The sequence below is a fragment of the Herpailurus yagouaroundi genome, unplaced genomic scaffold (genome assembly GCF_014898765.1).
Source record: "Herpailurus yagouaroundi ecotype Mexico unplaced genomic scaffold, PumYag 141, whole genome shotgun sequence".
Classification (NCBI taxonomy): domain Eukaryota; kingdom Metazoa; phylum Chordata; class Mammalia; order Carnivora; family Felidae; genus Herpailurus; species Herpailurus yagouaroundi.
In genome coordinates, this window is record NW_024412396.1 from 55,436,984 (window position 1) to 55,509,072 (window position 72,089).

Below are 72,089 nucleotides of genomic sequence, written 5' to 3' on the forward strand. Positions count from 1 at the left end.
GAGAGAGAGAGGGAGAGAGAGAATCCCAAACAGGCTCCACACCATCGGCACAGAGCCCTATGTGGAGCTCAAACTCACAAACTGTGAGGTCACGACCTGAGCTGAAACCAAGAGTCAGGTGCTTAACTGACTGAACCACCCCGGCACCCCAGAAGCTGCATTTTAAAGAGATCAAGTGCTTTGTATGTATGTACTTTCAATGTTTGTGAAGCACTGAACTAGATGATCTTTAATTTACCTTTTACCAGTAGTACTGTGGTTTATGCAAAGAGGAAAACTACCTCTCCCTTATGTACCAAACATCTCTTGAGAATAGCAGCCCTATCTTATACAGTTATGTAGCTCCCACAACATTTAGCATGTGACTTTCCTTAGTAGTTGCTTAATACATTCTTGATGAATAAATGAATAAACAAATGACTATCTTCCATATGGAAATGTAATGATTATAATAGTTTGAATATTAAAGAAATCAACAATGGATATCAAAACATTTTTTAAATTGAAGTAAAATTAATGCAGTATAGTACTATATTATAATGTATTATTATATTAAAATGTATGTTATATAATATAAAGTATTATAATGTAGTATAATACAATGTTACATTAGTTGCAGGCATACAACATTGATTCAATAACTCTGTACATTATGCAATACTCACCACTATATGTATAGTCACCATTGGTCACCATACAACATTATTACAATATTATCGATATATTCCCTATGTTGTACTTTTCGTTCTGTGACTTATTTATTTTATGACTGGAACTTTGTACCTCTTAATCTCCTTTATCTATTCTGCCCATCACCCACCCACCTCCCCTTTGGCAATCACCAGTTTGTTCTCTGTATTTAAGAGTCTGTTTTTTTGGGGTGCCTGATGGCTCAGTTGGTTAAGCGTCCGACTTTGGCTCAGGTCATGATCTCACCATTCCTGGGTTTGAGCCCCGTGTCAGGCTCTGTGCTGACAGCTCAGAGCCTGGAGCCTGTTTCTGATTCTGTGTCTCCCTCATTCTCTGCCCCTCCCTTGCTCATGCTGTGTCTCTCTCTGTCTCTCAAAAATAAATAAACATTTAAAACATTTTTTAAAAAGAGTCTGCTTTTTTGTTTGTTTCTTCATTTGTATTGTTGTTTAGATTCCACAAATCAGTGAAATCAGATCCAAGCATTTGTCTAACCATTTAATTTTTTTTAATGTTTCTATTTATTTTTGAGACAGAGAGACACAGAGCATGAGGGGGGGTGGCACAGAGAGAGGGGGAGACACAGAATCTGAAGCGGGCTCCAGGCTCTGAGCTGTCAGCACAGAGCCTGACGCGGAGCTCGAACTCACAGAATGTGAAATCATGACCTGAGCTGAAGTCAGATGATCAACCAACTGAGCCACCCAGGCACCCTGTCTAACCATTTAATTAAAACCTCTAGATACAGTACCTTTCCATTACACCTTTCCCAATTTTCTAGCTTCTTCAAGGCGGGACAAGTAATTGTATTTAGTATGTAAGCCTAAACATAAAGCATTTAAGACTGAGGCTCCCAGGCAAGGCAAACCTTTTCCACTGGGCCTGTTACTAACTCTCCCCAAACTCAGACACAAGTTTCAATTCTATGTTCCTCATTATCTTGTCTACATTATTGATTGTAAGTAGCCTCTAATTTGTATCAGTCTCCCCATTCTGTCTTTTGACTAATTTCTGAGAACTATGAGTAAATAGTCTGAATTTCCTGGCCAATCCTTTATCCCCATATTAACTGTGGAAGTGATCTGTTAACAAAGTAGATGCAGATAGAATTAATAGAGTTCCCCCACCTGAATGCATGCTGCATCCAGGATAGAATTGGGACTTGCAGTGAAGATACAAACAAAAATCATCTTTTAAAGCCATTAAAAATGCAAGATCTGACATCTGGATGAAGGAATAGGTCTGGGAAGTTCTCCTGCATGAACATTACTGATATGTGTCCTGAGAATATTCAGAGGGTGTTCTGCAGAGAAAGCACAAATAAGACCAAAATAGAGTAGGGTCTTTGCAGGGGTTTCCATGAACCTGAAGTGGGTGACTGGTCACAGGGCTATTCACCTGCAGCAGTTAGCTTCTGGATAAATACCACTGTATGCCTGAATTTCAAAACTCCTAAGGGTTGCGTTTGGCAGCTGGGAGCAGGGTTAGAGGATGTAAAAGATAAATTGGAAATGTGGAAGAGGGAAGGAATAGGATGACTAAAACTGGTCTGATTTTTCTTTCAAACTTTACTTCATTGCCATAGGGTAAAGATTGTTGAAATTGGCATGCTAATTTATGTACAGTAGATATAAATTCCTGTTTGGTGTTAACGAGTGCTATTTTTAATAAGTCTGAAAAGCAAAATGCACAAAGGTGGAAGATTATAATATAAATATACAAATATAATTTTTTTATTGCTCATTATTGCAAGTGACTTGAGAAATTAGGTATGATCTCTATCTTTTTGTACTTACTTAAGGCTGATTTGTGTCCCAGTATATGGTCTATTCTCGAGAACGTTCCATGTGCACTGGAGAAGAATGTATATTCTGCTGCTTTAGGATGAAATGTTCTGAATATATCTGTTAAGTCCATCTGGTCCAATGTGTCATTCAAAGCCATTGTTTCCTTGTTGATTTTTTGATTAGATGATCTGTCCATTGCTATGAGTGAAGTCTCCTACTATTATGGTATTACTATCGATGAGTTTATGTTTGTGGTTAATTGATTTATATATTTGGGTGCTCTCACATTTGACGCATAAATGTTTACAATTGTTAGGTCTTCTTGGTGGATAGACCCCTTGATTATGATATAATGCCCTTCTGCATCTCTTGATACAGTCTTTATTTTAAAGTCTAGATTGTCTGATATAAGTATGGCTACTCCGGCTTTCTTTTGTTGACCATTAGCATGATAGATGGTTCTCCAACCCCTTATTTTGAATCTGTAGGTGTCTTTAGGTCTAAAGTGGGTCTCTTATAAACAGCATAAAGATGGATCTTGTTTTCTTATCCATTCTGTTACCCTATGGCCTTTGATTGGAGCATTGAATCCATTGACATTTAGAGTGAGAATTGAAAGATATGAATTTATTGCCATTATGATGCTTGTAGAGTTGGAGTTTCTGGTGGTGTTCTCTGTTCTTTTCTAATCTTTGTTGCTTTTAGTATATATATATATATATATATATATATATATATATACACACTATATGTGTGTATATATGTATATATACACTATATGTGTATATATGTATAGTATATATATACACATATATAGTATATATACATACACTATGTATATACATATATACATACATATGTGTACACTATATACACATATATAGTATATATATATCATATGATATATATTTTTTTTTCATCTTTTCTCCCCTCAGAGACCCTCCCCCCCTTAAAATTTCTTGCAGGGCTGGTTTAGTGGTCACAAACTCCTTTAATTTTTGTTTGTCTGGGAAACTTTTTATCTCTCCTTCTATTTTGAATGACAGCCTTGCTGGATAAAGAATTCTTGGCTGCATATTTTTCTGATTCAGCACACTGAATATATCCTGCCACTCCTTTCTGGCCTGCCAAGTTTCTGTGGAGAGGTCTGCTGCAAACCTCATCTGTCTTCCCTTGTAGGTTAGGGACTTTTTTTCCCTTGCTGCTTTCATGATTCTCTCCTTGCCTGAGTATTTTGTGAATTTGACTATGATATGCCTTGTTGATGGTCGGTTTTTGTTGAATCTAGTGGGAGTCCTCTGTGCTTCCTGGATTTTGATGTCTGTGTCTTTCCCCAGGTTAGGAAATTTTTCCACTATGATTTGCTCACATAATCCTTCTACCCCTTTTTCTTTCTCTTCCTCTTCTGGGACTCCTATGATTCTGATGTTGTTGCTTTTTAATGAGTCACTGATTTCTCCAATTCTTAAATCGTGTCTTTTGCCTTAATCTCCCTCTTTTTTTCTGCTTCATTATTCTCTATAAGTTTGTGCTCTATATTGCGGATTCTCTGTTCTGCCTCATCCATCCTTGCCATTGCTACATCCCTCCGTGATTGTAGCTCAGTTACAACAGGTTTAATTTCATCCTGACTAGCTTTTACTTCTTTTGTCTCTGCAGAAGGGGATTTGAATCTATTTTCGGCTCCAGCTAGTATTCTTATTATCATGATTCTAAATTCTGGTTCACACATCTTGCTTGTATGTGTGTTGGTTAAATCCCTGGGTGTCGTTTCTTCGTGCTCTTTCTTTTGGGGTGAATTCCTTTGTTTTGTCATTTTGAAGGAAGAAAAGGAAGTAATGAAGTAGAAAAATTAAAATAAAAAAATTAAATTTAAAAAATATTAAAATTAAAAATTAAACACACACACACAAATCGAATAAATGATGCTAGATCCTAGGTGTGTTTTGGTCTGGGTGTTGAAAGTGGTTTGACAGATTTGAGAAAAAAAAAGGGGGGGGAGAAAAAAAAGGAAATCGTTAGAGAATTTGAAAAAATGAATACACTGTAGTAGACTAAAATAAAATGATGGAAGTAAAATAGAATTTGAAAAAATATACACAGAAGTAAAGAATATAGTAGAAAAAATTAAAATATTGTTATTAAAAATTAAAAATAAAAATGATTTTTCTTTTTCTATATTCAAGAAAAAGAAAAAGATGAAAAAGAGAAAAAAGAGAAAAAAGAAAAAAAAGGAAATCATTTGGAAATTTGAAAAAATTAATACACTAGTAGACTAAAATAAAATGATGGAAGTAAAATAGAATTTGAAAAAATTTACACAAAAGTGAAAAATGTAGTAATAAAAATTAAAGAAAAATATTTTTAATAAAACTTGAAAATAAAAATGAATTTTTTCTCTTTCTGTATTCAAGCAAAAGAAGTGTAAAAGAGAAAAAAAAAAGAAAGAAAATTGAGTAGATGGACCTGCTAACACATTGAAGTAGGACTGAAATTACTTCGTTTTCCCCTAGAAGTCAGTCTATGTAGCGCTTTATAGTCCATAAAGGAAACCGGCGGTGAGGTTTGTGTTCTTGAAGAGAGAGGTTGGCCCATTTGGGCGTGGCTCAGTGTAACGGCTCTGCTCTCCATTAGATGGCGCTGCTAGGCTACTGCAGTGGAGTGTTGTGGCGCTCATGGTGCATATGCGCATGCGCAGCAGCGGTGAAAGATGGCACCACCCAGCTACCCAGTCTGTTCTCCCAGATCAGCAATCGTGTGCCCGTCCTCTGTCTTCAGCTTTCGTCCACTCCCCTCTTTTTCACTCTCCATGACCAGGCCCCAGGCAGTACCTCTCTCCCCGGTTTTGTCTCAGATGCGGCTGTTTTCCCCAGCCCCTTCCTTCTGAAGGACTGTGGCTTTGACCCGCTCCGCCCCTCTGTGGGAGGGTCTCACCGAGCAATGGCCGAATGAGCAATGGCCGAATGTCGGCTGCACCCAGGAACGCTTGCTGGGCCCTGCTGCTGCTGGTGGCTTGAGACTGCAGCCGGGTGCCAGCCCGCCCCAGAAAAAGTTCACGAGATAGTGTAGCAGCAGCGTTTCAGGGATTATGGAAGATCACATCACACATCTGGCACCAGACTTCACCCTTAAGGACCTTGTTCCAGCAGCAGCGAACGTGGCCGCCCTCTCAGGTCTGCTGGGACCAGGTGGCTTCAACAGTCTCTACCAAATGTCCTTCCAGCAGTGGAACCGCTTTCCCCCGTGTGACCCGAGATCCTCCCGGCCCCTACTCTGTTCCTGGGGATTCACCCTTCCCACCAGAGCACCACCAGGTATGGAGCTGTGGAGTTGCAGACTGCACTCCCTTGTTTGCAGTCTTAATGGAATTTAAACGCTCTCATTTCTCCTTTCTCCTTTCTCCCTTTTTAGTTTAGTCCCTGAAGCTGTTTCCAATTTTCCACTTTCTCTCCAGCTGCTTTTGGAGAGGGGTGCTTTTCCCAAATTCTCCCCCCCCCCCTTCTCCATCCTCTCTCCGCTTGCAAAAGCACCTCCCTTCCTGCGCCTTCTTGCTCCCCAAGTTCACTTCTCTGCGCTGCGTACCTGCTGAATTCTGCGGTCCAGGTTGTGCAGATTGTTGCGTTAATCCTCCAATCAGTTTTCTAGGTGTGTAGGATGGTTTAGTGTTGGTCTAGCTGTATTTCATGGACGGAGACACACAAAAAACTTCCATGTTATTCCACTGTCTTGGCTCCTCCCGCTCACTTAAGTATTTATTGACAACTTATTTGATGACTTTATCACTGGATAAGTAATTTAGCACAAGTGTTTCCCAAAAGAAGTATCTGTTCTTATATTCACACAAAACTTAAATGCCTGTTTTTAAAATCTCTTTCTATGCTATAGCCCACCAGCTGTTTGAATGTAATCATGTGCTGTTTAAATGTTCCGTGTTAGCTCATGTAATTCAGCTAACTGTATTTTAAAATTACACTATTTTTAATTAATCTTAACTACAACAATGGCAAATATAAACATCCATATTACAGAAGATAGGACCCTGGAGAGACCATCAAGCTGCAGTGATAACTTATTGGCCTAAAAACTGAATCTGTGAAGTTTCAGGAGGCTTGGAAATGCTTCCAGAACTGTCAGTCTCCCAGTTGGTTTTGCTCTGATTTTCAAAATAGAACTTTTTCTTAGCCCTAGATGTTTTTATAAAATATATGCTATGCAATTAATCAAGATGATGGAATGGATGTCTGTCATGATTCTCAGACACCTGGTGGAAATGTAGAACTAGTGTCTGTTTAGGAAGCAAAGTTGATTTAGTTTGGTTTCACCTCTGTCTGCACATTTCTTCTATGAATTTGTCCAGTTACAAACAGGTGCCATATGGCCTAATGGTTAAGATTTAGGCTACACTTAAAAAAGTATCCTCTAGTTGGGGCTCCTGGGCTGTTCAGTCAGTTGAGTGTCCGACTTCAGCTCAGGTCATGATCTCACAGTCTGTGGGTTCGAGTCCTGCGTCTGGCTCTGTGCTGACAACTCAGCCTGGAGCTTGCTTCAGATTCATTGTCTCCCTCTCTCTCTGCCCCTCCCCTGCTCATGCTCTGTCTCTCTCTGTCTCAAAAATAAACAAATAAATGAGAACAGTATCCTTTAGCTCTCAGGCAGTATCAATAGATTCATTCTAGATAATGTTATAAAGCTTATTTACTTGTTTTTAGAGTTTAGAGAAAACATTAGAAGAAATTTTTCTGATAGCAGCAGGATGGTTGAAAAACTTTCTGGTAGTGTGGGACAAAAACCACAAGAAAGTTGCCTGTACTACCTCAGTCTCTTGCAAGTCTTACTTGTTGGTGAATCTTAGGCAAGATGTTTTAAATCAACTACCTTGACCTCTCAGTTTCTCTGCTCTGAGTGCTTCTCCTGACCCTACTTGTAGCCAGTGTTGGTTGCTGCTCTATCGGCCCGCATGGATGCTGCCTGCTGTCACCTTCTGAGCTACCAACTGCCATTAGGTAATCAGTCTCCCTGCCCATGGGCTGCTGACCATGCTGCAATGGACAGTACTCTGTAGTCATGACATTTTGTCAGTTAAGAGATGTGACTAAATCCACCGTAATAAGAATTCCTACGGCTGAGAAAAAAAAGCTACAAAATTTCATTTTTTTTTTGTTGATTGCAGGCAGGTCTCATTTCAGATATTATAGTACAAACATTTCTCCAAACAAAATACTGATTGATGTCATGAAAATAAGAGAACCATAAGTGACCATATACTATTGAAGTATGTCATCTAATTCCATTTGCTACCATACATGGGCCACGCATCTGAGCTAGCCGGGCCCATTGGGTATATTCATTTAAAAAAAAGCATAAAATCTCAAATATTATAAAAGTCTGAGACCCTTTAGTGAACAGGGAAATGTCCCATCCACTTAACATTTTTTTTAGGCATCATAATATTACTACATCATACTGTGAATACTGTCATATTAATATGATGATAAAAATATCCATAAATATTTAAATTGGTTATCATTTCTTTTTACAGTGATAGCAGTAGATAATATTTTCTAGGATAAATTCCAATTAAAATGGATTGACTCTAATACATTCACCTCGATGTTTATAGCAGCATTATCAACAGTTGCATATCATAGAAAGAGCCTAAAAACCCTTATCATTCATCACTGATGAATGGATAAAGAAGATGTGGTATATATATGCACTGGAATATCACCCAGCCATAAAAAAGAATGAAATGAAACCTTGCTATTTGCAATGATGTGGATGGAGCTTAGAGAGTATTATGCTAAATGAAATAAGTCAGAGAAAGATACCACATGATTTCACTCATATGTGGAATTTAGGAAACAAAACAGATGAACATAGAGGGAGGAAAAAGAGAGGCAAACCAGAAAACAGACTGTCAACTACAGAGAAAAAACTGAGGGTTCCTGGAAGGGAGGTTCGTGGGGGGACGGGTTAAACGGGTAATGGATATTAATAAGGGTAATTGCTGTGATGAGCACCGGGTGCTATATGTAAGTGATGAATCACTAAATCCTACACCTGAAACTAATATTACACTGTATGTTAGCTAACTGGAATTTATAAAAAAAAATTTTTTTTTTCAACGTTTATTTTATTTTTGGGACAGAGAGAGACAGAGCATGAACAGGGGAGGGGCAGAGAGAGAGGGAGACACAGAATCGGAAGCAGGCTCCAGGCTCTGAGCCATCAGCCCAGAGCCCGACGCGGGGCTCGAACTCACGGACCGCGAGATCGTGACCTGGCTGAAGTCGGACGCTTAACCAACTGCGCCACCCAGGCGCCCCGCTAACTGGAATTTAAATAACAACTTGAAAACAATGGGTGACCCTTAAAGTATAAGCTTCGAGTCTCTGAAAATTTGTGTAGGAAGTTCCCATTCTCTGATGCTGAAGCGTGAAAATGAGATACCATTGAAAATAGTGCTATTAAAATAAAGGAGATATAAATACTTGAAATGATAACGCTCTTAATAATATTCATTGAGAGCTTTCAAAGTATCAGACTCAGTGAGAAGTCTATTACATACATTATTCCAAATATAACAACTCTATAGCATGATGAATTGACTGAGGTTCAGAATTATGGACTGATTTTCCAAAGGTACCACTGAAGAGACAAAATTTAAATCCAGTTTTGTCTGATTCCAAAATCTTATCTTTTTTCCTCCTTCATGACACTGTCATGCCAGGTTCCTCTTCCCTAGCTGCTAAAATCTGAGACTTACAAGGTGATTGGAATGATTATGACAGGCTATAGCTCCCCTTCCTTTCCGATGGGAGGAAAAACAAATGTGGCAACCAGGTGAGAAAAGTATAGAGACCTATTTGCTCATTAAAGCCCTGGAGACTGACAGCTATACTTCTGTGAAACTTCGTGTTGTGCCCTAAGGCAAAGCAGTTTCCTGCTGCTATAAAATTTATCTTCAAAAAGTGCCATTGTGTTATGCCATTGCCAACCATGTACAAGCTAGACTCATGAACTAAGCAAACATTTTCAAATGTTTGGTCAATGTTGTCTTTATTCTTAAGGGAACTGAAGGAGACGGAAAAGATGTGACAGTGAGCCCCATCCCTCTTATATACAAGAACACAGTGTAGGGCTCAACATCCTGAAGTGTGCCCAAAGTAGAGTGCTTTGCATGGTGGAAGGATCTGAAAGCCTTTCAAGCATAAGGAACTAGAAATCTCTAGGTGGGGAATAGAGGATGGTGACATCCTTTCATTTGTCCTCCACTAATGAGAAATCGTCATGTTGAAAAGGCTTAGACCTCCTTCTATGCTCTGAGGGGATAAAATTAGAGTGGCTGTTAGAAGGTAGATATCGTGTCTTCATAAGAATGAGATTCCTAACAGTTTAGCCGTATAAAATTTTCATGGGCTGCCTTATAAGGTAGTGTGTTCCTCACCACCAAGGTATTTGTACTCCTATATGAGATTGTTATTACTTGGGGACTGTAGATCAGTGGCTTCAAAGTAGATTTTTTTTGTAGTAAATGTAACTTTAAAAAAATGTTAACGTTTATTCATTTTTGAGAGACAGAGTGCGAGCAGGGGAGGGAGGGGCAGAGAGAGAGGAAGACACAGAATCCAGAAGCAGGCTCCAGACTCTGAGCTGTCATCACAGAGCCCCACATGGGGCTCGAACCCACAAACCATGAGATCATGACTTGAGTCAAAGTCAGACACTTAACCAACTAAGCCATCCGGACGCCCCTATAACTGTAACTCTTGATCACCCTGACTCCAATAAAATCTTTCCCGGAGTTCAAATATATAAATCAGGTAAACATGGTACTTCTTATGTTGGATTGGAACTGAAGTATCATTGAGGACCTTAGGGTTCCATGAAACACTGTTTGAAAAGTATTAAATATTAAGCTCTGGATGAGGACTAGGTAGCTCCAAGATCCTTTCCCTTCTGAGAATCTATGAACAAATTAAAACTTTACATAGAATGATAATTGAGTCACCCTCTATAGAGCATCACACCTGAATTTGAACAAGACGAACGACTTTAAATGTCCAGTCTGTTTCTTTCCTTCTCCTTTTCTTATGTCCTAATGGAGCTGAAGGAGGCCAATGAGGCAATAATCAATCATGAAGATTTTACTGAACCCCACTCCTCTTGCCATTTTCCACCCTCTCACACCCTTCTTACCAGGAGAAGAAATAAGTGTGGCAAACAGGTGAGAAATGAATGGGGACTTGTTTGACCAGTACAGCACTAGGGCCTGGCTTCCATACTGCTTCAGAATTTTATTGCATGCTCCAAAGCATGTTTGCTATTGCTACAAATTTTATCTTGAAAAAGTATTATTTTGCGTTATCTTTACCATGGAATTTTGAAAGGTTTTCTGCTACCTTTTAAAGATTGAGGCTGAGTAAGGACTTTGTGCTCAAGGTGGAGGAAACCAAGTTTTTTAAAACTGATTTTATCTAATGACAGTCCTACAATGACTATATTTCATTAAATCAGCTTCCCAAAGGTCTTTATTTACTTCCAAATGTCATTTCTAAATTATATATCTTCAAAGATTCTCATCAGCTTACCTTCCCTAAAACTCCATGGTGCCCATTAAGTTGAACTGTAATAAAACAAAAATGGCAGATTGGAATTGGAATTTTATTTTCAGTTTGGGTTAATTCAGAGTTCTCCTTCTGAAAACATGAGAGCAGGTGAAATTGAAACCTTAGTAACTGCCAGTTGCTTTGTCAAGTTAAGGTTTAATTCTCCAGAGTGTAAACTGCTTCCTGTTTTTCCCCAAAGTAAAGCTAGAGTACGAGTTAAGTTTTTAAAATCCTGGGTGATCAATTCATATCTTTATGAATCCTTAAGCATTTAGGAATACATACAGCTGTAAGTTATCTTACTAAAAGAAATCCTACTCTATGTCTTGGCAAACAAACTTTTTTTATAAGTAGTAAATAATAAAAAGCTGATTGTATTTATTGATTAAAATATGAACTTATATTTACTGAGTATGTTGATATTATACTAGACATTTGGATATATCTCCTACCTAATGGAGATTAATTTCATAAGTAATTATTTTATTAAAATGTGGGGAAATATATAGATATAGATTTTTTCTAAGTTTATTTCTGAGAGAGAGAGCAAGTGGGGAAGGAGCAGAAAGAAAGTGGGAGAGAGAGGGAATCCCCGTGATGCGGGGCTCACTCACGAACCATGAGATCATGACCTGAGCTGAAATCAAGAGTTGGACACTTAACCAACTGAGCCACCCAGGTGCCCCAGTCTATAGATACATAGATATATAGATATATAGATATATAGATATATAGATATATAGATATATAGATATTTTTAACATGTACTTTAGTTTTCTCTTGACATTGGCTTTAGTCAACTAAAAAAGGAATTGACTTACAAACCAGTAGAAGCTGATAAAAGGGATTTCCAGGCCCTTAGTTCTAAGAAATATTTTTTCTCCTCCCTACATATTAGATGTGTTGACTTGTATTGATTCACACAATTAGGATGACCCAGTGTATAATCATCCAGTAGAGATTGTTCTCATAACCTGACCACTAATGTCATTATAACTATTACCATTTAGGGAATGTCTATATGTGATTATCTGCATGCATTGTCTAACTTAACTCTCGCAATAATTATAAGAAATCCTATCATTTTTCCCTATTTTACAGGTGAGTAAATAAGAGGTTCAAGGGTCATGATCTTACCTGACATCAAAAACCAATAGCATCAGAGTTAGTTCTGCTTAGTTCCATACCCCACATTCTTTCCACTGTGCTGTCCTGCTCACATCGCCATTCCCATGCCTTTGTGATTGTCAGGACCTGACAAGTGTGAGTAACTGAGCAAGTGTGAGTGTTACTCAAATAGCAGCTCTGCTGCTGGAAGCCAAGATTCAGGAGGGATTCTACGACTTCTCAGCTGGGTCAGAAATCAGCCCAGGGTCTGAGTATCCCAGCAGTTCTATGTTGCCTCATGACCTGCAGAATAATCTGTTTTCTAGTGGTGGTAAAAAAGCCAGCAGCTATTCTATTCCTAGAGTGTTCTTGAGAGAATCTGCTGGACATGTTTTGCTTGACTTGGTTTAATTCTAAGGGAGAACCCAGAGTCTAGGATATAACATTCTCTTCCAGTCAAGGGACAGCACAACTTCCAGATTGCTCATAGAAGCTGCTGGACACAACTACTTGCAAGGGCTAATGTTTAATGTGTTGGAAAGTATATCACAAAGAGGAGTTGCCGGCACCTGCTAGTGACATTCTATGTTTCAAACCATTGGAAATTTTCTCCATATTGACATAACAAGAATTTTCTCTCTGAATCTTGTAGAATTTATCAGTTTAAATTAGTACAATTAGTGCAAATTATTCCTTATGGATGGGCCTTAGTTCATGAATTATTTGGTTTGCAATGAGCTTTCTTTAAGTGATCAGAGAGATGGATGTTGCTTTTGTGTGAATTTGCATCTTTGCCAGTCAATACAGCAAATAGCCCCCATCATTCACTATGGCTCCAAGGACGCAGGGAGTAGAAGAGCGGAAACAGACTGGAGTGGAAAAAATATATTGAGCAGTATCGTTTTCCAGGTTCTGATGTTGGAAAGTTGCCTTTCTGCTAGGACTGAAGCCTTGAAGTCAATTAAAACTATGCATGACTAAAATTTTTTCCTGCCCCCATCCTCAAGTTAGAGGGAATTTGCATCTTAACTATAATTAAAATTCCATCTGAAAAAAAAGAAAGGAAAACACTAAGAACTCCATCAGAGATCTCAGGGTACTGTTGTTATTGTTCTTGTCTTCTACATTAGCTGGATTTCCCCATTGGATTATATCTATTCTTTGACATTCCTCCTAGCATGCTGGAAAGCCATAGAGGTGCTATTGGTGGGATATATTAAAGAAAGGGACAATTAAAATGTAGTTTATGCACACCATCGACTTTACTTGTTATTAGTCGTTGTTAGGATTGTTCAAAATCAGTTAACTCTTGGGAAAAATGTGTAGATGCCTCTTTATAACTTCTATATTCTTAAGTATTTAGCCTCCAAAGATCCCTTCAGAATTAACATATATATATATCCCCTTATATTCATTCCTACTTTAGCCCAATTGCAATGGAATACTTACTATTATTGAATATGTCATTTAGGTCATGCCTTGTGTCTATGATCATGGTGCCACTTACATAATTTCTTCTCATCCTTAAGTGCTAAAGTGCTACCTTCTCTGAGATGCCTTCTTTGATATTAAGTCAAAACTAAATACTCTCTCATTTGGATTCTTCCATCAAACTAAGTGCACATTATGTCACCCCTTCCTGTATTTGAGTTAGTTATGTTATATGTTGGTCTTTCTCACAGATCGTAAACTCTTTGAAGGCCAGTCATTTGTCTCATCTCTCATCTGGCTCCCAACACATTTCCACTAGTTTTAAATGAGACACAAAGACAAAGGCAAAATGTAGAGCGAGTAGAAAGCGAGACCTGAATGTTTGTGCTTTGGAGTGAAAGGAAGAAAGGACTTTGTAGAAGAAACACACACAGCGTTGCTTTTTTTTCTATTTCCTTGAAAATCAAGATTTCCTCTTCTCCATTTGCTGTCTGAAAAATGAATGCTGGGAAGCTTTTTCTTTGTGAGTAAAATTTAATTATGTCCTAGTAATTTCTTGGAAGAGGCAAGAGTTTACTGGGTCTCCTGATACTGCGTAGTGTTTGGGTCCCTTGTGCAATCACACTCAGGGCCCCAGTGTGAACACCATTGTGCTCCTAGATAATTGGATCCATGTTCAGAGTTTGATATATTTTCCCAGAGAGGATTGGCTTAAAATGAGAGGCAAAGTTTAAAACAGTGAAAGTGGAAGGAGTAAATTAGGAGGACAGTTTTTTTTTTAAGTTTTTAATTGAATCATTAAAAATGCCATTTTGAAACAGGGCAGGTAGTGTGTATTAATCGCAAGCATTAAAAGAGCAATAAATGTTACAGCACCTCTTTTAGTCATGAGTGTTGAGACTGTTAACAGGATTTCACAAGTGAGAGAGTCACCCACGTGTATTTGATGATCATTTATTTGCACGCTCCCTACGTGCCTGGTACTGTCTCAGGCTTGAAGAAAACTTATCCTAAAAAAAACTCGAGCTCTGTTGTGGAAGACCAATCACACAAATAAGGGGTGTACTTAGAACTGTGGAAGCACAGAAGGAACAAAATAACTCTCCCCAAAGAAATCTAGGAAGTCTTCCCATGGGAGGTGATATCTAATATTTGTATTGAAGAATGAATTTACCTGGCCAGAAAAAAAAAAAAAGTCAAGCAGAGAATTTCATGCAGAGGGTGCAGACTATGTACAGACATGGAGTCGCCAAAGGACATGTGTGCATTCAGGAATGCTGCATGGTCCAGTGCAGTTAGATGCAGGGTAGGTGGTGGTATTGCCTGAAAAGCGAAGCTGGGAATGTAAGGGAGTTAGTAGTGGTGGAGGGTTTTCTGTGCCGTGACCAGAAATCTGAACATAATTACAGGAGTAATCAGACCGTATGCCTTCATACCTTATAAGGACTTTTCGCTATTATACTCATCTGGGACTGAATTCACAAGCATGAAAGCAACAGTCTAAAGCAAAAGAAGTGTCAATGCTTTGAGGCTAGAGACACCATCCACTAAATAACTCGCAGGATTGTTGAGGGTGAAACCATTCAAATCCCGTCCCTGGGTGGATTTTGACCTTCACTTCCATCCCCATGAGTACAAATTGTAAACTTTCAGGGAAACTATCTCTGCAATTAAAACAAGAGAGTCAGCTAGTGCTAAATTATTTAAACCTGAATAATTGCTTGATCATTCGTAATTGGGGACTTTGGAACTTTTACAGAGTTAAACTTAAGGACTATGAAAGGTCATGAAGATGCCCTGAAGTTCTTCAAGTCACGTTTGAGCCCTTCGGGTCTTTCCAGCTTCAGGTCCTAAGTGGGTGAAGAGTAATGACTGCTTTTTGGAGGCTGACGAGAATACATCTAAGATGTAATAATGGAAGCTGTGTGAAGCTCTTAATTTTCCCTCTTCCTCTGGAAACAGGCCGCATCTCTTACCACAGTGAATTGAAGGGCTGGGAATGAACAGCTCAATTAACAACTCCAACTTCCACTGGGAGATCAGTAACTTTTCAAAGAATCTTTGTTCACTGTCTTCCCCCCTCCCCTCACCCCCCTCAGCCCTTTGGCTACACAGGCAAAAATTAAAATTCATTTTTACCTTCCCTTTGTGTCTGTCTTCATGGATCTTTTCTTTTTGTATGTCATCTATTGCTTGTAACACAGACTGTATTTTGATATTCTACTAAGAACAGGAGGATTTGGGCAGGGTTAGAAGTTGTCTCTCCTTGACTTCTCCATTTCAAGTATACTCGAGAAATCCTAGATGCAGGTGCAGATATGAAAAACAAAGTTAAGAGTTTGGCTTTACCATGCCTTTCTCTTCAGAACCCCTTTCTGCCCCAAAGGAGATGAGAGAGTGTGAATTATGAGATTCTTTTCAACCCAACCCCTTACCCAATTGGTGCAGAGATGAAATTATGTTAAAAAAAAAACCTCTGATGATAAAACAATATTTTTTTTAATGTAAGATACTTAAATAAAAAATTAAATATATCAAATGTAAAATTGATGGGGAAAGCATTCCTAAAAAGATACCATAAAGACTCTAGGGAGTGTACAAGAGAAGTAGCCCATCCCAAAACTTCCCTGTCACTCTCTCTCTCTTTTTTTTTTAACCTTGTTAAGGGCTTGAAATAGGTGGGGGAATTTAAGCTTTTTTTTTATGTGTAAGTGTATTCTTTCAAAGAAGCCATAAAATCATTCCCTCCTTCTCCACAGACTGAGCTAGAGTGGGGAGGCTGAGGAAGAGGCAAAAGGTTGCCCATGGGGTGTAAGCCCCTCATTTTTCTATAACCTGTTGGGGGGGGGTTGTACTTTTTGTGTTATGTTTGTTTCCTGCAGTTCCTGGGTAATAGGGCTTAAGTTGTACTTAAATGGTATTATTTTGACCAGTAAATAGTACTTTTAGTGGATTCATAAAGTGTCTAAAAATGGTTGTCATAAATCTCATCTTCCTGCCAAGATTAAATTTACAACCAAAATCCTGATCAATTCAGTTCAGCAAACATTTATTGAGCACCTCTTTACTGGTGCAACGTTTAGACCAGTGAATAAGAAAAAGGCCTCACCTGCAAGGAGGTCAAGTCTGGTCAAGGAATAATTATCAAAAAGTACTAAAGTACATTCCACTAACTCTATAGGTATTTGGGGGATGTAGATCCTAGAAAGCGTTTTTGGTTTTCTTTTGAGGCTGGTAATATTTTAGGGGAGCAAACCTAACTATTGGATGTCATGTACTAAGTGACAGCTACAAGCTGATTTTAATACTAAGTTAATATTAGGTTTAAAAGAAGACCATGGTTTCCAAATATAGAAATTGGGGTTATCCTTCTGTAATAAAACTTTTCCTCTGAATCTCTTACGTTTAGTGACTGGGACATGCAAATTAAACTGATTAACAACAGGATCACAGGAGAAGAGTTTATTTGTGTGTATATGGAAGCTTACAAAAGAAGTAGATCTTTATTTGTTTAGAGAGACACAGACAGCACGAGTTGGGGAGGGGCAGAGAGAGAGAGGGAGGCAGAGAATCCCAAGCAGGCTCAGTACTGTCAGCATGGAACCCAACATGGGGCTCGACCTCATGAAACTGTGAGATCATGACCTGAGCTGAAACCAAGAGTCAGACGCTTAACCCACTGAGCCACCCAGGTGCCCCAGAATATTTAAAGGCTTAGTAGGGGAGATATAATAGGGGAAAGTGGGAGGAAAGAAAAGGCTTCTATGGGAAGAACAAATAAATTTCTTTAGGCAAGACAAATGGGTTTTTAGGAGAACAAGAGATAAAGTTTGTGATGATGTTTGTCTATGCAGATGTGAATGGTCTTTCCATCTTCTTCAGGGCTATAAAACTCCCCAGAGTGAGGGATTTATGGTAGGTTTACTCTCCTTCTTCTTCCTGGGAGTAGACCCGCCCTGAAGAGATAATTTGTGGCAGCCTCATTTCCCAGAAGTTGTTGCTTTTAGTCATATAAAGGAAGTTCTGAGAAGGTTTTTTTTTCTGCATCTGTTGAATCTCAAATGTCTTCAGTTTAAAATAATTTTCATATTAACTATGGGGTTCCAAGTGAGTCCTCACAATAGGAAGAAAAGATTTTCTTTTGTTGTTGTTTTTTGTTTGTTGGCAATTGAGGGTGAGATTCTTTGCAAGGAGAAGCCTGATTTCATTTTGGCACGTAAAGTAATGGGCATGTTTGATTTTGAAGATTAGTCCCTTCAAGCATAGTCTACATTTGATATAGTTAGATAAATGGCTCTTCACTAGAAATGATGGTAACTATGAGTGTTTGGAATCAATGAGCCCCAGGAGGAGAATGAGGAGTTCAACAGAAGGGAGCTAGAGACCCAAAAATGTGGCAGAAATGAGACTCAAGTGAAGCAGGAGATGGTGAGGAAAATCATTCTAGAAATGGGAATAGCTGAGAAAACCAGAGAACACTGATGTCTGCTATTGATGTCGATTATTTAAACTCTTTAAACGTTTATTTTATTATTTTTGGGACAGAGAGAAAGAGAGCAGGGAGAAGTACAGAGAGAGAGGGAGACACAGAATCAGAAGCAGGCTTCAATCTCTGAGCTGTCAGCACAGAGCCCAATGTGGGGTTCAAACTCATGAACCATGAGATCATGACCTGAACCAAAGTTGGATGCTTACCCGATTGAACCACCCAGGCACTCTGATGTTGATTATTTAAATTGTTGACTGGGCTATTCTTGTGGAGAAGTGACATAAATTGCCCTCCCAACTTCCCAACTGATTACCTTCTATGTATAAGATTGATTTGGTGGGTTATCACTATGTACATTCTGAGAAATTGAGAGAGTGAGAGCATGTGCATGTGAGAGATGGTTAATATTCATTAATATATTTTGAATTTTCCAGTATGAAAATTTATAGACATACAGGGAAACTGGAGAACCCCTAAAGGCAAAATGAGCTTATTGTAGAAGGTGGACGAAGAGGGTAATGGAAGCAGAAAGATATGGGCAGATTCAGGCAATGTTTCAGTGTTTAAGTTGGTGCCATTTGCTGGTAGGATAGGTTAAGGGCATGAGGAGAAGTGGGGATCTGAGGACTGTGCAGCTGGGCTGGTGATTGGTGGTGCATTTACTAAGAAAGGTAAGATCCCTTTCATCCTTGGGACTTGGCATCCTCCCTGAGAATATGGGAGGGAGGAAAAGGCAGCTGGCCTTTCACACTGTTGTTCCTTGGGCCCAGCTGACTCACTTACACCCACAGAGCCCGTATGCCCCAGTTCACAGTGAAAGGAAATGAAAAGGGCAAGCAGTTCAGCCTCCAGACAGTTGTGTGGGGGAGCTATGGGGTTAATGGGAGGAAAAAATATTTTTTTTTCCAGGAAGCTCTGTCAATGTGACTTGGAGAGAGCCTGAAGCCAATGCCTTGAGTGAAAAGGTGACATTTCTGCTCAGGCTCTTTTCTGAGATAGCAGGCAATTTTAGTCAGATTCCCACCTGGCTTTTCCTGTCACTTTATCCTCAGGCACAATCTTAATCTCACATTGTTCAAGCCAGTCAGTCACTGTCACTTCTCCTTGTTTCAGCAAGATATTTTTGCAGGGCTTTCTGGTTTTCTTCAAAATCTTTTCAAGGACAATGTGCTGTTATAAACGTGGCTGAGGGAAGTGAATGCTTGCTTCTGAGGCCATGGCTTGTCTTGGGCTTTCTAAATGGGAAATACAGTTCTCTGGGCATATGGCTTGTCCCTTATATGACACCTTGAATAAAAAAAAAGAGCCAATAATTTTTCAAAAGTCTATAAATAATGTTTTCTGTTTTCTAGTGCTATGCCTTCCCACATTCCTCTTCATCCCTGAGTAAGTCCTTGGTCCCTTTCTGGGGATTGTTCTTCATAACCTCTGCAGGCTCATCTCCTATTTTCCTTCTAAAATTACTTTGCTCATCTCCAAATTCAGCCCACTGGCCTTAGAGGTGGATTTTTCAAATAAACTTTTAAATTTTAGAATAGCGTTAGATAATACAGGAATATTGCAAATACTTTGTAGAGAGTTTCCACATACATACCTTCATGCAGTTTCTCCTATTCTTTGCATCTTACATCACTGTAGTTCATTTGTCATAACTGAGAAATGAACATTGGTTCATTACTATGAACTAAACTCTACATCTTCTTTGTATCTCACTAGTTCTTTTGGATTATGTCCCTCATCCATTAAATACATTATATTCAGTCATCATTTCTCTTTTAAACTCCTCTTGGCTCTGACAATTTCTCAGCTCTCCTTATTTTTGATGACATTGACAATTTGGAGGATCATTGGTCAGATATGTTGTAGAATGTTCCTCCATTTGAATTTTTCTAATATTTTTCTCATGATTAGGCTGTGGTTAGAGGTCTTTGGAAGGAAGGTCACAGAAGTAAAGTGCCATTTTTTTTGCCACATGATATCAAGGCCATATACTGTCACATGATTTATCACTGTTGATGTTGATCTTGTCACCTGACTGAGGTGGCTATTGGTCTGCTTTATCCACTGTAATGTTACTTTTTTGGTTTTTCCCTTTCCATACTCTACTCTTTTGAAGTAAGTCACCAGTGCACCCATACCCAAAGAAAGTGGGGAAGGAACTAGGCTTCATTTCCCAAAGGGGAGAATATTCTAGGGGGTCAAAATATGTCACCCTATGGCATTTTGGCAGATGGATTATTTTGAGGTAAAGGCATTTGAGATTCAACAGTGCAGAAAGAAGCTTTCCTATATCTTCCTTTATATCTGACTAAGAGAAGAAACTTCTAAGGATTGAAGACTGCCATAAATTCCCTCTCCTGGGGAAGTTTTATGGCCGTGAAGAAGACAGGAAGTTGGTGCCAAGACGAACCTGCAAAAGCAGTGCTTATCTTGATGTGGTTTCCCTCATTGGTTTACCTTACCATAGTTTGCCTCCTTTGGAAGCCTAAAACCCTTTTCCTTTGTTTTGCCACCTCTCTACAAATGTATTGGTCTTTGCTAATATGCTATATAAGCCAAAAGTTTAACCATCTCTTGGAGTTACCCATTACTGTGTTTCTCCCCTGTGAATGCTTGTTCCATGTGTTAATAACGTTTGTTCATTTTTCTCTTGTTCATCTGGGTTTTTTTTTTCATTCTTTTGTGGGGACTCAGCAAAAATCATGGGGGTACAGAGGAGTTTTCCCACCCCTACATTTTCTACATAAATTATTTGGAATTTTTCTGTGAGAAAGATCTGTTTTCTTTCCTACATTTGTTTATTAAAAATAACTTTTTAAATTTTTATTTATTTTTATTTATTTTTGAGAGAGAGAGCACAAGCAGGAGAGGGGCAGAGAGAGAGGGAGACACAGAACCTGAAGCAGGCTTCAGAAGGAAACACAGGATCTGAACTAGGCTCCAGGCTCTGAGCTGTCAACACAGAGCCCAACGTGGGGCTCGAACTCATGAACTGAGAGATCATGACCTGAGACGAAGTTGGATGCATAACCAACCAGGCATCCCTCCTATGTTTATTTATTCAATTGTTTATTAAAATCACTAGACCTGATTTTCATTCCCCTGCCTGGTCTCCTTTTTTAGGCTGGATTTTGTTGTTGTTGTTCAGCTTAATTCCCAAACCTGCTTTCTTTTGGATACCGTCTCTGTCATCAGTTCTCTCTTGTCTCTAGAGTTTATAGTGCTTGTTTTGGGGAAGAAATGTAGAGAAGAGAGGAGTGGATAAACAAGAAAGGGAAGTGTCACATTGTAGGGTGAAAATGTAGAGAGAGAAGAGACTATAGCTGGACCTAAGACAAGTGAGGTGCTGGAAGATGCATTGGATGCAGGAAATTAGAGCATGAGGTGACTATAAGAATATAATTTCCAGGGAACTTGCAGAAAACATTGAAAGAACACTGGAATTTCTACACTTTAAGGTAAAAGGTGATTCTGAGAGCATTCTGTGTTCATTTGAGTGGCAACCATCTAGGTTACATTTAAAGATAAGGAAATAGAATCTTTGAGGCCTTAGAGATCAACCCATCAAGTTCCTAAGGATGAAGAATCTGTGGGCCTGAGAGTTTTAATGGATTGCCTAAGGTCAAAGTTGTTCCCAAAAGAGCCAGAATTAGAAGTGAGGCTTCCTGATTCCCCATCTAATTCTTATTCCAGGATGTTGCAGCTGTTTCCTTGTAAACTGATTCAGATACTAATAGAGTGAGGCTTTCCATCCCCTTGGGAAGTTTGAGGCTATAACGAGAAATAGCCTCAATGGGATATGAACAACTCAGAGAGGCCAAATTCCCTGTTTGGTGATTTAAATGTTAATACCCTGGCACTTCTCCAGGCAAGTGGGAGATTAGGAGGCAGCTAAGGAGCTGTGCCTATTCTAGGAAACCCCAGTCCCTGTTGTTGGTTAAGTGACTCTTTGCAGTCCTTGAAGACAGGATTAGAGGCTTATAAGAGATTCCTAATGGAACCCAACCATCCTTTCATCTTGTGTCAATGGCAATTTCTCTTCTCCTCTCTAGACCGGTAGAAGTATCCAGTAAGCTGCTGTACCCGACATGCTTCTATTAAAAATCTGGACCTTTCTTTGGAAGCAGTTAGTTACTCCAGCACAAATGTCGCTCAGACAGTCGCACAGTCAACTTCCGTCTGTGTGTTTCTCTGCCAGAGCATCCACTCCTCCACTTTTTCAGAAACCTTAGCTGCTGTTGTTTCAACACCCAGCTAGTCACAGACAAAACGCCAAGTGGAAAACAAACCTAAGCATTTAAACGTTTGGTGGCTTACTTTACTTTCCAGCAAACATCTGGGAATTTGGAATCTGGATTGTTTGGTTTAAAATTTTCAGTTTTCATCTGGTTTGGTGTTAGGTATACTTATGCCTTATCTATCTGGGGGCATTTGCCAAGCCCTGGTCCAGTTTCGGGCTGTGGCTGACAGTAAGCCACCAATCAACCAAATAAACTTTTGCAATAGACTTTTGGCAATAAACTTTTGCAAAAGAAAGGTGCCTGTGTGGCTTGGCTGGTTAAGCATCTGACTCTTGATTTCAGGTCAGGTCATAATCTCACTGTTCTTTAGACTGAGCCCTGTGCTGACAGTGTGGAGCCTGCTTGGGATGCTCTCTCCCTCTCTCTCTCTCTGCCGCTCCCCTGTATGCATGTGCATGCTCGCACGTGTGCTTACTCTCTCAAAAATAAGTAAATAAACTTTTAAACCTTTGCAAAAGAACACTTGGAAAGTACTAAAAAATAAAAAGAAGAAAGTAAAAATTCTCCACGTTTCCATTATCAACTATAATAACTGTTTTTATATTTTAGTAACATTTTCATCTTCCATCTTTTCTCTATGTAGGGTATTGTTAAAACATGATTCTTACAAATACATTATACATCTCATATTCGTACTTTGAGTTTTTATGTAACAAATCAGCATTTCACAGGCTAGTCAAATAGCAAAATACTATTTTAATTATTACATTAATTATATGGCTACATCATAATCTACTTAATTTATTCTCTACCATTGTTTATTATTTAGATTGTTTCTAATATTTAGCTGTATAAATAGCTTTTTATCTTAAGCTTTTTCTGAATTTAGAATTTTTTATTTGGATCATCACCCAGAATTAAAATTGGCTATTGACTGTAAGGTTTTGGTCGACCACATCTTCAAGAGATTTATATATTCTAGATTTTTCCCACTAAGCCAAATCAGTACCCACATTATGATAGTGATTTGCAAACACTTAGCACCAGGAATTTTTATTTTTTTTAATTTTTAATTTTATTTTATTAAAATTTTTTTTAAATGTTTATTTTTGAGAGAGAGGGAGGGAAAGGGAGAGAGATACAGAGTGAAAGGCGGGAGGGGTAGAGAGAGAGAGAGGGAGACACAGAATCCAAAGCAGGCTCCAGGCTCTGAGCTGTCAGCACAGAGCCTGACATGGGGCTCAAACTTATGAACCCCAAGATCGTGACCTGCACCGAAGTCCGATGCTTAACCAATTTAGCCACCCCGGTGTCCCAGCACCAGGAATTTTTAAAAATTACTTATATATTTTATATTTTAAACCACTTTTGTCTGCCCCAAAGAAAGTTATCATGTTAGAACTGATTTCAATTTATTTGCTATCAAAGGCGTTTATAATGAAGTACTTCTTCATTCTTTTGTGTTTTCACAAATGACCAAGATGGGCCAAATGACTCAAAGTCAGGTTTGGGTATATCAGATTGAGCTGCATGCTTTCTTGGTTGTATTAGATTTGAAAGAAATCCAGACAGGGTGGGGAGAATGGGGGCAGGATTGGAGCTAAATTTTTTGGGTAAAACCAAAGTTTAAGGTAGGGGAACCAGGTACATTGTCAGGTTAAAAGGGCAAGAGGACAATGCTGGCTCCAATATTTCTCTATAGAAGATAATTAAACCAAGAGGACATTTTGTATATCGAGTAAGAAGTTCAGAGACAGGGCAGTTCCATAGTTGTACGATGAAACAGTGATGTCACATAGGATCCAGATTCTATCTCAACTGATCACCCTACCACAGCCAGCATAGTGGTCTTGCCTTTATGCTTATCTACTCAATATCACAAAGTAGCATCGCATCCTTGTCCAAAGGAGCCTAAAGGGGTCCCAAAGCTTTCAAAGACATCCACAGGCAGGAAGAAAGAAAAAGACAGTTCTTATCATATGTTTTTTGCTCTCTCTTTTTTTAAATCACAGATTGAAATATTTTCTAGAAGCTCCTGACTTGCCCTCAGATGTCACTGGACAGAAAAGGATCTTATATATACATCTGAGTCCACACTGGTATGGCAGTCTTAAACTGATCAGATTTCAGTCCCTGGGGAGGGGAAGGGGTACAACCTTTCTGAGCTTGGCTGCCCACTATTTGAACAAAAGCAGGGTTCTTTTAGCAAGGAAAGAGGGTGGATTTGCTAGGTATATAGAGAAAAACATCTGTGACAGTCAGCATTTTGGTTAGAGGAGGAGACCAGGTGATTTCTTTGTGTTGTTTTTGTATAGAAAAAGAATGTTTCTTAAATTTGGAATTTCTTCTCTTTTGGAGTAATTTGTGTATGTGGAAGGGAAAAGGGTGATTAAAATTGTGAAGGCTAAAATTCTCCCAAGGCCATTCCTAACTCCTCTACAGAAAGATGGGGAGATAAGCCCACCAGTCACAAGTAGTTTAAGTGACATGGGAGAGGAAGAGTAGACTTTGAAGTAAAATAAAGAAGTTGAAGTTATTTCCTATAAATTATGTTGGGGATACATGACTTATAAGGGCTATCTTCTGAAGGATGCTCGCTCAGACTGATAAAGAAAATTCAGAGGCAGAGCAGTCAATAAACAACAAACAAGAGTGGAGAAGAACCATTTGATTTCTTCTAGGTTGTTTGAAATATTGGAACTAGTTTATGGAGCCATAGGAGTGTGGGATGCCAGGATGGAAATCTTGAAATCCATAGGTTTCCAATTCTCATGCCTATTTCATGTCCCACTAAACTCCATAAGAAGGCTTTAATGTCACACAACAGCTGAAGAATTGGGTTTACTATAAGGGATGCTCCTGTTTGCTCTTCCAAGATTAAATAGTATCTCCTCTGGCAAGCTTGTTTTGATTTTCAAGGCAGTGATTGGTTCTCTTTCTGTGGGACTTCTTGTCAACCTGTGTAATCTCACCCCTAAGGTTATAGTGATTACCCATATTTCTATAGCCTGTGGTTTAATGCAACAAACATATGGTAGTAACTATATGAATAATGGAGATTGAATTAACAAGCATGAGATTAAATAAATGACAACATGAAAAAAAGAAATTCCCTTTGTTCTTTTGGAAGAGTTGGAGTAATCAGCATAGAAGATTTAAAAAAAATATACATGTATAATAGCTTTTTTCTTGAACACTCTTCTTTCATCTCTTATAATCCTATTTAAACAAATCCCTTATTTCTAATGCAGTAGAACTTCACCCAGCCTTGAAATTAATAGCTAAGTATTCTAAATAAAGAAAGAAAGAAAGAAAGAAAGAAAGAAAGAAAGAAAGAAAGTTATAAAGACCTAAATATGTTTGTAAAAAGCCTGTTTACTCATAAACAGGCTTTTTGTATGCTAATAAAGATGGAAGTCTGGAATTTTACCTTTCTTGTTTAAATACATTTTATTGGAATATGTTTGGCTTTTTAATCTCAACAATAAATAAGTTTTTAATGTGAATTGCTAAAGAAAAAAAAGGCTTAGAAACCTCAAATCAGATTCTATTCCATATATTAGGTATTCCCAGAATCCTAAGACATAGTAATATTTATTAATAGCATTATCCTACAGTTTGTGCCTCTATAGTTCTTATAGTAGCACACTTATGCCAAGTATGGAATCAGATGGTTTTAAAAGACATGAAAATGGCCAGGTTTGATCCTTGGTCAGTTTTCCATAAAATAGATATTATTATAGTCACATAGAGAACTGTTTAATATGGGACAATAATCTGGGAAAGAGCACTGGCCAAGGAGGCATAATAGTCAAGATTAGATCTTGGCTGTACATCATATCATTCACTAATTCCTTCTGAGCCTCAGTTTCCTTCTCAAGAATCTAAAGATGATGCTATAAGTCTTACCTATCTTATTAGTAGTTTTGAGATGAAATGAGTGTATCAAAGGACTGTGAAACCTGTAAAAGTTATAAAATTGTCAATTATTATAATTATTAGTCACCAGAACCACAGGCACAGTGGTTGAAAGGGGATATAGCTACTCATTATCAAGAGGAAAAAAAAAACAGTGGGTCAGTGGAGTCATATCCATGTGCTTATATATTTTATAAGGAAAAATCATTGATTAAATGTGGTATACTTGTCACCTTGTCTGGTCTTAGACATTATTTCCATTGTGACTGGATCAGAGAAGTTGTGAAGTTTAAGCAGTCATCTAGGAACAAAAGGATCCAAAGTTTGCTACACACTTAAGAACAGGTGAGGAAAAATAAAACCTAGAGATATAAAAAGAAAGTGGAAGGATGGGAAGGAAAGAAATCTATTTTCTATTAAACAGTGTACATAATCTCTTTGAAGTGTGTATGTCTGGTGTGAGGGAAGAGAAAGCAAAGAAAGTAGAATAAGAGCACACTGGCTTTTGATTGCTAGGGATGAAGTAGAGCTATTTAATCTTCAGATTGCCCTCACACTGTGTGCATCTATTGTGCTGTGGTTGAACTCTAAGAGGCAGTACTGTTGTGCCTGTTAATTTCAGCACAGTGTGAAATTCCCCCCTTACTTAAAGGGAATGGTTAGTTCAATTGATGCACATTTCACTGAATCCACAAATCAATAAACCACTTGGATAAAAGTAAAGTGTGAATCTTCCTGCATGGTCTCCTGATAGGAGAAACAAAGAATAGCAATAAGATCTGAAATCCCCAACTGGGAATTAAGCCTGCTTTCCCCTGCCTGGCTTAGCAGATGACGTCAATTGGCGATGACTTATGAATGTTATCTCTATAACCCTCTTTCTATGGGCCTCTCGCTCTTCCAGCTGAGCGTCTACAGGCTAGTGTACAATTTCATGTCATATCTTGAGAATCAGTGGAGCATGGTTTTTAACTTACAGTGAAACTGGGCAGTGGGACAGGAGCTGGTGGAACCAATCCAACTGCAGGTTCTGAAATATGAAGTCTGCTGGGTAAGGCACAAGATCATGGAGTATGGCAATCTTTGGGCACAGTCCAAACCACGGACAAAAACCAGTCTGCGTGTAGTCACAGGGCACATAACTGGGCTGGGGTTAAAAGGCAGGATTCCAGGGATGGGAGCCAAGGCAGTAGTCCATTTTACCAGCTAGAGCTCTTGATTGAAAGCAGCAGAAACTTATGTTAGCTATCTAAGGCAAAAAGAGGATTTATTATAGGGTGATCAGAGACTTGCAAAATTGATTAGAGGTTGGAGGCTTGGCTTGTGGGAAAAAAAAGTAGAAGTATTTACAAAAAATCAATTCCCGGTGGCTTAAAGACCTAAATGTGAAAGATAAAATTGTAAAGCATTTTAGAAGATAGTGCAGGAAAGTATCTTCATGAAGTCAGGGTTGGGAAGAATTTTCTTACAAGACACAAAAAATATCCATAAAGGAAAAGATCACTTTTTCTACTACATTAAAATTAAGAACTCTATCCATCAAAAAACACTTAAAAAAAAGAGTCAAAAGACCAGCTACAAGAGTGGAAGATGTTATTTTTCGTATTTAGCTACCAAACACCTAGATTCAAAATATACTGAGAGCTCCTACAAATATGAAATATGAAAAAGACATATTGAGTCGATAGAAATTTGTACATAGATCTTGAACAGGCATTTACAAAAGAGAAGAAATTAAAATGGCTGATAAGTACATGAAAAGGCTCTCAGCCTCATTAGAAATAAGGAGAATGCAAAATAAAACCACATTGAGGCATCCTTACATATTCACCAGATTGGCAAACATTAATAAATCAGATAATGCTAAGTAGAGGTGAGAATGTAGAACAGGACTTTCATCCACTGCAGGAACTATGGTGCAAGCACTATGGGAAACTCATTCCCATTATCTCCGCAAAACTGAGCACACACGTACCCAATCACCCAGCAATTCCACTTGGAGATGTTTATCTATGATAGAACAGACCTATAAATAACTTTACAGAATAAAATACATCTATGCACAGCAACGTGGACAAATCTCATATACTATATAATGTTTCAAAATAGACAAAGAGACAGAACTAAACTGAGTTATTTAGTAATGAATCTTCAGGTGATAGAAAGAAAATAAGAGTCACAATAGACAGGTCACAAGAGACCTCTCTAGGAGAGAGGAAGGGGATTATGATTGGGGAAGGGCACATGGGAGGGGAGAGTAGGCACTGGTAATGTTTGCATCATGCAAATGAGGACAAGTCACCAGGCATAACACATGACATCTACCTGCTAGAGTCAAGTTCACTGGGGAAACTCATGCAGTGAGTATCAGTGGCACATGTGCATGTCCCTGAGCAGCACACAGATAACCAGCAGAGCCAGATATAAGACTCTGAGTCAGGGATTGCAACCCTTGGCCGTTGGAGCTTTTTACTGCAGTGATAGAACCTTGGCCTTGGCCCTACCCCACCAGCTTAGTCCCTGTGTATGATGTAGCACCATGCCTACAAACCAGGGGCTGGCCTGGTAGTTATAGCTCAATGACATGGCAAGTAAGTGGCAGGACTTGCCAAATCAGCATTCCCCCCTCCTGTGATATTCAAAGAGACTGTGATCCAAGCCTTACAGTTGACCAAGATCAATTGCCTTAAACACCAGCCCGCAGCCCATTTCCAGGGAACATTGCATGAAACCAATTTTTTTTCTCAGAGACCAACTTACAGGAGAAAGAGTCTTGGGCAAATTTAACTCCTACATCTGGCTTTAATTTTCCTACCTGTTGGTGAGGTTTCACGGTTGTTTGTATTATAATTATCTGCCAAATTTTACACATCCTTTATATACTTTTCTTATGTATGCCTTATTTTACAATTAAAAAAACCAAAAATATTGGAATCAGGAGGACTCTAGGAGGTGTGGGGTGGGGGGGGGGGGTGGTGGGTGCACCACGGCCAAGATTCCTGTGCTAACACAGCCTGGTCCTCAGGCTGCCACGACACACCCTTGCATCACTCACTATTGACTCAGAGTCCCAGGACAGAGGAGAATTACCAGGCAGTGATAGTCTCCAAATGTACTACCTGGCAGGCTATCCCAGAGGCCACAGGACAGAAAACCTCATGAACCAAATTAAGATGCTCAAATGACATGATTTATTCAACTGAATTTAAACACATGGTGAGAAGCAAGGGGAAAGAGCTGAGGTAAGTTAACCCACATAGCATAGGAACACGTGGAACGAGAGGGCCATAGAATCTAACTCTTAGGATATGCAATGTTTGTATGCCTTTCCTGTCTATGCCCCATGAGTCTTCTCCACCAAAAGTGTGTTTGCAGAACCAAAACTGGGGTTTGAGCAAATGGCCCACAGACAGATGATGCCCTGGGCCAAAGACACACACTTGCTCTGTTGGACAGATACAGGGACAAGTGCAACTAGCCATAGCTGGACAGTGCCAAATATTCTGAAGAGCAGCCACGGATTTTATTTGTGTTTTGTGGGCAGAAAACACATGGTGCCGAAATGGGTATCACCAGTTGGTGATGAATTAAGGCATCATATATATTAAGTGCTGCAATATAGTGTATTTAAGTGTATGTGTGCTTAGTACCCATGTGCTGTAGAATATAGCACCAATATTGTTGGTCCTTTCATAGTTCTCTATGTTGGACACACACATGCTCTACTTGCTAGCTTCTTATCTTATGCTCATCATACTCTGTAGGCTCTGCCTACATCCAACAAACTTTTTGCTCACTAGCTATTTACCTATACTGAAGCACCTTAAATGTTTTGCCTATTTTTTTTTTCAACGTTTATTTATTTTTGGGACAGAGAGAGACAGAGCATGAACAGGGGAGGGGCAGAGAGAGAGAGGGAGACACAGAATCGGAAACAGGCTCCAGGCTCTGAGCCATCAGCCCAGAGCCCGACGCGGGGCTCGAACTCACTGACCGCGAGATCGTGACCTGGCTGAAGTCGGACGCTTAACCGACTGCGCCACCCAGGCGCCCCTGTTTTGCCTATTTTTATTAGATACATGCTTATTTATTTGATAGAATTGATTATTCTCAAAAGCACATACACATGACACATCTGAATGACTGAAACTAAGTCATGTACCCATCTCACTGATGATGCCAGGACAAAAAGAAAATAATGCAGCCCCTTTGGGTTGTGATGTAAGGAAGTGAGCTGTTATCCTTACCAAAAATATTCATAAATACTCATAAAGAAGAATTTCCCTATAAAGGAGATCAGAGTGCAAATAGGAAGGAGGAAATTAGATACTATATGGCCCTAATGAACAAATGCCTACCACAGGCAAGAGGAATATTTGCAAGGGAGTGAAGTTTGGGAATAAAGCTAAAGTATTGCTGTTATTGGAAATGAGGCATTGCTTCTGCGTTGGCTAAGAAGCAGTTGGTTTGAGTCTGAATGCAGGCATAATGAACTGGGATGTTTAAGAACCTCTTTCTTCAGGTCAGAATGCTTCATGACTGCTACTATAAAAGTTGGGCTGAGCTTCCACACTTGATCTTAGTCAAAAGGCCGAGAAGCGATGAGGCTGAGCTTCCAGATAGTGATTAGATGTCTCCAAGTATGGAGAGTGGAAGAAATGCCATAGCTCTGATTAGCCTGGGCCTGAGAATGTGTCTCAGATTTCCTGGAGTCCTAGCCAGCCATGAAGTTCTGCATTTCTGGTAATTGTTATAGAGACTTGTTAATGAGAAGTAGAGCAGTTTCCACCCATCATTCCTTTAACATGTTGCTTAGATAATGAAGGGTCTCTCTTCTCTCTTCTCTCTCTCTCGCTTTCTCTCTCTCTCTCTCTCTCTCTTACACACACACACACACACACACACACACACACACACACACACACACACTTTCAAAAGAAAGCTATACTAGAATTGTCTCTTAACAGAAAGTTATGTGGTGGTCAGTAACTACCTTTAGATGATATCTGAGGCTATGGACAATGTAAATAATCTAGAGGAGCCTTGGGTTACTCAGCAACCTAATTTTTTAGTTATTCTCTAAGAGCTATCTTGGAAAATTGCTTAAAGTTCTATCCTAAGCTTGAGTGCGACCTAAGATTTGAAAAATCTTTGAGGAAGTTGTCTACAGTCCTTCGCCACTCTGATTAATATAGTCCTTTTATTAATCCCAACCAGAAACACTTTCCAAAGTGGCCTTTCTCCTCACCCTCCTCCATACAAATTATAGAAATGTGCTCTGTAAGTAGAGCTGATACTGTACCTACTCTTAAGTAGTGTCTGGACAATGATACATAAGACTTCACAAACATCTCATTTTCATCTTCCCATATTTCTCCCACAGGGCACAAAGGAATTAAGGCCCTGGGAGCAGTTCTTTAGAAAAAGGTAAAATAATAACAATTATACAGATATTAAAAGATGAACATGCATTAATGATTTTATTTTACTCATATATATGGTAAAGGGGATCAGAATACACCAACCCTAAATATACCACTTTGGCACAAGGATTATTTTGAGTTAAAGGCAACTGAGAGGCAACAGATGCAGGAAGTTCTCTGCCTTCCCCTTATCTGCCTAAAGCAGGGCATAAGTTTCCCTTCATGAAGGTATCTGCCCCCTTCTACCTACAGATCCCCCACCCTTCTCCCACCCCAGAAGATAAGAGCACTCTTATCACTGGAGACAGAGCCTACACCACAATGAGTTTGTACAGCAGATCTTACTAAAATAAGACTTTATTTTCCATTTTTCCCCCAGTAACTTCCCAGTGATTTATCAGCTCTTGAAGCACAACCTTCTTTTCTTTGTTAAAATGGTACGTAACCCCAGAGTCCAACTCTTCTTTGCATTTTACTTCTTTTCTGTGAACTTCAGTGCCTATAAACATTAACAAAAATTGTGTGCCTTTTCTCCTACTATTTTGTCCTTTATTAGTTTAATTCTCAGGCTTCCTGGTACTGTACCTAAGAGGGTAGAAAGAAAGACAGAGGGAACCAGGCAGAAACTATAGCTGGTTCAGAGGAAAAGTCTGCAAACTTATCTGGCTAGCAAAGGAATGCTGAAATGAATTTCCATTGTAGGCAAAAATTATATTTTACCCTGGGGATAAGGAGAATCAATTAAATCTTTACCACACTGGACAGCATTTACATGTGTATCAGTTATTTACAACTCAGAGGGATTACAACGTAGCTCAAAAAAAAAAAAAAAAAAAAAGGTTAGAATCTGGTAAATTGGAAGGATGTGCTATATGTCAAAGATGCATAGTTTTTTTTTCTTTACTGAAACACAGTTTTATTCTATGAAATGCAAAATAGCTAATACTGATTTTTTGTTGACTTCTCTCAACCATTAATATTTTTTTGACTCAACCATTTCCTTAACAGGCTTATTGTACAACAGGGTCTTACCCAGAGACTTTTAATATTCTCAAGGTTAATGTGCTGGAGTTTTAAGGATTTTTGGAAGAACACTTCGAGAAGCCCTTAGGGTTGCTTGAGATTGGATTTTAGGTGCTTAGCTTTAGAGAACTGGGAAATCAATTACTATTGCCAGCTTCCTGGATGTCAAGAATGGCCACTGTTTCACACAATCCCTGCCAGATAATAAAGCAGTCAACATTTTCCCCATTCATAAATCATTCATACCAACTGTTCAACTTGACATTCTCCTTAAAGAATTCACAGTATTTGTGAATTCTTGTGATACTTGTGCATGAGGTCTCTATAATTAAAAATGTTTATATTACATATTCTGGCAATGCTGTTTGTGTTATCCTCACAGTGTTATTTGCTGCTTATGCAGCTTCTGGGGAAAATAGATACAGCCAATCCTCATTATTCTCAGATTCTGTATTTGCAAATATCTACTTGCTAAAAGCCATTCATAATTCCCAAATCAAAATTCAGTGTATTTTTGTAGTCATTCACAGACATGAGCATGGGCAGGGTGGTGAAAATTTGAGTCACCTGACACATATTCACAACTGAGGTGGAACAAGGTGATGTTCTGTCTTCTTGTTTCAGCTCTCATACTGTAGCCAGTGTCCTTTTCATGGTTTAGTTAGTGTCACCTTTTTCAAATTTTTGTTTGTGGGTGATTTCTCTGTTTAAAATGGCCCTCAAGTGCACTGCTGAAGTTCTGTCTAGTTTTTCTAGCTGCAAGAGGGCTGTAAGGTGCCTTATGGAAAAAACATGTGTGTTAGATAAGTCTCATTCAAGCATGAGTTATAGTGCTGTTAGCCATAAGTTCAATGTTAATGAATCAACAATATATATGTTTAAAAAGGTGTCTTTAAACAGAACCACACCTAAAACAGGTTATATAAAAAATGCTCTTAAGATTCTATCCCTGGATTTCCCCTTCGAGCAATGATTTAATACTCACTAATTCAAGAACAACAAGAATCAATTGTATCTATCTCAGAGCATGTTGGTGTGGACAGTGATGACTTTTCTTCCTGGTTAATGTGCAGACCTCTTCTTGGCTTTTCTTTTGTGGCTAAAATTTATATCGTTTGGTTTACTCGAAGATATTTGCTTGTGTCAAACCCTTGTCAAGAGATGGTTAAAGAAAGACAGCAGTATTCTTTTGGAAAGCGTTTTCTCCTTTTTTTTTTTTTTTTGAAGGGATGGAAATACAATCTAAACACGATGTCCCTCTTGTTCCAGATTGTGCTCAGTTACTAGTGAATTAATTGCCTGAATACTTCATCCTTAGCAGTTCATAGAATTTCAAGTGGAATCCCATTTATATGGTTTTCATTGCCCTTCTAAATTCTGATTAGCCTTTCCATTGACACCTTGGCCCTTTCACTTCTTGTGGGTTTTGAAAAATTATAATGAATACATGAGTGCTGGGCAGATCTCATTTATTTTACAGCTCTGTGCGCTTGTTTCTTTGAAGGAAAACCATGTGGGCCCCCTGCACATACACACACATTCATGTGCGCGCGCGCGCACACACACACACACACACACACACACACACACACACACACTAATTGGGGTCATATGGGAGTAAAGAGCTGGAGATAGGGAAGGAGGGAGAGATGACAAGATTCCAAAAGGAAACTTGTTAAATACCACTGCATAGAATAGCTTTAGATAGAACAATTGCCCTGAGGGGCTAATGCCAGCTAATAAGAGGTTACTGCTGCAATAACATTTTACCCCTACTTTTGACAATAAAATGCAAACCAGATTGGAGGCGGTGAGGGAGAGCAAACCATGTAGGTGAATTGAGTTAGGTACCTGACTGCCCTTAGGCAACCTCAGTTTTGTTTTGTGCCAACCTCCCTTTGAACGATCACTCCGTTTTCTCTCCAGGTGCAAATAAATGGCTTGGCCTCTTTTTCTACTCAGAGAATGGGGTCTGTTCTCCATCATTATCACCTTCACACAAACCAAACTTTTTATATTTCTTCTGTCAGATATTTTTCATTTTTACCTTATCATTGCAACATGAAAGAATGGTCCTTTCCTAAAGAAATTCCAAGCACGGGTATATGAATGGAGGCAGAAAGAGACTGACTATAAAAACACTAAAATTATGCCATATGGGAGTTGATCTTTTTTGGGACAAGTAAAAGCTCAGGAGCATTGACATCTGAGAAATAATACAGGGAAGGAGACTTAAGGGTCTGGGCTATGCTACTCACCAGCGTGTGAATTTGGATAATTTTTATAACCTTTCAAAGCCTATTTTCTCATCTATTACAGGGTGCAGCAAACATTGTATGTAAAGGGATAGATAATAAATATTATAGGACTGGTGGGCCATATAGTCTCTGGTGCAAGTATTTAGCTGTGCTGTTGTAGGGTAGAAACAGTCATAGACAGTATATAAACTAATGGGCATGCTGTGTTACAATAAAATCTTATTGCCAAACACAGGCTGCAGGCTGAAATTGGCAGGCCAGATTTGGCCCACAGGGCTGTTGTTTGTTGACTACTGACCTATAAAGTGGTGATAATAATAGTACCCAATTCCAGTGAGTTGGGAAGATGATATGGATGTAGTACATGTAAAATATTTCATGTAGCATCTGGCTTATAATAAGTGTCTTTGCTAAAAAGATAATTTAAAAAAGGATTAAAAAATCATAATTTTCACACAGGTATAAAATGAACATGTGTTAAAGATTTCAACTCATTATTAATGATGGGATCAGGCAGATAGCATATCTGGTTCAAAAGATATGTTTAAAAAACCCCAGAGATTTATAGATCAAAAACAATGAAATTAATTTGCAAACCGACACAAAACTGGCTTGGAGGAGGGAAGTGTGTCCTTTCACCAGACAATTCATTTACATGTTCATAGTCAAGAGTCGTTTTCATTGCGTTTTAATTTCCTACAATTTACAGAGTTGAAAAATAGCTCAAAGGTGATGAAAAGACAGAATCAGATGACCCAGAATGCTATGCTCTTAACAATGCATAATTTGCCTCTGGAGAAATCCAGTAATCTTATTTGCTGATTCCAAGTTTCTTTGTACACTCAAATCTTGCTATTATCATTATTGCTCGATGTCACCTAGGGTCACCCTGTTCTTTGAGACTGAAATGGAATTGGCTTAAATTCCATTTGTGTGTGCTCCAGTGTTTTCTTCTAAATCAAGACTGGTTTGAAGTTCCTGATTCTATTGTGTGAGTTCAGCGGGTGATTGCCTCAATGAAATGTGCTGTGATGTTCCCTTTTGGCATGATGTCACCCTGTATGAGCTGAGATCCCAATGACCCCATGCTCCTGAGGTATCACCAGCCTGAAGGTCTATGAATGCAAGGGGCAGTAAAACATACGTATCCCAACAATGCAAATAGTTTAAAATTACCATGGCTTCCATTAGGGATTTCCTACTGGCTGACATTTGTTAGACTGTAATCAGTTTCTCAGCTCTTTCTCTCCTACTTCCTTACCTACCTTCCTTTCTCAAACAGGTTTAAATTCTTGTTCATTTTTTATGTTAAACAGCTTAACTATCTTTTTATTTTACAGTCTCCTTAGAAAGTATGATTTGATAATCTACCAAATTTGGGTATACTTTGGGTATACCCAAAGTAGCTTATCAAATTATTGAATTAAAGGAAAGGCCATGTGCACAGTAGAACCTACTGTGAACCTACTGGGTGTGGTTTTAGATAGACGTGTTTCTTTCTTGTTTATTACTGTTTTATCATCATCATTAGGAGGAGGTAAATCAGGGGTACAAATGGGATTGTTTGGTAAACAGCTACTTCTGCAGGGTGCTGTGTGGCTTTCATGTGTCTTACTCAGTTACCTTTTCCTTCTTTCCTTCCTTCCTGCCTTCCTGCCTTCCTGCCTTCCTGCCTTCCTGCCTTCCTCCCTTCCTTCCTTCCTACACAAATTAGATGTATTTTTAAACTGTGATTAACATCTTTTCTCCTCCACAGGGAAATCACAGGACACACAGAGGCAATGTCAAGTCCCAGCAAAGGTGTCCAAGTGTTGGGATATCTTCAAGGGTTCCTTAGGCATTCTCAGTGTCAGTAGACAAGTAGGCCTACCTAAAATGGTACTTAAACAATTATGCAGAGAAAATAAATTGGAGATTGACAACTCTTTTCTTTTAGGAAATCAGTGGTAGACTTTTGTCAGCCTGCAGAAATTCAGACTTGAATCTAAAGGTTAGAAGATACACAAATAGTCCTTTTAGGTTTGGTGGTCTAAACTAGCATCTTGGGTTTAACTATTAGTTATAGTTGGGGTAAGGAAAAAATGTGAATAATTTCTGAAATTTAGTGGTTGTTCCAACTGGGCCTTCCCTCTCTGCCTTCGTGTTTGACTTGGCTATTTGACAACAATATAAATTGTAGAAAACTGAAAATAGTGCAAATAATTTCCATTCATAGAAATACAAATTATGGAAGCACCTGGGTGGCTCACTCAGTTGAGCCTCTGACTCTTGATTTTGACTCAGGTCATGATCCCAGGGTTGTGGGATCAAGCCCCTGTGTTAGGCTCTGTGCTGAGTGGGGAGTCTGCTTAAGATTCTCTCCCCTCTCCCCTGAACATGTGCTCATTCTCTCTCTCCCTCTCAAAAAAAATAATTAAAAAAAAAGAAATGCAAATTTTGTTTAATGTGTGTTCAAGCTGCACTGTAAAGTAGATTGGTGTTAAAGAAAAAAATTAATCTGACCCTTATTAAAATGGTAAAGAAGACTTTATTCAAAACTATTGTAATAGGGGTATTTTGATAGGAGAGAAAGATTGGGCTCAACTCCAAATATAGCAGAGACAGTTGGGAATTTATAGCCAGCAAGCAGAGTGAGAAAATCAGTGGATGGAAAATTACTAAGAGGGTACATCAAGGATAGGGGTTGTTGCTAGATTGGCCTAACAGGATTCTTGTTAAAGGCAGGCCAAGGACTTATTTGTCAACATTGGAGAATGAGAAACTTGATCAGATATTAAGGATGATCAGATACGAATGATGAAATAAGCTTACTTAGCAAAATTCTTGCTAGTTGAGACAAGGGCTCAGAGAACCTGATTAAATTTGGCTAAAGACAGTCTTTGTCACTAGTTAGGGTAAGTCTCCTTGAATAAGGTAAGATTTGAGCAAAGGCTTGAAGGACACAAGATAGTTGGCCTTACAGATATCTGGGTGAATTGTGTTCCAAGTGGAGGAAACAACAAAATCCCTAAGGCAGAAGTTTGCCTGGCAGAGTGGAGGAATACCAAGAAGGCTACTGTGATGGCCACCACAGTGTATCCATTGCACTTCTTACAATGATATTAACATTCCTTCCATTTTTCTGGCTAGACTTTGTGAGCATATTACATGAATTTTGTTTTATACCACTAAGATTTGGGGTGGTTTGTCATACAGCAATAACTAGAATATCAACAATGACTGAATTTAAGTGAATAAAGAGAAGTGTAGATTAAGGTGAATTCAGAATGGCATTAACAAGGCGGGGGGGGGGTGCAGAAAATATAGGACATTATTGGCCACAGTAAACACTGAGTTTTATTATAAGTGAAAAGAATGAATGAATGGATTATTGGGAAAGATGAACTCTTAAAAGACAATAATTATTGTGCCCATTAATCAATAGGCTCTATAGTGAAATGAAAAAAACCATGTGGTTGAATCTCAATGCTACCACTTATGATTTTAGTCATGGAAGTATTATGTAAATATTTTGGTCTTAATTTTCTTTTTTAAAAAGTATTTATTTATTTATTTTGAGAGAGAGAGAGAGGCAGAGAAAGGGAAAGAGAGAGAATCCCTACCAGGCTCCATGCTGTCAGCACAGAGCCAGATGCAGGGCTTAGACTCATGAACCATGAGGACATGACCAGAACAGAAATCAAGAGTCAGACACTTGACTGAGCCATCCGGGAGCCCTGATCTTTATTTTCCTTACGTGTAAAATAAGGTTATGCTATGAGGATTATATGTTATAATGCATACACTAAGTACCCAATATTTGTTAGATTTCTTAACTGCTCCCTTTCACTTATCGAATATGTTTGATTGCCCATCACAGTGAAAGGGATTGGATTTAATCTCCTTCACCATTTACAAGAACTAAGTCCAGTAGAATGGAAAAGACAAAGAGGCACATTTTAGCTCTGGATAGGCCGGTAAGGGTCAATAGCATATTATTGCATTGCAGTGCCAGCATTACCTGATACTGAATCTGACTATATTTACTAGCTTTGTGACTTTAGACAAGTTACTTACATCTTCAAATGCAGATTTCCTTTATTACTAAAATTTCACTCATTATAGAACCTGCTTCATGAGTTTGTTTTAGATTTAAATATGGTAATCTATATAAAGTGCTTAGCATGGTGTTTGACACTCAATATATATCAACAATTTACCCCCAGTTGGAACAAGGAATGTCCAGTGAAGACTAACTTCCCTTACTGGAAATGTTAAGGGAAATATTGCATGTCTATCCAAAGAAGTTTCTTCATTGACCAGTTCTAATTCTAAATTCCATGTTTCTCAATTCCTTTCATTAGATCTTTGGTTTCTTTGATCTGTAACTGTATCAACTAGATTTTCTATTTTCATCTTTTGCATGTGGTCCTAGGTAATGAGATTGTATTGGTTGGGATGAGCTAAATTTTGCTCTAATAACACAACTCCAAAATCTTACTGGATTAACCAAACAAAAACTTATTTCCCATTTACATTAACATTTCCATTGTGGGTTCACTGAGAGCTGAAGGTAGGGATGGGATGGGAGTTTCACTCATTTGTTGCTCTTGGATTCAAGTTAGTAGAATGATCATTATATTGAACGTTGTAATTCATAGTGCCAGAGGAAAATGAAAGTTCCAAGCAGTACTTTTTAAACTATCTGTGGTAAAAGACCAGTTTTTATTTATTTTATTTCTAATCTGTTATGGACCAGTACTTTTATAAAATATGGTAAAGATAAATCATTGATCACGTGTTTGAATGTTGCAGCAGTGCTAAAGTACTATTATTTTCATCTTTATTTTCATCTTTGTACTTATCTTTTCATGGACTAAAAATAGTTTATGGACCAGTGTGCAGCCCACACTTGGAATACTACTGATCTGAAGGGTCTCATGCTGGTAAATACTCTAACCTAGAAATAACATGTCATTTCCTTTCAAAATTCATTGGCTAATACTAGTCATATGTTCCTTCTCCCAACAGTGAGAAAGTCAAGGAGTTCAATTCTGTTGAGTACCCTCAAGATGGAGGGAGGGATGAAAGCAATATTGAAGAATTCTTATGATTATCACACTGATCACAAGAGCCTTTTTATGAAATACAGATTTCTAGGAATAAGCTGGGAGACTTTGATTTAGTCGGTGGAGGAGGAGTAACTGTAATCAGTACTTACAAGGAAAAAGAAATCTCCCAGTTGATTTAATTATTCACAGGAACGATGTCCTAGGTGAAAAACATATATTCGTCTCATAGATCATGAAGGAAACTTGATGCCATCTTGTATTAGTCCCGGTCCTCTGAGATGCAGGTTCAAAGACAGAGCTAAACATGCATGGATTTTATCTAGGGAAATGTTTGTGTGAAAGGAAATGGAGAGGGAGTAAAAAAACTGGGAGACTCAGCAGACAATAATGGAAGTCTGATTGCAAGTGAAGGAGAGAAGTTTGGGTCAACACATTGTAGACAGCTATGCAGTCTCAGAATGAAGCAGCAAAGGTATTGGGGATACTGAGCCAAAGTTGGATTCCAGCAGAATACTATGTCGTCCAGGAATCTGGGTCTGCCTTGTGCAACTCCCCCCACCTCACACTACCCCCACACTCAGTCATTGTCTGAGAGTAGCCTTGGCACAAACCAGGCAATGAATTTCAAAGCACAGCAGCTGAGGCCCTTGGTCAAGAACACTCTCCATGTAGGAGGTTTGCAAGGCATACGCTCATGGCTGCCACGTGCCCTCTCTCTAGTCTTCTGCCTTCAGAAATTTTAAATATTTATTCCCATTTTATGAATTAATTACTGAGGTCAAGGGTGCTTAGTGGATTAAGGCACTGGCACAAGGTCCAGAGTTATTAAATTTGGAAAGAGAAACCAGAACCACTTATACCCTGCTGTCCCTAGTGATACACTTATGGCTTCCCAATTGAAAATATTTTTAGTGGATATTAAATTATTTTGAATTTTAATCTGCCAAGCACTTCTCCTTTTTGCTAGCAGCAGTACTATATTCTTTCAGTCATGAAATTTTTGTCTTGGTGTGGTCCCATCTGCCTGACCATAAGCAAGTCCTCCAGGAAGGAATACCCACTCAAATTGGGCCAATTATCTTCTTCCCTGGGATTTTCAAAGTTCGAACATCCTGACTGCTTGGGATAGAAGGCTGGGGAGTTGTTGGCAGTCATGCTTCCTGCTGTGGTTTAAGTTGGTTTCTGGGAATGGAATAAAAATGCACAAGGAAACAGAGATGAGACAACTAATGGCAATACCAATTGTCCTTGAGGTTCAGCTGCACTTCCTATCTTCTGACCTTTATATAAGACACCCAGTATCCTTCTAGCAATTTCCCGATTTTGCCTAAACTGCAGTGATTTTCTGTGCCCATCTTGGCCTTGAATATGGGTATGATCTTCCATCTGCCAGTTAGGATTTTTGGGTCTCAGTTTTCCTTATCTTTAAAATGGGGCTTAGAATAAATGATCTCTAAGGTCCTTTGTAATTCTATAAGTCTTTTATCTAAAAGAAAGTTCTATGTTTGAAGAGGATATAATTTCTTTTGGACCTGTTTTGCATATAGGAATTGGAGACCTGGGATGCCAATTGATATATGTGAGGTTGGACTTTTTGTCTTCATTGGAAGAATGAATGCAGCCCTTCCTGCATTGGTAAACAGCTGGGTTTTCTTAACAGTGACCTATAAATTGGTCTGAAGAGCCATATCCATTCGTCTCTCTTCTGTGATATTTTTGTGTTACCATCTATTATGTATATTTCTATAACAGGACTTGATTTAATGGCAGGAAAAAGGAAATTCAAAATGATAACTCTGGAGGTGGCAATAATAACATTTCCACTGGAAATAATGTAATAAACACTAGCATAGTTCTATATATGTATGCTTTATAATTTCTTAGTATTGGGCGCCTGGTGTGACTCAGTCAGTACAGCATGTGACTCTTGATCTTGGGGTCATGAGTTCAAGTCCCACATTGATCGTGGAGCCTACTTAACTAGTGGGTGAAGGTATGAGTAAATAGGTGATGGGGGTTAAGGAGTGCATTTGTTGTGATGAACATTGAGTATTGTATATAAGTGTTGATTCACTATATTGTACACCTGAAACTAATATTACATTATATATTAACTAACTGAAATTTAAATAAAAACTTTAAAAAATTAAATTTTAATTCTTAAAAAGTTCTCCATTTAATTCTCAAAAGTTTTCTATTACTTGAAAATTGGAAGAATTTATTGACTTTAAAAAAATCTGCATGTATTTTAAGTTTGTTGGCCAGGGAAGAAACTAGAATGAATTCTTTGGGAGAGAATTGACCTTTTTTTTTTTTTTTTAATACCTGAATAGAGTGTTTCCTTATGAAATAGAGCCAAACCCCACATAAGGAGTTTTCCTACTTGGGATTCATTTAGATAAAAATGATTAAAATGGGCTTACACAAGAAAGTGAAAAAGAATATTGCAATTGTCCATAGATTTAAGGAAGTATTTAGGAAACTTGAAGAGAAAATGAGAAGAGCTAGACTGAAGGAGTAAACAAGGAGAAAGCTCAGGCTTTTAGTCATATATTGGCCTTAGGTAAAATATTTCCTGGGGAAGACATGTTTGACGACTTTTGAGACACAGTGTGGTGTCTGATGTTTATTCAAAATAATGTTGGGTTGAGCACTGTGCTTTATTTTTCCTCCTTTGCCAAACTATTTAGTAAAAACCTTCTGCATAAAATATTTTTGTCTAAATGTTGTTTTAGAGAATGAAAAAAGAAGGGATATATCCTAGCCAAGTGGGGAGGGGAGAGAACGTCAGGTGTAGGAAGTGAGACGCAAGTGGGACAATCAAAAACTCAATGCCTGGTAGGCTGGGTGGCTCAGTTGGCTGAGCATCCAACTCTTGATTTTGCCTCAGGTCATGATCCTAGGGTTGTAGGATTGAGCCCCGTGTCAGGCTCTGTGCTGAGCGTGGAGCCTGCTTGGGATTCTCTCTTTCTCTCTGCCCATCTCCTGCACATGCTCTCTTTCTAAAACACACACACACACACACACACACACACACACACACACACACACACACCACACTTCTTTCAGAATGAAGAAGCTAAGGCACAGGGAAATCATGTGACTTATTTCTGGCTAGAAGATACTATAGACAAAGAGAACAAAGAGCCAGTTTTTCTGAAGTCCAGCTTCATAGCTCCTTGCTGGATGACAGCATACACTCGATGACCTTCTTGAGGCAACTGATTAAGTTACATTTCTGGGCAGATGGAAGTCATCATGTTACCCATGACAGGTGTTCTTTCCAATATTGAGACATCCCCCTATGTCCCGTTCATGTAGTGCCTGCTCTGTGTTTATGGAATTAGACAGCACTTGAACCTGGAATGTACATTACTGCATTTGAGGCCAACTGGCAGGGCAATCCCACTTTCATGGACCTTGAAGCCTCTACAATTTGAGCAGGGGCCTCTTTAAGAAAAAGAATAAAAACCTTCAAATATAACATTAGATATAAAAGTGCATATTTATCTGGAAAAAGAAATCACAACCAAACACATATTTTTAAAAAGGTGGGAAATATCACAAGCATAAAAAAACAGAAAAATAATGATTTTTACATTATTTAGCAGCCAGTCACTTGTCTTTTATAGTTTCTTTCCTGCATCCTATTTTGACAGCTTCTTCACATAATAGTATTTTGTGATATCATTTTCTATTGAGAGAACAGAAAGATAATCCAATCTTTCCTCTAGAGAGGTTGATTGACACTTTTTTATATTTTTGATAATAATAAAAATACAGATGCGCTTTTCTGTTTGTAAGATGACTACAAATTTGTACTCTTTCGCCATAGGAATTCTCTTTGATCCTTCTTTTGCGTGATTCTCATCAAAAAAGAAAAGACATGTATGGTGTTGGTACCTATATCTTGTATATTATTGAGTACCTTCCTGATAGGAGGGAACTTCTGTTTTAATTCTGTATTTATAGGAACTGAATCTATGTATAATTTTACCTGTCTGATAAAAAATTCTTCACCTTATTGCACATAATATCTTCTGGATCCAGATCTTTCAACCTTGTTTCTCTTCTAATTCTTTCATGCTACTGGTTCATATCATGGTAATACTTTGGCCCAGCACCTTTGTGTCTGGTGCAGGATGAGTTGACACAAGTGGATAGAGGGAATATTCTTGTAGGTCATTCCTACAAAAGGAAAACTTGCAATAACTTAAGTATATGCAGAAGTGACCGAGAACCACATACATGTATCACATAAATCAAAACTGAAAATATCCCTAACTGAGCTGCTGTTTAGCCAAGTTGTAAAAATGCCTATAGCCACTCAAAAATTACCCAACACAGTTGGAAGTTCAATGATGAGAAAAGCAGAGTGGAAAAAGATAAATCTTAACCAGTTGTGATTAAATTATTATTTTGGCAAATTTTACAAACATACAGTGACCATATGAACATATTGTTGGGGCTCCTCCCAGAGCCTTGAAAGCGGTTTGTGTGAGTGAAGCTAAAGCTTAAGCTTCATTAGCTTCACGGTAAAACCAACTCAACTAACTGGTCAAGTTATTGCTTATCAGGTGCATTCCATTCTGGGCCAAATTCTTTGGGTAACAGTGTATATTCCAAAAGCATGCTATTGCTTCCTTGGGCTTTTTTTCTCCCTAAGAGAATTCTGGCTTTGGCAGGTAGCAGTGCATAATGAAGACTTGCTTACTTTTCTTCCTAGTGAGACCGTTATGATTAGATGTGATAAACCTAATCATAACTTTAATAAGAAACTGCTTTCACCTTATTATTTGCCCAAACTGTGTGTGGGGTTTTATTGGCCATAAACTGTGTTTACTAATTCTTCAGGTTCATGAACAAAGAGACCTGGCCTTTTTGGAAGGCGTTCTGGCCAAGTGGTTTCTGAGCAGCTCAACTATTATATGCTCAAATGCTCCAAGGCATCAAAATGGGGTGTTGACAGATGCACAAAATTGAGAGGGGCTTCCTGGCAAAATGAAGAAACTTGTTTCTGCTCACTAGAGTCAGCCTTATTAATTTTACTCTAATAATTTATCCTCTTTTTTCCACTCCCTGCCCCCAGTTTATTGTAGTGGATTTCCTTATTTCTTTATTGAAGAGTATTAGTAAAGAGATTTCTAAATAGAGTGAGTTAGCCAAGGTCTTAATAGGAAGGGAAGGAGTAATTGAAGACAGCTTAGTACAGAGATTTTTTGCATAGGTACAGGCAATGGTAATGTATACAGGATGGTGTTGTACCCACCCCTCTTGTAGCAATAACCAACCATCACATTTGTAACCTTGAAGGGTCTAGTGGAGGGAGCCATCACTGACACTCGGGGAGAGAACAGTGGCTGTAAAGGAGGGCTGTGTAGCAGAGGCAGTGACTTCTAGTGGAAATATTGCTAATTTAAAGCCTGACAGTATTGAGGCAGGGGAATAAACATCCTGACCTTCCTTTCGTATTTCTCTTTGATCTTTTGCAGGTGATTCTCATTGGCTGAACTCAACAGCAAACCAAAGGGCATGCAAGTTTATTGATACAATCAATAAAGTTCAGGTGAAGGGCACAGGTAAGGGTAGAGAGTGGATTTAGAGGGCAAAGAAAAAAATATCCAGCACAGAGTGCTACTTAAATTGGAGGAATCTTGCCATTACAAGACTGGCCCAAGAGGAAAATATCTACATATTCCTGTCTTAAAAAATAGGCTTGCAGTTTTGTCTAGCATCCCAAATTTCTTTCTCTCCCTCTCTCTCTTTCTCTCTCTGTCCGTCTCTCCCCATCCCCCTTTCTCTCTCTCTTTTTCAGAGAAGGACTGGCTGCCCAGCTTGAGGGAGTGCAGTCATCAGATAGCCTCAAGGTGTCAGCTCCTTTAGGGTTTGTCTCAGCTGCCGAGAGCCGTCTTGCTGGAGGTCAGGTTGTATTTTCTGGGGATAGGCTTAAGCTGAATACAATTAAATGGTTCAAAACCCTTCTTTTTACGTATCTATTACAAAGTGTGACCTGTTAAATATTGTCTTAACCTTCACCACTTTTCTTTACAGAAAACCTATTCCAGGAATGACATTAAACCTTTCTTTTGAATATTTTTACTGGAGCAAGTCTTTCCTCATTTCAATGGCTATAATAAAATGAATTTTCCATATGCTAGAATTATCTTTTCCCTTTTTCAGTCAGTGGTATTTTTCAAACTCCATATATTCTAGATGTTATTTCTTTAGTTTCATTGGCTTGGAAGAAATATGTCAATGTTTATCTTTTTTTTTTTTTTTTGGCTTTTTAAGTTCTTATTTTAACACCAGTTAACATAGTGTTATATTGGTTTCAATAGTTCCATCACCCAATGCGCATCACAAGTGCACTCCTTAAATCCCACCACCTATTAAACCCTCCCCCGTACCCTTCCCTCTGGTAACCATGTCAGTGTTTATCTTAGTAAGAAATTCTATTGAATAAATTTGTGTATTTCCAAGATTGAAATGGACTAAAATTCTACCCCACTCATTCTGTAATGCCTGATGCAACTCATTCAGAGAAAATCCCATTTGGTTATGGTTCAGCCTGGTCACTGAACATTTCTCAGCCTCATTTTATGATCTGCAATAGACACTCTTACCTTGTAACATGAGAAATCTGAGATAATTTTGTATTATTTGTTCTTCCATTACTTTTCAATCATGCTGATCCTTTTTCATCTTCCTTAGGGAATTTATGAATTTTCTAATTGATACATTTCAAAAAGAGCTTTATGAATTCTTTAATATCACATCTTTCTCCAGGTCTTGTGGTGTACTGATAATGGATATAAATTTCTTTCATAGTGCTTTACTTTTTTAAAATGCATTCCTTAGTTTTCAATTTTTATTTTCTTGCCTAAGTTTTTGTTTATGAATGAAACTGGGGAAAAATATGGACTGCTTGGAAAGCTTGTAGAATCACTAAATATACAAAACAATATAAAATTCTGGTGCAAAAGACACATTGATTATGTTAAACAAAATTTTTCTGTGTTGTATGAATTAAGAGGGGGAGTAAATGAAAATGATTTAGTAAGAAGAGTATTGTATAGATTCAAATATTAAGCAAAAAAATCAAGCACATTGTAATATCACAAAGATAAAGTTTTCAAAAGTACAAAGGTGCTCTGTTGTTTAGTATACATGCAAACATACCGTACATATATACACACTTGAAGCAAATATATAAAGATATATTTGATTATGATACATATTGAATTCAAAAATAGTTTTAGGATGGGGAGGGTAATAGAATTATGAATGGATACACAGATTTTCAGTTGTTTTTGCATTTTTCATCTTTTCTGTCAAGTTTCACTCTGGCTATTTTCTTTTTATGTGTCTTCTAGTTTACTAATCCTCTCTGTAGTTTTGTCTAATTTGCTATAAACTGTTTATTGAGTTCTCAGTTTCAGTTACTATTATTTACAGTTCTAAGATTTCCATTCATTTATAATAGTTTCCAGCTCTCTGCTGAAATTATTCATCTAACTGTCTAATTTCTGTCAAGAACTGAGAATGGTCTATTATTTTATCTAATTTTCAAGCTAACAAGTTAGCATGCTACCATTTCATGCATCTTGACAGAAGACATAGGCTCTTTTGGTCAGAGTAATATGACATATTACCCACAGCACAGCAAGATGCCTGTGCTTCATGATTGCATTGATTCCCTGTGCTCTTCAAGTCCCACATGAAGAATAATTTAGCTGGGTACTGCAGTGGGTTTATGTCAATAGCCAAGCATCTCCAAATTAGGAAATACAACTCTTTCATAATGAACTGCAAGCAAATATTCCATTTTCCCTGGACGGAGACTTTATCTTTATTATACTACATAGTAAGAAAATCTTCCTGTTGCATCAGAGGGGGAAGTTATCACTTTTTAAGGCTGTTTTCTACATAAGTATATTTTAAAAGATGGCCCAGAATAAAAGCTGTCAGTAAATTTCCTTGTAAGATAGGAGAAACTCAGGAGACCCATAATGAATTGTATATTCCAGCAATTTCTTGAACGAAATCACATATTTTAAAACTATTTTGACTATCTGCCTCTTCCATACCTATCTTCTTCTTATCTGTTATTTGCCCTTGGTTTTTAGTCCTTAGCCATTTTGCAATAGTCCTAAAAAGTGATTAAGAATTAATTGTTTTGATGTTTTATATCACTGAGGTTTTAGTGTTGCTTGTTACAACATGCCTAGCTTAGCAGAATGTTATTTTTACTGCAGTTACTGCTATCATTATTGGAAATTACTCAATGAGTTCTTCCAGAAACAAAATGGGAGTGTAGAAGACTTAAATTCAGATAACAAAGTGTCCACATGCTGCTATGAGTAATACTTCTAACCCTACTTTCTACCTTTTATTTATTCCTTCTTGAGGAAGGAGGGCATATTAGTTTGGTGACATTGAGTAAAGCTTTTATAAACTTTCATCTGAGGCTCCTCCTTTCTTTTTTTTTTTTTTAAATTTTTTTTTTCAACGTTTATTTATTTTTGGGACAGAGAGAGACAGAGCATGAACGGGGGAGGGGCAGAGAGAGAGGGAGACACAGAATCAGAAACAGGCTCCAGGCTCTGAGCCATCAGCCCAGAGCCCAACGCGGGGCTCGAACTCACGGACCGCGAGAACGTGACCTGGCTGAAGTCGGACGCTTAACCGACTGCGCCACCCAGGCGCCCCTCCTTTCATAGCATCCTGAGTGAACCTTCTGCCATAAGGTGAAGAAACCCTGCTTGGTGAGTAACCCTTCCACACAAATTGAAGAGGGCAGAATGCTCCAAAAGCTAACAAGAAAGGTTCTGCTACATATATCCCATGAATTGTTCCCAATCTCATTAACCCAAATCTTCCTCTTCTCTTGGATAAGACTGACTGAGGGGATGAGGAGGAAAGCACAAACTAGAAAAGAACTTCTTAATATTTCAAAGAGAATAGGCTTTTCTATTTCACAGGAACAGCAAAACCACCATGTAAGGCAGAAAACATGCATGTTTCTCTTCTTTTACTGCTATAAATTGCTGGGAGCAAAGACCTATTTTTGTCTAGTGCTCTGCTATGACTGGATAGGTGTGTTTAATTGCAGGAGGAAAATGGTAGGAAGCCTACATGTGGCAATAGGCCAAACTGCATTCTCTAATTCAGTTTACTGGTAACCAAACATATTTTGATACTTCATCTGTTTATACCTTCTGTTTTTCAATTGGTTACACATGGTAGCAGAAAGGGTGTGATTGTCCATCCTCAGTCCCAACATGTAGGTCCATGAAAGGCCAGATTTATGAATCCATCATTTGCTTCTAGTTTTCCCCCATTTAGGGGGCTATTGTGCATATTGCTTCATGGAAATTAATGCAAAGCAACAGGAGAGTAGAGAATAGTGAGGTCACATTGAGAAGTAGTTACTGAGGATGCTCGTTAATTGATTCATTCAGCAGCCATCCTACCCAGCTTTATTTATGCTGGGGTTTCTGCAAAATGACAACCCCCAGTCAAAGTCCTTCAGAAGTTGCTTGTAAATGATCAACAACACACATGCTGAATCCACAAATGCTGAGGCTCAACTGTGTGCATGTACTAATGTGTGAGTTAGACTAGTGCAGAAATAACACAAACGTTGGAATCTCCTTAACCCACTAATTGAAAGTTAGAGGAATTCAGACCAGCACATGGGGTTTACTTTTTTTTTTTTGCCAGAAGGCCTTTCTCTTCAGAGTTTTTCTTTTTCAAGAACCATAGACATTTATTTTATTGCCACTCTATTCTGCTGCACGGTTTTTCCCTGGGCTAAGAATGGAATTACTAACATTGCTTGTTCCAAACTCTGAAAATTGCTGTCAGGTGTGAATTAAATGTTTTATTTGAAGATTTGAGCTCCTTCTCATCAGTCACAAAGGGAATTTTTATGGAATAATACTCGTTGGCACTAATATAATTCTTTTCATCTTAGACTCTGTAAGTGCTTTGTAAACCTTCTCTCCTTGCGATCTACATTTCAATGAATCTTATCACCCCTCCATCTAGCATCACTGACAGAAGCTTTATACTAACTCCCTCAACTCTTCCAGAGCTGCTTTCAGTGTTCCATGTAAGTGGCAAACATTTGAATAATTGTTTCTGGGTACTTAGAGAAAGGAATAAGACAACTTTGATGATCTTCTGGCATACTGTGAATTCAGAACTTAGGAGGGGTGCTAAGGGTAAAATGTGCCCCCTTGAGCTGACAGGGTGAGAGAAAAAAATAATGTTAATAACAGATTAAAAACAAGCAAGAAGCCAATTACCCGCCCCCTACCCCATCTCTCCCGCCAAATCTACCGAAACTTTTCTTGATCTTAAAAAGATCACAACTGGGGCCTTTAAGGTTTTTCACATTCCCATTTGGGTGTTCAAATTATAACTGTTTTCTAGTCGCTTATTGTCATAACATGTTTGGGTTGGAAGGAATGGTAGACACCACTCATAATCCAGCCAAATTATTCCATAGCTGAAACACTGAGGTTCAGAGACATCTACTGATTTAGTCAAGATCAAGCACAAATTAGTGCAAAGTTTGGTTGCTGGATTTTTTTCAACTGCTCTTCATTCCCACAACCCCATACCAACTATATTCTATACCCTTTCCTTTCCTTTCTTTGCTCCTTCACCTCTTTCTTTTTAGTCTTCATCTTCATTTTCTTCTTCATGTAATAGCTAGATCTTTATCACATGGACAAAAGCAGATTACAAGAATGAGGAAAAACTATATACTACTTAAAATACAACCAATAGGGGCGCCTGGGTGGCTCAGTCAGTTGAGCGTCCGACTTCAGCTCAGGTCATGATCTCACGGTTCTTGGGTTTGAGCCCCATGTCAGGCTCTGTGCTGACGGCTCAGAGTCTGGAGCCCGCTTCAGGTTCTGTGTCTCCCTCTCTCCCTGCTCCTCCTTCTCTCTCTCTCTCTCTTTCTCTCAAAAATAAACATTAAAAAATTAAAAAAAAATACAACCAGTATCTAGAAGAAAAATGGACTAGACTCTCTTCCTTGTCATTGAGGATAGCTTTTACTTGTACATTCTGTGTCATTTAAACCTCATATTATGTCATAGGGCTTCATCCCACTAAGGATTCTGAAAAACACAGGCTGTCATGTGGGGATAAAACCTGAAATGTGTCATATACATTGAAATAAGAACTTAGGGAAAAATGGTTTCAGAGTATGATATAAAATAACCACAGAGACCAGACTCTCCAATGAATGGTCATCCTTAACTTTTATTCATCGATTTTTAACTTCTTAGCTTCAAGCCATCCTTTAGAGTTCGGATCATTTAAAAATGTTTTTATTTTTAAAGTCCTGCAGTGGAAGTAATACTAGATGTTGACAGCTAAGAAGGCAATATGCCAAGGAAATTAATCTGTTGGCTAACATTTTGAAAGAGATCTGAGATGTATGCTTCTAACTGCCTTTCCTTAGTGGTTCCTTCTTACTCCTGTGTGGTTTATGTAACCCGCAATTCCTGGGTAGCACCTGTAAAACAGAATCATACAATGTTAGTGCTGGCAAGGGACTAAGAGATCCAAAAACCTTCATTCATTGATGAGATGCAGAAGGGTGAAATGACATATCCAAGGTCACCTTGAAATTCCTCTCTTAAGTTTGATTTACATTGGATATAAAGGTAGATTGTTCTTTACATTCTGGAAAGATGGAATTCCAATATAAGAAAGATCTTTATGACGATTTGGCCCTGGAGAATTTGAATAGAGCAGGAAATTTCGAATTATGATTCCCACAACAGTTTTAACTTGGCCACAGTCAGCATGCTCATTAAAGCAGAGTCTCTGGGATTACTACATTAGCATGTTTTCTTTTCTTTTTCAGCTTTTAAAAATTTTTAATTGAATTTTAGGTTTTGTGTATATTTGGTAGCTGCATTCATTTGGGGAAGACAGCTCTTGTCAACCAAACACACTGCCTTAGGAAAAGGGAAGAAGTAACTCTAGGGAGTCAGTCCTGTTTAAACAAAGAGCCATCTCTGGATGTGGGATGCACAAAGCTGAGTCCAGGCAGAGAGCCACTGAGCTGCTTTGCCAAGCTCATTAAATTCTCTCTTGCCTGCCACAATCACCAGTAAGTTAAGAGGGTGTTTTATAGTCCTCATCTCTCTGAGGCATCGGAGCTGTAGGAATTCTCCTCTTTTAAAGTGACAGTATTGTCTATTGTGCCACAGTTTGGCTTTCTTTTGATGGTTATGTGGCACTTCTCAGAGATTATTGTAAATCATTCTAGAAGTTTGGCAGGAGTTAGACTTTAAAAAGTCTTTATAAAATCAATTTGAGTGCAGTTATATGAAAATATACTGCATCCCACAACAAAATAAGAGTTCAGATATATTTTTAACTTCTTTTCCCAAAATCGTTTAAGAGTTCCCTTGTGAGTCCTTTTTTCCCACTCCGACAATGTACACAAGTGGAACCAGGGGTGTGGAGGTGGTAGGAGTCTTGGCCAAAATCAAGAGGGAAGAAGAAATCACCAGAAGCCTAAAATTTACCATCTAGCACAGCACTTGAAAATATGCAATTCTCAGTATTACATTTTCTATCGCACATTGGTTGCTCGGTTATTTGCCCATCGGGTCACTCATCCCAGTCCCTCATGTCTTCACTTGCAGATGACTCTACTGAAGCTGACTCTGGCTGACCTGCATTCAAGCTGAGACACCAGAGTTCTCATTCACCAAGGCAGACCCAAGTTCTGCGTCTTTCCACATGGCTTGAACATGCACTGCAATCAGCATGTTAATTTGGGATGGCTGAGAGCGCATCTCCCTATCTACTTGTTTCTCTTAACATGGACATTTTTAATCAGGCGCCTAATTTGGTCCTGGGGGATCTCACTCTGCTTTAATAATACATGTGACAAAATTTACCTCTTTGCTTTCAAAGTTGTTAATTATGGAGTGCATTTCAAATGAGCTATTGCAGCCAAGAGATCATCTCTTTTGGATGCTTACATACTTTAATGCTGGGAAGAAGCAATAAACATGGAAGGGTTATGAAACACCTCTCCATATGGACAGTGATGCTTTTCAGGGGACCAGACAGGGTAGTTGTGAAGACTTTTTGGTGATGGGCTTATATTAAGTTGTATTTCAGGTTATGCCACAGTCTACATAACCCAGAGGGCTCAACCTGCTTTCAAAGCAGAGGGAAGAAGAGCAGACAAAGGCAAGGAGGACTTCAGAGAGATAAGTGGGCTAGGTCATTGATCCGTTTAAGGAAGTAGACTCAACTGCTTCAGAGAAGACAGGTTTTTTTTTTTTTCTTTCTTTTTTTGCCTTCTACTGTGAGGATAGCCAATTGCAGATTGCACCAGAATTCCAGTGATCTTTGGTGTGTGTTCTCAGACTCACATATGTTATGAATTCTTATGGTCCTAAAGCCATTACTTCTTAATAAATTAGAGAATTAGAGTAGGTTTCTGTGAAATTTGTTTTGGGTTCTCTGGTCTTCAGACATACAAATGCTGTTTAAATACTGATGCAGTTAAAAAGACTTAAACAATCACCTAAATCACTGTGCCTTAAAAGCAATAGAACTCAGCTAACCCATTTGCACATGTTAGCCTCAAAAGATGGCTTTTAGTGGCTTCCTTCCAGAGCTTCCTCCATTATTTGCTCATTACATGAAATGATTACTGGCCTTTGCAAACGACTTTGGGTGCCATACAAAATATTTATTTTAACCCTCTAGGGGACATTGTCCTAGAAAATATGATTGCTCAGGAGTTGAAGTACGGAATAGGTCTTCATGAGGTGGCCATTTTATGTCATCTGTTCAGAAGCATGCTCAGTCTTATATTGGAAGCAAGATAGAAGACAGAGCTAAGAAAAGCTTTCCACTTCATTTTAAGAGAAAATCCAGGGATATTGTTTTTTTTAAACCTCAGGTTGAGCCCAGATTTACTAGGCATTCCAAAGGCCTTTGGGATACAGTCTGGGTGGACCCGTGCAATGTGATCATGTCTTTGTACTCATCAGCAACCAGAGAAGTAGAAAGTGGATTAATTTTTTGAACACATGGGTGACAATAATTTCACTTCTGGGAACTGACCTAATAAGAGAAATTTTGCCAGTAGAAACTAGGTATTTTGCAGAGTAATAAAACTGTGACAGAAAAAGGTAAAATCTGATTACTATTTGGCTAGACAAGAAGATGGAGGGTCATCCCTCCTGTGCTATATAAGGAAAACTATGCTGACTATAAATGGCTGTTCACGTGGGAGGTTCACTTAACATCTGGGCCTTCAGTTTCCTATTTCTCAAGTGAGAACTTGGAGAAGATGGTGACAAAGGGCCCTTCTACCTTGAATATTTCTATGGTCCAGGTGGTAAGATGTGAGAGTAGAATAACAGAGAATGCTGCTCAGGGTTTCAGGAAGATTGGTGGTAACTGCAGTTCTGCTACTAAGTTATTGGTATGACTTTTGATCATATGGAACATTTCCAGTTTTTCATAATGCCATACTGAATATTCTTGTACATGACTCTTTTCCTTTGGAATAAATTCCCAAAGGTAGATCAACAGTAGTCCTCTATAAGAATTTTAATATATTACCAGAACAAAACCAGCAAGTTAAACTCTTACCAGGTATGTGATTTTGCCCATTTTATTACAAGTTATCCCCAATGGATATTATAATAAAAATAAATCAAGATCAATATGGTAGCTTTGAATATGAATTAACAACAACAAAAGGTATGACTATATATTTATACATATGTAGAGCCTTCCCCTTCTCTCTCTTTCTCTGACAATTAATTTCCTGCCTTAATTTAAATAATCTCATGCTATTTATAAGAGCTTTCAGCTTTTGGAACCCTTTGTGATATATCAATACTTACCTCAGTCAAGTTTGAGGGCAACTATTCTGTTCTCAAGACTCTGGTGGCACAACATAAACCTCTAATTCTAGGGGAAAACGTTCTCTCCAGCAGTGTCTAAGCCTTCTGAGTCTCTCTCTCTCTCTCTCTTTATATATAATGATATATATATATATATATATATATATATATATATATATATATAACATATAACATATAGTATATATATCTTTATATATATTTTATCTTTATATATATACACATATATATAACCCCAATCTAATATCTAATATCTAATATCTATATCTATATCTATATCTATATCTATATCTATAATCTATATATCTCCCCAATGTAATCTCTCTATTGTGTAGAGGATATGTAGAAAGTATCTGGAATATCATACAAATGAAGTCCCTTATTACAATTAAAGCCAGAGAGGTCTAATGGCTTACCCATCATTGCAAAGCTTTTCATAAATACAAGTAGAGTATTCTGGATTAAAGAGTGTTCATGAAGAGTTATCAGGGTGGCAAATAAAAACAAGTGATATATGTGGCATTGAAGGAAGTAAGGTACTGAGTCATTTTTCCTTTTTTCTTTTTCTTTTTACATATTTATTTATTTATTTATTTAGAGAGTGTGTGAGAGCACACACATGAGTGTGGGGGAGAGGCAGAGAGAGGGGGAGAGAGAATCCCAAGCAGGCTCTGTACAGTCAGTGCAGAGCATAACGCAGGACTCAAACTCATGAACTGTGAGATCATAACCTGAGCCAAAATCAAGAGTCAGATGCTTAACTGACTGAGCCACTCAGGTGCTCCTCCTTTTTCTTTTTAATCTTCTTATTCTTTTCTTTCTTTCTCTTCATATTCTTTTCTTTCTTTCTTTCTTTCTTTCCTTTTTTTTTTTTAATACACATTTGGGCTTTTAAAGTACAGGCCTATTATTTAGGAGACTGAGTTACTTTGTGCAAGTTAATTTATCTTTCAGGATCTCAATTTTCTCAAATTAGAAAAAAAAAGAAAACCTTAGATAGAATATAACTTCAATTTTCTTCTAAAGTTAACATTCAAGCACTTTCTCTAGGTCATACCAGTGGCCTGTTAAAAAGGCTGTTTTTAAGGAGAGAGTTATTGTGAGCCCAGGAAACACCAAGATTTTCATCTTTGTTCATTTTTATTAATTGCTAACAACCAAAAGATGGCAGAATAAAGGTCTGAATTTTATTTTCAAGTCATATAACCATGCCAGAATTTAAATGCAATGTTGAAGAATAAAATACCAACCTACTCGATTGAATTTGGGCTTGGGTCCTATAGTAGAAATTATCATACTGTAAGGGGCAGAGAGTGAGTGGGGTTTGTTCTTGGCAAATGTTGGGATTTCCTCAGCCAAAATGAACTTTACAGACTTTCACACAATTTCAGAGGGGCCTATGATAGAGTGTGAGTGCTTTAGTCCAATCACCAGAAGTCTTATTTTCTTTCCTGGATTTATTCTACAAAAATGTGTAAGACACTGACTCTAATCTCAAAGAGCAGGGTAGTGCAAGAGGCAAATATAAGCCATAGTAATTATAAAACAATTCAATAGGCAAGATAATAGAAAATAAGATACAAGGGAATAAAGGGGTCCTGGCCATCCTAACTTTGGGAGGGCATGAGTAATCAAAGAAGGTTTCTAGGGAAACAACTTCCAGAGATGCTGGGTGATTTGCCAAAGACCACACTGCTAATTAGTAGTAGAGCAAGCACCAGAATCTACTTTCAGTCTCTTTCCTGAGTGTCTAAGTTCTAATCCACTTTAAGGAAATGGAAATGGAAGAATCTTAGATGTGCAGTATTCTTTTCTTTACTCTATACCACCTCCTTAAATATGCGTAACATTTGTCTGCTTATAGTAAAAGAAATGCAAATATCTCCAGGACAGTAATTGCCCTGTTCCTTATTGTCAAACCTTTTCTCTCTTCTGTCAAACGGTTGCCTGTTTATTGACTGGGTGTTGTCCAGGTGTCTTCGGCTTCTGAAAGCACCACAGTGTCCTAGTTTTAGGGATTGCATTATATTCCCTTACTCTCTCAACTTAATATATAAGGTGTGATAGTTGGAGAGGATGGGGGTAAAAGGCAATGGGTAACTGCTTGCTGCTAACAATAATCAGTATATGTTAGCTGACTATCATTAGTTTTTGCAGAATCATACTTAGGAAAGTAAATCCATTATTTTGTAAAGGCATTAAAAGTTGAAGAACCAATTGTTTTCTTTTTCACTGTCTAGTCTGAATTATTCTTCTTTATCTCTCAGCATAGATAATTCATCATCTCCTCAAGGGCAAAGATAACTCTTTACTCATTTTTTTTCATCTCTCTAGAGTAGCCAGCAAATGAAAGAAATATATCCTAGGCAGCTACTACCCTTTCAATGTGAGATACAGAATGAGATACACAGACCTTATTCTAACCTGGAGCCCAGTTCAGCTGAACCCCAAAGGACCTAGAAACTTGTGAGTGAGAAGGTGTTGTATGACATTATGGTTATGTTTATTTGTCATTTAAGCATTGTTATAGCAATGGCTAACAGATATGAACATATAATTGATACCCCAGTGTCCTTCCTTCCTGCCTTTCTGCCTTCCTGCCTTCTTGCCTTCTTTCTTCCCTCCCCAACTCCCTTCCTCACTTTCTTCCTCTTTTCCTAAACATCCTAATATTGTTAGTATAAATTATGAGTAACAATGTTAAAATAGCCCTTTATTCACTATGAATATGTAAAGATTAAACTTTCCTTTTCAGCTTCTGTCCCTCTTTTCAGCAGCTCAGAATGATCCTATTCTAGGTAATAGATTTACAGTGTGGTTAATAACCTTTCTTCTACAGGATGACACTCCTTAGTCCAGATCATAGTTTCCCAGACTATGGAAGTTTCAGGAATGCTGGATGTTTCAGGTTATTTGAACATTTTGTTGTTATTGTCCCTATAAAAACATACCCCAGAATCATCTGGACTTGAAAAAAATCCATGGATGGAAAAGAACAGCCAGCCACAGCTCCCATGTTTTCACCTGTTTTGGGTTTTTTTTTGGTTGCCACCAAATAAAACCACCATATACATTATTTACCTGAAAACCTAAATCTTTGCAAAGTATGCATGAAACAGAGCCAGTTATGAGGAAAAAAATTGCTAACATTTTCCATGCATCTGGACTTGGCTTGAGGTTTGGGAAAACTTGGATTCATTTCAGAGTTTTAAAGAAAATATTGCATATATTGATTGATGAACCATGCTGCTGGTAGTGGTTTCTGAGATGCTGATGGTCACCTCCTGGGAACCATTCTGAGATGAATGCTCTGTGGCATTTTAGGATCAAAAATCAATCTATAGGTGATGACATTCAATCACCACTGACTAAGGTTGGAATTGAAAAGAGAGTTCCAATTGGAAAAGCAAGCTTCACACCACATTACCCGTAAGTCAATGGCTTGGAGTGAAGGGACTAACTACACAAAGAAATCCAAGAGCCACTCAACACCAGCTCACCAACAGTTTGGGACACATGTGAGTAATTTGCAAAGAAAGGGAGTTCTGGCTCAGACATTGGGTTATTCTAGTTTCAAGAGTGTCAGTTCTCACCTGGACAGAAAAGGTAGACAGTGGGGCTTGGCTTTAATAAAGTATACAGACTCTAGACAGTTTCTAATACAATGAGATTATCAAAGGCTCATAAAACAACTTATTCAAGGACATTGAGCCATGGCTAAAGAAAGTCAGGTGGTGGTTTTCAAGGACACTGAATATATTCTTCCATTTCAGGATATTATTTTTTATTAGTTTTTTTTTTCAGATTTTGAGAGAATGGGGAAATTGAAATATTTGTTCTAGGCAGATATGAAGAAATTCTTGGGTTGGAGGTATAGAAAAAATGATGCGAAAAGAAGTGACTATTGGTGTGATGTGTTGGCGTTTATAAGCATTCATGAACCAATTAAAAAAAATAGTATGTTGGTAAAGAACCTTGAAGATCTAAGGTTGTTATTCTCATTTAATAAACTAATACTAGAGAATGTGTCAGGGAGATTATTTTAATATTACTGATATACTGAAGTAAGTGAGGAAACATTTTCTTTTTTGTCCACCTATTTTAGGTTCATTAGCTGGGGCCATGCAGATTAGACTGACAGAAGGCAAATTAACAAGAGAAAAACAGTTTACTACTGTGTGCAGCACACATCACATGGGAGAAAACTAGATGATGAATAACTCAAAGAGGTGGTTAGAACTTGGGCTTATACAGCGTCTTAACAAGGACAATAAATTTGTAGAGAATTGACAAGACAAAGGAAAAGGAATTTAGGCTTCCAAAGGCAGCAAACCATGGGAAGGTAAATATATGTGGGGAACCAATGGAAGGTAAGTACTAGTTACTAAAGATTGTACAGATTCCTCTAGTGCCCTCCCTGGGCTGATCAGGATCTAGAGTTGTCTCCTGTGATTAACTTCTGTCCTTCCTGGTAGAGAGAGGAAAGGGGGACACCTTTACAGATTTACGTCCTACTTTAGGCAAATAGGAAGATGACAGAGAGTTTTTCTTATATCTTCTTCTCAATTGCCTTTCGGTCAAAATAATCCTCATGCCAAAGTAGCAGATTTTGAGGTGGCATATTCTGCCACCCTCTTTCAAGCATAATTGTGTTTGAAGATACCCATGTGACAACAAAAAATAACCAAAATGAGTGAGTTATGATACAAAGAAGAAATTTCTGGAATGGAAATAAAAAGAGCCACATTTGAGTATAGGCTATACTACTTCCTAGTTTTAAGACCTTTCAGAAAATATTTGGGAAACCATGTCATCTGAAAACTGTCAATACAATACAATCAATACAGCTACCATCAAATATAATGCACCTGGAACAATATAATGCACGAGAGCATGAGAGCAGTCTGCATCCTAATGCCACCTTATGATTGATTAGCACTTTATAATCGATTGACACAAATATTGATTTATTTGGATATTTGTTTACTACTTAAACACTTCAATGTCTCCAGCTATTTGGTGGAATGATTTGCTTTTAATAACAGGGGTGTTTGATGTCTTGTGGATAACACTGGAAAGTATGACACTGATACTTGAGGAGAGGGAGGGGTGTAAAGGAATTCCATCACTGACTCTGCACAGGGTTCAGTGGCCTGCAGCCCCTATAGTTGATAAGCATTCTTGAAAGAAATAGCTTTATTAAGCACTCTGTTGACAGGCTGCCCTTATGATCTGAGCAGATGGCAGTCACTGGTCTCTTTGCTTCTTCCCTCCCACAAGCCCAACTGTCTCTATACCTAGAGAAATCAAAGTGAATAATATATAGCTATTGGTAACGGAAAAACACAAACTCTAGCCTTTTTCTATTTTAATTGGACCCTCAAGCAGGGAAACAGGAAGACAGTGGCAGCTACAACACTCAGCTTCAGATGCTTTGTCTTCTGCATATGGAAACAAAGAGTCCTTTATTCTCTTCTCGGCATGGTTATTTTTCACACAGGAAGGGATAGGGCAGTTGATACAGATAGACTTCATCCTTGTCTGATTTCATTCCATCACATCTCCATTATTCCTTTTCTTTCACATTAATTCTCCCCTCATTGTTTGTAACTTAGAAATATTTGTAGATGCTTTTTATTACTACACTCTCTTAACTTATGAGCTAAACTCGACATGTTTAATTACTTTTATTTTTCCCTTTTTAACATCACAATGGTGAAGCAAATGGACTTTGGAATCAGATCTGATTACAGTTGTCCTCATCTATTTTGAAACATGCTACTTAACATAGGGATATACCTCCTGACACTCAGATGCTTCATTTGAGAAAATGGAGAAGTCTCAGGACATTTTGCAGAGGATCCTGGGATTGTTAGATGATATAATTTCTCTACCATGATTACTCAGTCCCAGATTATATGCTAAAATTTCAGTAAAAGTTTTATGAAAAATATTTTCATCGCTTACAACGGAAACACTTGCAATTTCCCAATTTCAGGCAGAATTTTAGGTTCAGTAATTCATATGGAGAAGGGGACTTCGGTTTCATTAAAGTGGATGGCCATTCTCAGTCCAAGAGATTGAGAAAGGAAGAATAACTGCTTTTAAATTAAAAGGCCTAACTAACACACGGGAGAGAAGAGCTGTGTGTGGAGTCTTCTTTTAAGGGTCATCTTAGAAAAACATGGAGTCAGCGAACTTTGCAGCTCTTCATTAATTTCACAGCTTGAGAAAGTTATGTTAATGTGCACTAGACATGGTAATATTTTAGGATAATCTATCTGCTGAAACATTCCTGTGTCATCCATTAAACTTGTTACTCAGTGGGATATCTCTACAACTGATGAAAGAACCAGCAATCTCCCTGATTTTCATTTGAAGTGAAATACATTTTCTTGGTAAAGTTCAGTGTTCAGATGTTATTTTCTTAAAATAAAGCTGGATTGAAGCAGAGAAGGAAAGGATGATGCAAAAAACAAAGTGAAAGCACATAGTACTATTTTGTGCTTGCCGTGCCTGCTCTTTGGGACTAATTATAAATGTAAATTTCCGATATGAAGAAAGTTTCCCTTTGCCTTGCCATTTTCCCCTTTCTTTTATGCTCCACCTGCCAGGACAAACCCGCCAGGAACCCATAGGGTTATGGGAGAATGAACTATTCATTTCTGAGTTTTTGGCATCTCATATTCTACAATCCAAATTGGTCTCTAAATCTGGCAGAGTACCTAGTGGGCCTCAGTGTTTTTGGTTGGAGAATGAGTGGCTTGAAGGCATATCTCTTTCACCTTTGTTTAATTCACAGGTCAGCATGGCTTTTGAAATTAGTACATTTCATTAGTTACAAGTTCTGATTGAGAAAAAATTGAGGAAGTAGCTGGGAGTGAAAGAGAGAAGTGGGGTCATTGCACTGTTGGGGCAAAGCCCACGTCAAACTAGGTTCTTTACCCCTTTTATCTGGGATGGACCTTCACATATGATTGAGGAAGAGAGAAGCCCTCCCCAAGGGATTTTTTTCTTTGGATGTACTGCAATTGAAAAAGAAAAAAAAAAAAAGATGGCCATTTGAGCAGTTTTATAAGCTAAGGCTATGAAAGCTGTAATTTGAAAAACTACGTGGGTGGCAATGTTGTTTAAGAGGGAAAAGAAAAGATAATTATAGGAAAAAAAATACCCAGACACACAAATCAGGAGATGCTAATTACATAAGACGGTTAATTTAGGAAATACAGCTGAATTAGCGTCAAATTTCATATGACTCAGATCTTCAAGCAGGAGCAAAATAACCACAGAGCTTGGGGCAGTCTGGCATATGTTTTAGAGGGATAGAAACAATAATATTAGTAATAGCTTATGGTTGTTGAATGCTTACCATGTGCTGGGTATTGTGCTTTTTAATGTTTTACCCTATTTATTTCTTCAAACAAACTCACAAGGTAGTTTCATTTTTCCCCATTTGTCAGATAAGACAACTGAGGCACAAAGTGGTTATATTATCCTAGAGGCAGGACAGGTGTCTAGGTCTTTCTGACCTCAAAGCTTCTTACTTACCAAGAGCTACTTCTCAGAGAATTTTATGTAATTCTTCAAATAAGAGGGCTTCTCTTGGGAGCCAAATTCAAAATCCTGGATTTAGAAGAAGAAGGAAGCTGAAAGAAACCTGTATATGTCACTTGCCTCTGTATAATATCTTTAATTTTTTTCTTACCAACCTGGGGTTTGCTATTACCATTAACCAACTTACTAACATCAAAGGGTATTCTTTAAAATGTTATTTAAAAAGCAATAAAGGTGTTATTCCTTAACAAACATTTAATGCAATAACTTTAATAGCTAGGTGAAATAAAAATTAAGTCTATCTTTGAGATGATTAATTTAAAGGGGAGTCCAAATGAGTGATATGGAAGACATTTACTCCAAGGAGTGAGTAAAGATAGCAATGTCTTATGTTATTGACTTTTTCCTTTTTCTCATTTTTTTAAAGATTTTTTTAAAGTAATCTCAACACTCACCATGGGGCTTGAGCTCACAGCCCCAAGATCAAGAGTCCCATGCTTTCCTGACTGAGCCATCCAGGCACCCCACCTTCATCTTATTCTCATTTATTTTTCTTCTTCCCTCTCTTCTAAAGAAGTTTGGAACCATAATGGCAGATATGGAAAGCCCCATTTCTATGGGATAGTGTCTTTCCTCATGTTGAGACCAAACTCATTTTATCTCTTCAAAAATGTATTCACTGGTTTCAGCACAATGACTTCACATTTTTTTTAGCACTTCAAATATTTATACCAATTTGTCAGCAGCAAGTATCAGTGACAAGCGGAGATAAAGTATTATTTATGCTGAGATATCCAATTTTTACTTGTTTGACTGCTTTCTTGAAAGATGATGCTTGGGAAAATAAAATGCAGCATTTATCATTGTTTGGTTGAGTATGGGAGGTGAAACTTGCTCTCTTCACTGTGACCCAGTTCATTCACCTAACTGAGGCTTAATGGTCCATCCCCAATTCAGCCTAGGGTTCCACAGGCCCAGCACAAGAGAGACATTTGCAAGCCACTCTTTGAAAGGCAGAGCAATGCTAGGCTAAACAGTTTTTAATATAGAAATATAGATTATATAAATATAAATATAGTTTGAAGAATCTCTTCTTTCTATGTTGCAATGTGTTTCAAAGCCAATGGATAAAAACCATTGTATTTTCAGATTTGCATGGGGACTACAACATCACATGTTATTATTTGGGTATGGGGCAAGGTAGAGGAAAAGAGTTAATGGCAGGTGGAAGGGAGCAAAATGGCTGAGGGAGTTTCAAAGGGAGAGTATAGGAGACTATCTATATTCAACCTGACCACAGCATTATTATTTATAGACTATTTTAAAGAATAATTTAATTAATTCACTTATTCAACAAATAATTATTGCGCTCAATATTTTAACACTTACCATGTGCCAGGGACTGTTCTGTAATGTAGGGATACAGCAGTAAACAAAAGAGACACAGCCCTCCTGAAGCTGCTATATGAGTGGGAGAACTAGATAAGAAATGAATAAACAAGAATATAGTATGTCCAATAGTAAGAGTATTGTAAAGAAAAATAGAGCAGGATTAAGAGAGGAATGAGCAAGACCACAAGCACACTGTTGAGTGGTTTGTGCACTGTGTAAAGGCACCCAGCTGAGGGGCAGCATGGTAGTAGGAATCAACAAACATGTTGAGTCTCATATGTGCAGAGTGATTGTGATGGTCTGCGGGTGAAGGATGGAGAGATTCGTAAAGGTTAAATTAGAACACTTTGAAAACAGTGTTTGAGAATCTATCATCTACAAGTTGCAGCCTGTTTCAAAGCCAGTGGTTAACAGCCATTGCAGGTTTGGGATTTGTACGGGGATTGCAAGATCACACTTTACCTAATATTTGGGGATAGGAAGAGGAGAGAAAGATCATGAATGGCAGATGGAAGGAACAATATGGCTGATGAAATTTCACAGGAAGTATGGAAGATTGTTTATCTAGATTTGGTCCTCACCATAACACTATTATTTATGGAATATTTTGAAAATTAATTTAATTTATTCATTATTGGACAAATATTTGTTGAGCACCTCCTACCAGACCCTTTGACACTCCCCAGTTATTGATTCAAGATTTGATGGATTATTGTATTTGAAGAAATCATTATAACCATAATTTTGCTAAGTTTAATTTTATTAAGCTTTGTAGTTTGGGGCTTTTCCTCTTCCTGTTTTGTAAGATGCTGTGCTCATTGATTATCTTCTGTTTTTGGAAGTTTCTTTCTAGTGACTTGTAGGTGACCTAGTATGAGTGTTTTCATTTTCAAATTTGGAACCTCAGAAAATATAATGGTGGTGATGAAAATCAAGAACATCCAAACTTTCTGTGTGAACAACTGATTTTTGTGAATGCACTGTGATACATGTAAATTGCTATGTTAGTTTCTTTTTGAATATTTTGGTCTGGACACTCCGAGGAGAACTGATAACCATAGCCAATTGTAGGTTTAGTTAACATTATTTTAAAGCAATTACTTACCTTCCGTTGTTGCTCAATGGGTTGAAAAGGATCTTGAAACATCCTCATGAGTGACGTGGCGAAGAGAGAGCAGGAAATTATTTCCTTCCTTTTTGTCGTTGACCAGTTATTCAATCAATTGACCAGTTTTGATTTAGTACATATCATAGGTAGGTGGCATTGTGCTCTTTGGGCATTGAGTATTTTAAAAAGGATGACTAAGTCCTAATATGTAAGGAGCTAGGTGTTGTTGGCTAAGTAAAACTAAGTCAATTTGAAAAATTGGGGTCAATATGTTAGTAAATGCTAACTTCTGTGGCTCAAAGGTCTTAAGTTATTAATTCATGGTTCTTGGTTGTGAGGGAAGCCAGGTTGAGTAGACTAAGCAAAATGGAGTTTATGCTTATCATGTAGCTCACAGATCTACTGGAAGACCAGAAGAATGAACCCTAGAATAAATTTTCTGAACAAGGCATGGCTCAGAACATAGCCGATGAACAGACTGCTGTCCCTGCTGCTAAACACCAGATTCTAGAGTTGGCATGACTGCTAATTCTGGGTCAGATGTTCAATGTTGCATCCACCACAGCTCTGCTGCCAGAGGGGGAAAGAGTCCTTCATCCATGCTCTCTTGTATCACTAACCATGGGATCAAAGTCAGCTTGGGTGACTCTGATTGGAAGAGCCCATCAACTTCTGAGTCCTAGGAAGAAGGGATGCCAGAAAAGCAATCAGCTGTCATTTCTATTTTCTAAAGATGGTCTTTGCTGTCCACCCAAAAAAACTGCGGAATTCTCCAAGCATGAAAAGGGGTTCAGATGCTTAAGTAGCCAAAATAAGTGGTGAATTGTCACTACAAGAATCAAAGTCAGAGAAAGACAAATACCATATGATTTCACTCATATGTGGAATTTAAGAAACAAAACAAATGAGCAAACGGCAAAGAGAGAGAGAGAGAGAGAGATGCACACCAAGAAACATACTCTTAACTACAGGGAACAAATTGATGGTTACCAGAGGGGAAGTGGGTGGGGGCTGGGTGAAATAGGTGATGGGGATAAAGAAGCACATTGTTGTGATGAGCAGAGGGTGTTGTATAGATGTGTTGAATCACTATATTGTACTCTGGAACTAATATTACACTGTGTGTTAACTAACTGGAATTTAAATAAAAACTTAAGCAAACAAAAAGAACCAAAGTAAATATTTTTCTCCCAGTCCTATTGATTTATATCTACATATGTTGAATATGGAGGGATTTTAGACTTCATATTACTCATCCATTCTTTATAAGCTTACATTTATTCAGCCAACCATCCATTTTTTATCCTTCTACCTCAACTTCTTATGTGAGGGGCTCTCAGATTATTTCATATGCCTTTTACCTTCTTAGACAGCAAATAGAAAACTGGACTGATATATCAGCACTGGAAAATAATAATTTTTGAGGATTTGCTTATGTGTTATAGAAACATTCTGGCAGCTGGCAGAAAAGTCTCTTCCATAAAATTCAACTATTCTAACTAAAATCGCATTTTTGAAAAAAGAAGTTTCAGTCTTTGGAATATATTAAAAAGGAAGAACAATTAGAAAATTTTTAGTGAAGCATCACCAATGTCAAGTGGTGTAATAAAACATGTACAATTAGAAAAACTTTTTGATGCCCTAATAAAAACAGAAATAAATATAGGTTGGACTTTATTATAAAATTTCTATGTAGTGTCTATATTGCACAAGCTGAAAATGATTGTCTGAGGTGAAGACTGATCTTCTACAGATATTCTAGAAAATGATGTATGGTGACAAATGGTCATTATACTGATTGTGGTGAGCACTGAGTATGTACCGACTTGTTGACTCACTATGTTGGACACCTGAAACTAATAAATTATTGTATGCCCACTGTATTTCAATAATAAAAAGACAAAAAAAGATTTTTGATCCTTAAACTTAAGAAATAAAACATACATGGAGAACACTTACTAGATTATTGGCATGTTCGAAAGGAGCTACTAAATAAGTGCTGAAACTAAAATAATTCTTTGCCAAATGCTGAAATAGTTTCATTTAGAAGAAATGTCTCTCAGGACAGACATATGCGAGAAACAACACTGATGCTCCTGGCTGAAGTTCAAAGCCACACTTTTTAGAGGGCATGACCACCACCAAAAACTTCAGAGTGAGCAGAAGCATCGTCTTCTAAAGACTGTAGTCAGCATAAGGAAGAACAATTGATTAGGGACTGTTTGTCATCCTCAGACATGTATTACTGGTTGGATATCAGACCCAACTTACCTGCACCTAGCTAGGTCTCTATCATCTGAGGGACACTGAACGCCAAGACCTGGGGGGATGTGTCCTAACTGCCTATATTAGATCATTTTGCTTCATTATACAATGTTCAATAACCTTCCATATATCTTACTCCCCTCTGGTGCTATGGGGAACAGCTGATAACTAAACAGATTCTAGAGTAGGGGAACTTGACACTCCAGCCTCTTTGGCGCTCATGGAGGTTGGAGTGTATTTAGTTTTTTCAGCCCATATAATCTAAGAACTGGTTCCTGCAGTGAGATGCCTGCCTGGGCACAAGGAGAGGTTCTGTGTCTTTCTCCATTGGTGTTTCTGGTTCTATTTGCTCAGCTCAAGCCTATTCCCAAAAAAGTTTGTGCTGAGAAACACAAATGGCAAAAATCATGGTTTTCTCACTGTTTACAGTTTCTGGGGTCCTCTTGGTTCATCTGTGGAGTCTCAGGAGCTCCTCAAGGGATGTCTGGATGGCTTGGCCTCCACCTGCTCCAGCCAGTTTGGTTTTGCTTTCATCTTTTATATATTTGGACTTGGTATGATTTTATTTTTAAAACATAATTCTGCTGCTAAACAAAGAGAAAAAAAAAACTTTGGAAATCACCAACCTAAAGAAAAATTTTAAAAGACCTCCTTTCACTTCCTTCCTTCTCCCCTTCTTTCTTTCTTTCTTTCTTTCTTTCTTTCTTTCTTTCTTTCTTTCTTTCTTTCTTTTTCTTCCTTCCTTCTCCCCTTCCTTCCTTCCTTCCTTCTCCCCTTCCTTTTTCCCTTCCTTCCTTCTTTCCTTCCTTCCTTCCTTCCTCCTTCCTTCCTTCTTTCTTTTCTTCCTTACTTCCTCCTTCATTCTTCCCTCTCTTCCTCCCTCCCTTCCTTCTTTTCTTCTTTCTTTCTTTCTTTCTTTCTTTCTTTCTTTCTTTCCTTCCTTCCTTCTTTCCTTCCTTCCTTCCTTCTTTCTTTTCTTCCTTACTTCCTCCTTCATTGTTCCCTCTCTTCCTCCCTTCCTCCTTCCCTTCCTTCTTTTCTTCCTCTTTCTTTCCTTCCTTCCTTCCTTCCTTCCTTCCTTCCTTCCTTCCTTCCTTCCATCCTCTCTGTCTCTTCCCCCTCCTTTTCTTCCCTCCTTCTCTCTTTCTCTCTCTTTTTCTTTCCCTTTCTTTCCTTTCCTTTTCCTTTTTTCCCCTGTAAACCTGTTTATTCCAAATGTTCTTTTCTTCCACAATAATAACCAACCCATGGTGCTTACTATATATCAGACACTGTTCTAAGGGATTTGCATGTATTAAATTCATTTAATCTTCAACACCACTCCATAAAGGAGGCACTGTTTTTATCCTTACTTTACTGTTGAGGAAATATGGGAACAGAGATGTTTTACAGCCTGCCCAAAGTTCATGTATCCAGTACCTGGCAGAGCTGGGATCCAAACCTTGGCAGCCCAGTTTGAGAATTTGTCCTTTAAATCCACTTCATTATATGTTTCTCTGCTGTATGCCATTTTGCGTCACACTGTTTTTCTCGCAACCTTTAACTTTTTGAGCAATGATGTGGTCTCTGATTTAAATAAAGTGCTTAAGAGAGGTAGGGACTTGCTACAGATTCAGGATTAAATTTTGTGATGAATATAGCATCCTGCACAATTGTTACCCTTTTCAACACATTCCTGAAGCTTATTAAAAGATATTTATAGTGAGCATGCCAGAAGACTTATGTCTGTTGCATGATTATTTCCCCAAATCTTAATAGTGATGATTATAAGGTTAAGAAAGTAATTGCTTAAAACTATCACATGCTACGTATATCATCTGTTGACATGGGTAGGAAGTGGTCCTCTCCCTCCTAAGAACATACCTTTCAGTGTTCCCTGGATCTGTATATCTGCCCAAATCATGTGTTGCTCATAAAATAAATATGGGGGACAAAATGAAATGATTTTAATATAATCGTTCAAGGTTTCCACATGCACTCATTCTTTCAAACTTCTTGGCCTTAGAAAATCATTTCACTTTCTTTCAGGTTGTTGTGATAACTGGGCTGGAATTGGCATATATTCTACTACTCATCTAGGTTAAATCAATGCCGGAATGGCCTAATCTGCACAGCTGTATTTCTCTTTTAAGCTTGCCACCCTTCCTTCAGGTTGTGTTCTTCCTGGAGGCGCGCGCGCGCACACACACACACACACACACACACACACCACACACGCAGAACTCTAATTTCTCAGAGAAGTGTATAACCCAGTAGGATTGTTCTGGTTAGTTTTCCCCTTCAATACCACAAACTGGAGTTGTTTATCATTCTCACGTGAAGGAAAGTAAGCAACGATACTGTTAAAAAGGGATAATAGGGGGCGCCTGGGTGGCACAGTCGGTTAAGCGTCCGACTTCAGCCAGGTCACGATCTCGCGGTCCGTGAGTTCGAGCCCCGCGTCAGGCTCTGGGCTGATGGCTCAGAGCCTGGAGCCTGTTTCCGATTCTGTGTCTCCCTCTCTCTCTGCCCCTCCCCCGTTCATGCTCTGTCTCTCTCTGTCCCGAAAATAAATAAAAACGTGGAAAAAAAAAAAAGGGATAATAGCTGGCTTTTAGTGAGAGCTTATCTGTGTCAGGTATTTGGCAAGGAATTTTATGCATTTTTACCACATTTAATCCTCATGCCAGCATCTCAGTAAATGTACATCGGATAAAAGATGAGCAATGACACTATGCAGTGAATATGATCTTCTCCATATAAGGAAGATAATGTTCAAAGAGTTTAAGTACATTTCCTGAAGTTCCAGGCAGATAGTCATTGTTAGCTTGTTCTGACAACCAAAGCTCGTATGGGTAGCCAAACTATTACGATTTTTCTCCTCAGTTTTAAGCTTCAATAGGATGAATGTGAATTGAGACTCATTCCGACATGCTATGAGTGAAGACAGGGAGAGTGGCATCTCTCTTTACATGTAGAGTCCTTAGATTATAGGTGAGGGCTGCTATGAAACATTATTTAGCACAAGTTACATATGGCTCCATGACTGGTAGTAGAAATTCCTCTGCCCTGGCATTTTCTTACCTAATACAAAGAATGTTTCCCCCCACCCCCCAGCCTTTCAATTCTCTCATCTTTTGAGAGACTCCAGAAGCATATGTTGCTCTTCCATCATATACCAGTAGATGGCAGCAAACGTCCACCCTAGACTCCCACAGAGTTTAGCTTCTGAGTTCTGTGGTGTGAAGCTGGAGGCAGTTTTTAAAAATACAATCATCCACGCTCCTTACCTGACGCGTTGGAGGGGCTGATTTTCCAGGTCACACATGTCTTATTACTTTCGAAAATAATCATGTGGAAAGGCTTTTCATTGTGTTTGCTGCTACATTTCTGCACAGTGGTGACTGTCAAGCCAAAATCAAACTAATAGCATGGGGGGGGGGGGCGGCGGCGGGGGGAGACGCCTACGACCCAAGAGAAGTGCAAATAATTTCCGTTAAGAATGTTCCTCATGGGTTTTCAAAGAAGTTTTCATCACCCAATCTGATAAGTGAAGCAGTCTTGTTCATAAATTATTTATCAGTCTCTGTTCTCTATCTCATCTTTCGCACCATTGAAACAAGGAAAAATCTAACTTTGGGTGAATTCTTTTTTTAAGAAAATCTGGAGAGAAACATTTCTTACCACCCTTCGCTGTCAGAAATGAAGCACGACCATTATGTAAACCATATACAACAAAAGAATTGTTTGGGTTGTTTTTTCTTTTAATTAGAATTTTCTTTTTGAAGGATATTAACCTTGGCATTTAGTCTTCGTATTAATTTAATTTTCAGCCTGTTGATGGTTCATTATTCTGGGCAATGTGCTGTGAATTTTATGGGCAGTGTGCTGTCGTTGGTCTGAATTTGAACGAGTTGGTTCCCTGACCTGGGAGAGAAAGGCCTTCAGTGTAGGCAGGCACATTGTTGCTACTCAGCTGTTTGGCAAGCAAATCACATCTCGGTGTTTTGTTTCAGTTTCTCTAAAATGGAGATCTCACAGGATTGTTGTGGGGATCATATGAAATTAAACTAGTTAATGTCATGAAACCTCTAGCTTAGTACATGTTAAAAATTCACTGTTAGCTGGATGTGAATGGAGAGGGTAAGGTTGGTGAGAGCTAAGATTCCTTCTAGTTTTAAGTGACTAGGACTCTGATTAATTTCTTTCCCTTCAACCTCAACCCAAGAGTTACAGATCTCCATCCTAAGAAGAATAGGGGCCCTTGAAAGATGCTGAGATGAAAATGGTCTAGAGGATGAGAGATTGGTTCACTGTAGAAAAAGATGATCTTATTTTTACTACTAAGAGGTGGCTGTACGTCATCATTGACAAAAGTTCATCATCCAATAATTGAGAACAAGTGGGGGGGGGAAGGAAGAAAAATGATTTCATGAGCAAGAGAGAAAATGAAAAACAAAGGTTCTGAGAAATAGAAAGGGGACTGGCAGCATTACCTACATACACTTTGTCACCTTGAAGAATATTTTCCAGTATCTGGAACCAAAGGAAATGATGTTTTAAGAGCACTTCAAGAACTAGGTCAATTACACATTTAATATACAGTCTCTCAGCCAAGAGTGTCTTATTTTAATTTTGCCATTTATTCTGGAACTAAATCCTTCATCAGGGGATAACATCATCCCTCACCAGTGTCTGTCTGGCAACCCATCTTAACGGGTTTGGTACTTTCCCTGGCATTTGGGACAATCCATCCTTTCGATGCCATGGCATTTCACGAACATTCCACACTGAATCTTTGTACACTGAAGTTTGCAGGTGTTTTAAGTCCCAG

At 38.3% G+C, this 72,089-nt stretch overlaps 2 long non-coding RNA genes across 2 annotated transcripts; both read left to right on the forward strand.

Moving 5' to 3' along the window:
• Window positions 1–5,644: 5,644 nt before the first annotated feature.
• Window positions 5,645–15,768, forward strand: LOC121031314 (uncharacterized). Its single transcript, XR_005790666.1, has 3 exons — window positions 5,645–5,791; window positions 10,591–10,704; window positions 15,384–15,768. It is a non-coding gene; the product is annotated as an uncharacterized LOC121031314 (long non-coding RNA).
• Window positions 15,769–24,212: 8,444 nt separating this feature from the next.
• Window positions 24,213–45,606, forward strand: LOC121031315 (uncharacterized). The gene is made up of 4 exons (XR_005790667.1): window positions 24,213–24,453; window positions 26,521–26,617; window positions 31,656–31,699; window positions 45,520–45,606. It is a non-coding gene; the product is annotated as an uncharacterized LOC121031315 (long non-coding RNA).
• Window positions 45,607–72,089: the final 26,483 nt, after the last annotated feature.